This window comes from Mytilus californianus, unplaced genomic scaffold (assembly GCF_021869535.1).
Source record: "Mytilus californianus isolate M0D057914Y unplaced genomic scaffold, xbMytCali1.0.p SCAF_6, whole genome shotgun sequence".
NCBI classification, from domain to species: Eukaryota; Metazoa; Mollusca; class Bivalvia; order Mytilida; family Mytilidae; genus Mytilus; species Mytilus californianus.
In genome coordinates this window covers 67,551,753-67,609,592 of record NW_026262712.1, presented here as the reverse complement: position 1 = coordinate 67,609,592, position 57,840 = coordinate 67,551,753, and the positions used below count along the sequence as shown (strand labels likewise).

The 57,840-nt window shown below is 32.0% G+C and overlaps 1 protein-coding gene and 1 long non-coding RNA gene across 6 annotated transcripts; one reads left to right on the top strand and one right to left on the bottom strand.

Annotated features, from left to right (window-relative positions):
- Positions 1 to 2,634: 2,634 nt before the first annotated feature.
- On the top strand, positions 2,635 to 57,629 carry LOC127704401 (sodium/hydrogen exchanger 10-like). 4 transcript variants are annotated; one of them, XM_052208442.1, is made up of 24 exons: positions 2,946 to 3,026; positions 5,561 to 5,669; positions 7,535 to 7,678; positions 8,606 to 8,777; positions 11,063 to 11,144; positions 11,815 to 11,917; positions 12,321 to 12,399; positions 13,680 to 13,820; positions 17,530 to 17,627; positions 18,592 to 18,652; positions 19,017 to 19,271; positions 20,348 to 20,542; positions 23,659 to 23,860; positions 24,330 to 24,478; positions 25,066 to 25,191; positions 27,617 to 27,715; positions 28,012 to 28,191; positions 28,742 to 28,882; positions 31,800 to 31,914; positions 36,913 to 36,995; positions 37,493 to 37,675; positions 40,046 to 40,087; positions 41,868 to 41,971; positions 57,120 to 57,629. In XM_052208442.1, exons 2-24 carry the CDS (start codon positions 5,617 to 5,619, stop codon positions 57,592 to 57,594), a joined length of 3,282 nt encoding a protein of 1,093 aa, XP_052064402.1. In that variant the 5' UTR covers positions 2,946 to 3,026; positions 5,561 to 5,616; the 3' UTR covers positions 57,595 to 57,629. The 4 variants fall into 4 exon arrangements, with proteins under 4 accessions (XP_052064398.1, XP_052064402.1, XP_052064403.1 ...); XM_052208443.1 differs by lacking the exon at positions 2,946 to 3,026 and adding an exon at positions 3,246 to 3,326; XM_052208441.1 differs by lacking the exon at positions 2,946 to 3,026 and adding an exon at positions 3,665 to 3,869.
- On the bottom strand, positions 51,342 to 53,865 carry LOC127704402 (uncharacterized). Of its 2 annotated transcripts, none has more exons than XR_007983259.1 (3): positions 53,816 to 53,865; positions 53,147 to 53,648; positions 51,342 to 51,378 (listed from the first exon to the last, which is right to left on the bottom strand). It is a non-coding gene; the product is annotated as an uncharacterized LOC127704402 (long non-coding RNA). The 2 variants fall into 2 exon arrangements; XR_007983260.1 differs by lacking the exon at positions 51,342 to 51,378 and adding an exon at positions 52,862 to 53,146 and having other exon boundaries at positions 53,483 to 53,648.
- Positions 57,630 to 57,840: the final 211 nt, after the last annotated feature.

The following is a 57,840-nucleotide window of genomic DNA, read 5'->3' as shown; positions in this document are numbered from 1 at the left end:
GACACATGGCGCTAATGGGAGTTGTAAGTAAGTCTGAACTTAAAACAAATGAGACATTACTAAAATGTACTGAGTACGAGTAAAAGAGATCACAGGGTTTGAAATTAACAGGGACCCACTCGCCAATGGCCTCTAAAATTTGGTGTGGGCTACTAAAATTTCTGCTTTTTTTGTATAGAACTATATATATTGGCTACCAAAATTTAAGCTGTGGGCTACCATGACAAAAATTTTAACTTCAGTCCCTGCAGATGTGGATTATACGTCGATGAAACAGCAACCTAACAATACAGAAACTAAAAAAATATCTACAGGTCAAAATACAGTCTTTAACAATAAATGAGTGTCTTATCAATGTAGGAATACAATACATAGAATACAATACATAGAATGCATTACATAGAAAACAATACATAAGGGATCTTAGATTGATTTTTCTTTCAAATTTTGACACAAAGTAAATGTTATCTGGACTTTATTAGTGGTAAAGCAAAGATGTCCATACAATGTTTAAGGGTAGTCTTGAAAATTTAGAGTAGGTAGTGAGGCAGGAAACATAACTTAAAAAATGCTATAAAAAATATTATTGAAAACTTGTGTCAAACCAATATGTAAAGAAAATTGGGCAAATATGTTTTATTGAATGTTTTTTTTTAAATATCATATGATATCTAGCAGTAAAAGAAGATACATGTATTTTGTAAATGATAAAGGCCCCAATAAATTTACAGACATGCAGTGATAAGACCCAGAAATTTGTCTTATCTTAGAGTTTTCAATGTTTGTATAGGACTTAATTTGTGATTTTCAGTAATCCAGTCCAATATTAATAGGACCTTTTGGTTCCTTGTTATGTCTGTTCCTTCTTGTTATCTCCCGATATTTGTATTTTAGCACTGATGTTTATTTATATTGTAACTTTTACTTAAATAGAAATAGGTAAGATTTTTTTTCTATGACAATTTAGCTGAACATTTTTGCTTGCTTATTTGATGGGTAGAATGTTTTGGTAGATAGCAGGCATTAGCATATTGAAATAGTTGGGTTTGAGACTGATTATCCTTTAACTGAAAAACTCTTTGTTTGCTCAATAATGTTATTCAAATAGAATTTCCTGTAATAATATATAAAAACGGCTGAGGTTTGTTCAGTTGAAACTTAAGGATTAAATTGTAATCATTTTGCTTTCTCAAGTTTGAATCTGCAAATTAGCTTATGCATGATTTTTAATCCTTAATAAAAAAAATGCACAAGTGTAAAGCATGATGCATCAATTGATATAGACTTAATAATTATTTTTACACTGCACAGCAATTTTTGCTGTTTATTATTTGATTTTTAAATGTTATGGGAGGTAACATAAAAATCATTATAAAAATATTTTCTTAAAAAGGTCAGTTGTGAAAGAAACATTTATTTCTCTGATAATACTTTGAAAAAATCAATGTATATGCAGAATATTTTACGTATGATTTGTTTTTACAATTTTTATAGAATGATCAGGGATTAATTTTTGTTATAACATTGTAATACACAAATACAAGATTTTGTGCAGTCAAACATTAGATAATGCATAAATCTGTTTACTTGCATATACAACTTGCAGGCATTAATACATCTAGTTAAAGATTGTATAAATTCTTCAAAGTCCAAGCTGTGAAAATTGATTTTGTATTTACTACAGATATAGTGAAGAGCTTGCAGTATAATTACCAAGATTAACTGGCATCTGTTGAATAGTTTAAAAAGTTTCCATGACCTTAAATGAAGTTTTATATAGTTATATTATTTCTGCATGTATAAACAAATCCATAATTAGTGCAGTGACAAGGTGATGTGAATGCATAATTAATTAGGATAATAGTCTTGTGTATTGCATGTTCGTAGAAATGAGATTAACTTTTTTTATTCTATTCTTACTTATAAAAATACATGTACTATTATTATTTAACCACTCATGAAAGAAGAATGTGTCACATGTTTATTTATGTTGTTATTTTGGCTATGAAACAATAAAGTTGTCTCATTTTAAAGATTTACTATTGTTTATTTTATCTGTTTTTGTCCTGCAGCAAATATTTCATACATTTTCAGGACAAAAAAAATATATTTTCTAAAATACATTATTTCATTGAATGACTAATATTAGCAAAGTCATGATTCTTTCAAATCTGATAAAATAGCATATCTTTTATAAAGATTGAAAATGTAAAGTAAATATTAATAATTGAGTTTGATTATTGTTTGGATAATGTTGAGTGTAAATATAAATAACACGGATACCCAACAACACAAAGTTATCTATATATAGATGATATAATTATGGTCATTATTTGTCTAAATCAGTTGACATTCATTCATTGGTTTTGAGTCTGTGCATAAAAGTTGAAAATAAATTAGAGGGATAACAATTGATTTAACATTATAACACCAATTTTTTCTCAAATATAAGATATTACAGAAAAACAGTAACTGTCTTTGGACAGATATATTTACTGTGGCTTTTTAACCTGATATATATTTCATATATGTAACTGTTTGCCAAGTTTTAGAAATTGTTATAAAAAAAAAAGTGTTTGATTGTAGTTTACTACTAATAAAATTGAATATTGACTTTCTTCTTTGTTTTAGGTGGAGAAATAGTGCTGTACTTTTTACAAGTAGCTCTCTTAGGACCTCTCTGGGGCTACGTCATGGCAAAATGCACTTTATTTTTCCTGTCTAGAGTTTTCAACGATGCTTTAATAGAAATCACAATCACACTAGCTTCCACATACTTAACATACTATATTGGTAAGATAAAAGATAGAAATCATAATAACACTAGATACTTAACATACTATATTGGTAAGATAAAAGATAGAAATCACAATCATACTAGCTTCCACATACTTAACATACTATTGGTAAGATAAAAGATAGAAATCACAATCACACTAGCTTCCACATACTTAACATACTATTGGTAAGATAAAAGATAGAAATCACAATCACACTAGCTTCCACATACTTAACATACTATATTGGTAAGATAAAAGATAGAAATCACAATCACACTAGCTTCCACATACTTAACATACTATATTGGTAAGATAAAAGATAGAAATCACAATCAGACTAGCTTCCACATACTTAACATACTATATTGGTAAGATAAAAGATAGAAATCACAATCACACTAGCTTCCACGTACTTAACATCTTATTATAAGATAAAAGATAGAAATCACAATCACACTAGCTTCCACATACTTAACATACTATTGGTAAGATAAAAGATAGAAATCACAATCACACTAGCTTCCACATACTTAACATACTATATTGGTAAGATAAAAGATAGAAATCACAATCACACTAGCTTCCACATACTTAACATACTATTGGTAAGATAAAAGATAGAAATCATAATCACACTAGCTTCCACATACTTAAGGGCATACGATACAGTTACAGGGGAGGTAATGACGTTGCTAACGTAAAATGTTATTTTGGCGACGTCAAACTTACATATCGGGAAAAGATGTATTTTTCGACTGATTTTTATCATTCAAACTTATTTAACTTGAAAACGAGTTCATGGACCCCTCTTTTTTAAAATGACATTCGGTTTGATTACATATGAAGATTATTTGTACCCATTTTCATGAAAAAGTCAATAATGCAATTTTTTTTAATTTGATAAATTACAGCAAAAAATGATGTTTTTTCTAAACATAAATTTATATATACTTAACATACTATATTGGTAAGATAAAAGATAGAAATCACAATCACACTAGCTTCCACATACTTAACATACTACATTGGTAAGATACAAGATAGAAATCACAATCACACTAGCTTCCACATACTTAACATACTATATTGGTAAGATAAAAGATAGAAATCACAATCACACTAGCTTCCACGTACTTAACATCTTATATTGGTAAGATAAACATGATAAAAGATAGAAATCACAATCACACTAGCTTCCACATACTTAACATACTATATTGGTAAGATAAAAGAGATTTAGAATATAAATAAAAGATGTTGGGTATGATTATAACATCAGTAAGAAGGTTGGGAATAAAAAACGTAAGTATAAAAGTCACAGGGTTAAATTGCAGGATAAACAATATATATACATTGTTGAAAAACTTTATTTGTATTTGCTAAGAAAAAGGAGAAAAGCTCTGCCAACCTCGCTTTTTCATCTTGTTTCTAAAACTTGTACACATTATTTCTATATTTTCTGTCAATGTACATATATTGTATACATACATGATAAGCAGAACAAAGGTCAATATGGTATTCCCTAGTTCGAATAAGTTCATTGAAATTGTTCATTTGCTGCAAGATTTATAAAGAGTCAGTGTGGGAACCTCTGCTTACCAACTTAACAAATGTGAGTAGGAACAATCTTTGGATGGAATGAACACTTGAATACTACTTATATGGCATATGATGTCATGGCAAGTTCATTTGATTGGCCCATGATCTGCCCTGAATTCCATCATACATTGTACTTGTTAAAAGATGCTTTTTCAATATGGTTTTGGGGTCATTGTACATACCAATGTCTTTAATTACTAAAATTCCACCTTTTTGAGCTTTTTTTTATTGCAGCAGGTAAAAAAGAGATTAAGTGACCTTGAAATATAGTGGGAAAAAATATGAACAGCTTATGGTTGTCATTTAATTGATCTACACTTGTCTATTTTATGAGCATTTCATCAAAACTCATCAACACATCAATTGTTGTAACAGGAGTCCGAATATCCATATATTGAAAATCAGGGATGGATAGATGGCTGGATGACTGCTTGAAATCAGTGCAATTTAAATGCATATTGACGACGAGAAGATGTTAATTTGATATATATAAATATGAATCCTGCTTTGTACTAGACCAACATTCTGATCTGTATTTTTAACATGCTAATTCACAGGGAAGATAGGTTACCATAATCTGAGTCTTGAAATAGGGTGAAAAATATCTATTAATTTAAATGCCAATATTTAGCTATTTTATAAAAAATGAAAACTGTCTGCGCTTGTGCTGTTTTGAAACAACTTGCTTGATCATGATGATCATTCGACAAATGTATCATGAGCATTACCAACCTCATAACTTATTATATTAAAATCTTCATTACCAACCATGCTTGACTGCAACAGTGTGATCATTTAAATGGCAAAAAAAACTACCATTTATTCTGCAAAAAAAATATTGGGGAGTTCAGAGCAGCTATCACTTGAAACTTCAAGAAAAACACTATTCAATATGTAGCTGTATGCCATCTTTAATTTGTAGTTTGGCCATTCCCTCAAAACATCTCAATGTTATTTAAAGTAACCAAATATGAGTGTGAAAGGAATTAATATATAACTAAAATTCTGAATTGATTGTTGATGTTTACCTCAGTTCATTTTGATAAATCTGTTTATAATCTTTGAGAGAAAATAACCTTGATATTTATCAGTGTAATCAAATGATTGAGATAAATGGGGAAAAGAATAAGTGAAACCAAAATTTGGCATTTTAATCAGCCTTGATATTTATTTTATTTTAGGAGAAGAATTTTTGAAAGTGTCTGGAGTGTTGGCAGTTGTGGTACTTGGTGTCAGAATGTCTGCAGAGAAAACAATGATCAGTCCTGAGGTAGAGAAATTCTTACACAGGTAAAAATACCAGATGTATCAGACTGCATCTATTGCAAGATGGTTGAAACTTGGAAGAAAATATCACACAATCTTTTATGTTTTGTAGATTAAACAGTCCTTAACACTAAATCATTATAACCTTTTCCCAGAAGAGTTTTTTCTTATAAGAAATTGATTATTTTGTACAGGTTTGGTATTTTACATAAAGGTTCATCCTGATCAAAGGCTAGCAAGGAGTCAGTTTCACATGTCAGTAATTTCAAAAATTTAATTAAAATGAAAAAAACGAAATTAAATGTAGGTTACATGATTGAAAATTTAAGATTTGCTTAAATTCTTTTTAAAGGCATAACATTTTTGGAAAGATTGCATATGAAACTTGAAGTAATTTTTTAATTCTCTCTTTGAATAAATGTGTACTGCTTTCTCTTGATTCAAGAAGGCAAACCATGAAAATTATTCTGAACTTTAAGATTTCAAAATATTTGTATTTATAAGGTTGATAAATCAATCGGAAAAAAGAAATTTGGAATGTAAACTTTACTTTTTTGGTAGATTATATCAAATAGAAGTGTGAAATCGAGATATAAAGTTTCATAATATCTTTTAAACAGTTTTAAATGATAATATAAATAAGTTTTCAAACCTGAAAAAGGTTGATTAATCAGTTGGAAAAAAACTAAATGTTTAACATCAAATTTACTTTCTGCTTGATTCAATCCATGAAGAGAGAAGAATTGAGATACAAGCATTCCTTTAATATCATTTTTCAATTATTTATAATATGAATACATGTTTAAACCTGGAAAAGATTGATTAATCAGTTGGAAGAGTAGAAATTTGAATATCAAACAATTGATTTTATGGTCAATTTTTGTCTCGTCTTGACGGAGGCAAAAAGCGAGACATAGGTATGCTGTTTCCGGCGGCGACAATGGTGGCGGCGGCGTCAACAATGTATTAGTTTGTGATTAGGTCTAGTTCATGGTGAACCACAAGTGGTAGGTCAATGATATTTGGTATGCAGTTGTATTAGCATTGGCACATCTCATTACCATGGAGATTATTTGGCCCCGCCCCTCAGTCAAGGTCTATTGACTTTGAAACTTTGCTTCGTTTACATGTATTAGTTTGTGATTAGGTCATGTATTGGCATTTGCAAGTTTCATTTCCATGGAGATTATATAACCCCACCCCCTAATTATGGTTCATTGAATTGTTTGTGTTTAGGTTTGTTTAAAGGGAACGACTTATGAAAAGTCGATGGTATTTGGTTTGCAGTTGTATTAGCATTGGCACATCTCATTTCCATGGAGATTGTTTAGCCCTGTACCTTCAGTCATGGTTCATTGACTTTGAATATTTGCATAACTTACATGTTAAAGTATTGCTATTTTAATTTCAACATTTGCATTATCAAAATAACAAATAGGTGAGACATATCTCTGTGTTAACAGTTTATATCAAATGAAGAATAGGAAATGGTAGTCAAAGCATTCCCAAATTTTATTTTTACAATTTTTTACATTCATTGGGACTTTTGGAGATAGCGATTTATGATGTCTCTTATAAGAGTCATGTAGTTTCTAAGCTGATATTTGCAGTGCTGGTGTTTGCAGAATAAAAGATGATTTTTTTTTTGCAAAGTGATCATTCCCTTCCTGGGAAACTGATGGACAAAAGCCTGTGAAACTTGCATTAGAATTTTATTTCATACTGGTTTTCAAAAACTCAAATCTCATAATTTCCTACGCAACTACCTGGACCCTTTTTATAGGAGGGAGAGGGGGTTTTGAGAAGCAATAAGACCTAAGCTGAAATTTACATGATTATGACAAAATTACACTTTCACTAACATAACATTTTTGCTTTGTATATTTCAGATTTTGGGAAACTTTAGCATATATAGCTAACACATTGATCTTCATCATTGTTGGCATGGTGATATCAGAGAAGGCCATATTTGAAATTCATGGATTAGATTGGTTTTACATGTTCTCTCTGTATTTTGGAGTTTTTGTTATCAGGTAATGTCCATTTAAAATAGGTAGAAATAAATATTTTTGCTTCTTCCTTGACAGAGAAAGTCAATGACTACTAGGGTGGTTTTTGACTACCTTGACTGGCTGTTAAGCTCTTGTACAGTTGGCGTCAATGATATTTGGTATGAAGTTGTTTTGACATTGATGCATCTCAGTTCCATTGAGATTTTTTGGCTCTGCCCCCCTCATTCATGGTCCATTGACTTTGAAAGTTTGGCATAGTTTACAATTTAATTTCAACTTTTGCATTGTAATATCAAACTATCAAAATTTCATACAGACAAGAAGAGACATATCTCTGTGTCAACAGTTTATGTTGTAAGTTCTTGCTTTGTAGAACCACAAGCAACTGTCAAGATATGGAACATCCACCATAGTATTGTTACATCATTCCATGTTTATTTTTTGATATTTTGTAATATTTTTTCTCTCTTGTTATTAACCCTTCTTCTTTTAGTTAGAAATAAACTAAAACAGTTTTGTCACCAACAGAAAACAGTGATATGCAACATTTATGCAACATTGTGTAAATTTTAAGCAGCAGCTCGTAGATTTAAATCAACAAAGGAATTTCTAATTTTCTGGGAATCATGAAACTTACAGTAGTAGATAATGTTAATTCATTTTATTTTTGTGGTATTTAATAACTTTCATTGATTTGATTGACACGGTCATGAAAATTGAAGTTTTCAGCAAACTGCAAATTTCCAGTGGGGTTGTATACAGAATTTGTCAAAACCAGCAAATTAATTATAAACAATAATATAGTTTTTCCTAAAGATTGTTATGACCCTTTTTAAACTGGAACCCGAATGCCTTCAACTGAGCTGTCATCAAAATATTAATAATAGATGCTGCCAATCTGATATTTTACAATTCTAAGGTGTGATAACCTTTTTTTTTACTTTGCAGAGGTCTAGTTATAGCTATATTCAGTCCAATATTACGCCATACTGGATATGGTATGTCATGGAAGGAAGGTATAGTGATGACGTGGGGAGGATTACGTGGTGCTGTAAGTTTGGCACTGGCACTACAAGTGGCACATCATGATACAATTGACCAAGAGAGAGTAGGAGTTAGGGTAAATAATTTCATGTTTTACGAGGGGTTGTACATATTAACATATTTCCTGCAAGTTATTAGCAGTCTTAATGATTATCTCAATTCCTACATCCTTGATTTGTAATTATTTATTTGTGTATCATATAATATATCTATTAAAAATGTAATATAAAGAAAATTTAAATCAGCCTGCAACAATAGGAGGCAAATAAATTTTATTATGAAGGTTAAATTAGGACATTTTAATGGAAGAGGATACAAGAATATAAGTTAAGATATTTCAACAGCCTTACTCAAAATTTCCTATAGAAAATCACAGCCTGTGGTATTGTATAGAGAAGTTATGGGCTAATCAGGGTTTTTTAGGGCCCCATCGTTTGATCTGCAGGAAGCTTAAAGTAATCAACTTGTCCATACTTCCATCATAAATCCTATCTGCCCCTTAAACTTTTTAACTCCTTGGAGTTTGGTTATAACAGTTGACAGTATTATTCACCACTACTAGTAGAGGGTGTGTCACTAACAAAGGAAGAAAACCCTACATACAAGGTCAAGGTCAAAAACTTAGTTCAAATTAGACACCCCTATCCATAAATAGAAAAACTTATAACATAAATATATTTTATATTGTCTGCTCTTTTAACTTTCAAAACCTTTGGAGTTGGGTAATGAAACTTGACATAATTACTCACCACTACTAGAAGGTGTGTTACAAACAATGGAAAATAAAATGCTTCGCTGAGCGCAGCCTGATAAAACCGCAGTGGTCTAACCCTGAACAGTTGGGGCAAATTTGGACACAATATTCAAGCTTGATACTATCTGAATTTGGATTGTGATCAAATTTTTGACATAATATAGGTTTCTGACACAAAATAAATGTGGTCAAAGATCTTACAAATCTAATGTGCAATACTGTGCAATTGAAGATTTCTTCTTGAAACTTTTCAAAAATTTGAAATTTTGAAAATTTTGAAAAAAAAATATGAACCCTTTTAAACAAAAAATTGGAAACCCCCCCTTCCCCCCAAACTTTTTGAATCCCTTATAGCATTAACCATCAAACTCAATTACAATCTTTCCTTTGTAGTATGGAACCTTGTAGTACAATTTTAGAGAGATCCATACACTTAATCACAAGTTACTGTCTGGAAACTAGAAAAATGTTTTTTTTGAATTAAAAAGCCTCCATCAGCAACTTCAAATAGTAATATCTAAAAATAAAATCCTTCACATACATAATCATGGCTATACTTAAATTACCTTTATTAAACATTTCAAAATAGTAACTTCTAAAAATAAATTGACAGCTAATCACCTAAAGACAATACATTTCTTTCTAAATAATTTACAAGCAGTGTAAGGGAGGTAATTTGACAATATGTGTTTGAATTACCTCCCTTACACTGCTTTAAAATTATGTTTTGTACTTAAGTAATTGTCCATTAACCTGGAAACCCTTGTTTTCCCCCTTTTTTGCCCCTAATTCCTAAACAGTTTGAGCCATAACCCCCAAAGCAAATTCTTACCATCCCTTTGTGATATGGTAACTTGTGGTATAACTTCAGAGAGATCCATACACCATTTCACAAGTTATTGTCTGGAAACTAGAAAAATGCTTATTTGGGCCCCATTTTGGCCCCTAATTCATGAACTATTAGGACCATAACCCCCAAAATCAATCCCAACCTTCCTTTTATAGTCATTAACATTATGGTAAAATTTCATAGAAATCCATACACTTAAACAAAAGTTTTTGTCCAGAAACCAATGTGTCTTCGGATGACGACGTGATACCAATATACGACCGCAAAATTTTTGTGGTTGTATAAAAACCTTATAGTGAAAGTCAAGGTCATAAACTTAGTTTAACTTGGTCACCCCTGTGCATATGTAGAACAATCATTTCTGCTTTAACCTCTTGGAGTTCGGTAATGTAACTTTGCATGATAATTCACCACTACTAAAATTGTGTTGAATTCAAGGAAGAAAACAAAACTTATAAAGTCATGAACAAAAATTTCCTCAACTTAGCCATTGCCTTCCGTGGGTATAAGCTGTGTTTAAATCAAATAACCCATTAAAATTTACTTGTAAACTTAAAATAGGTAATTTTGCATTAAGGAAAATTCTTATTTTTTGGAAAAATTAAATGGTTTTAGATTAATTATCATTGGGAATGAGTTCTTTTATAGAACCCTGGGGGAATTAATACTAGGAAAGTTCATGACCCTGGATGCATGCATACAGAAAGAGAAAGAATATACCCCAAAAAATGTTAGATAAATGCCTTTTATATTTTAGGTATTAGTACATGTATCAGGCATTGTGTTTCTAACTTTACTGATAAATTCTACAACAGTTGTTGGACTACTCAAGTTATTGGGTAAGTTTTATGGCTGATAATTTTAATGATGATTAGTGTCTAAATGGGTATTATGAATACTGGTAATTAATTTTTAAAAATTTCAGCGTTCTAGATAGTGGTTTGATAAGCCTATCCCAAAATATTAATAATATTCTTTATATATATTAAAAGAGGGTAACCTGATTCTGAGATTAACGTGTCATATATAGTCTTAATATCCAACCAATGGCATAATACTATTTTCTATTTAGTGTATGAAGAATAAAAGATACTAGTTCATTTTATCGATATATCAAAGTGTTCATATCATCAGGATTTAAATTTTTGACGATTTTTCATAAAATTTCAGATTGTAAACAATTATTTTTAAATGAAAATTGAGCATATAATGCTCTTGAAACATAAAACTATACCCAAATACAGGGACGTCATACATGTCTCACAGACACAATAAATGTATGAGAAACAATACACATGTTTATTACATCAATCATCTGTGTCCAAGTTATGCTGGTGAATGGTTCAAGACTTGTAATCAGAATGTATTTATGATACCACATTGCAAAAATGAGAAAAAAATGAGTTTGCGGGAATCTCTACTCATGTTTATCTTGCTTTATAACTCAAAAAGTTATAATTGAAGTATGATCTTGTACGGTAGTTTAACTTTCTATATAAAAATTTTCAGGGATGAGTGACACATCACCTGCCAAAAGAATGGCAATGGCAAACTCACTGAGATTTCTACAAGATGTCAGAGACAAAACTCTCAATATGTTGAAAACAGACAGGTAAAAACTAGGCAGATTTACTTGCGTTAGATATTATAATGTAAAAAAAGACAGGTAAAAATGGCCAACAAAATTTTCAAGATATGAGAGATTAAACTTAAATATAAATAGAACAGAATTAAAAAGTTCAAACTTGCAAACTGATTGAGTTATTAGATTTAGAAAGACGAGTGAGACAACAAAAGATGAAGTCTTGCTTTTACACAAGAAATATTGAATGTTGAGTGTCTAGAGAACTAAGCAAACAAACTTGAAATATTTTCACAAATTAGAATGACACCTACCAGTTATGTTTTGGTGGAAAAGAAAGGTAATTAAAAAGAAAAGTTCTATTGAAATTTGCTATTGTAGACTGAATGTTATTTCTCATAGTAATTCACTGTCTTGTCTTTTCTCCCTTCAGATTTTTAGCTGATGCTGATTGGGATACAGTTGAGAAGTCCAGTGAGATAGCAGATCCTTATAAAACAACAGATGAAGAGGTATCTCTGCTGTATTTTTCTATGAAAGTTTTTTTTATCTTAACTTAATGACCCTTTGAAAAATCACAATCAGGGGTGGTAAATTCTGGATGCTTTATGCTAGGTATCTATGGTGAAAATGCGAATAAAACAAATAATTGAATCTATGCTTAGCTTAATCATTTGAAAGTGTCTTTTACAGGTTTTATTGCAGTAACACTATGATTAAACTGGTATTGTTTGATGAAATATATTGATGACCGTTCTGCACTGGGAAGGGAAAGGGGGTGTAATTGCGCATAATAGTATCCTCCCTCAAAGCAAGGCAGATTGAAATTTCAACACTTTTATTAATGTTTTTCATTTAATGGAGTCTTTATGGTTATTATGTAATAAGAAATATCAAAGAATACATTATTATTGCAGTTTGAGATGAATTTTATAAAACATGAACTAATATGGTTTACAGACAATAGAGTTTTGTAAAAATTATTGATGAGTATTAAATGCAATCACTTTTACTCTATAGGAAGTACAACGGTACTGACTGCATGTATGTGCTTTTTTGGTGATATCAGTTAATTCATTTGCTTCTGTTGTCCTTCTGTCTGTCCATCTATCTGTAAGACAATTAACAATTCATCATCTCCTCTGAAACAATAAGTCAAAGTAGAACCAAACCTTTTTTTGGGAAAAAATATATGGGAGTTTCTTTATAAAAGTTAATCATTTTGTTACAATTGGATGAAAACAATAGCTACTGCCTGCAAGAGGCAATCTTTGAATCTAATAGGGTAATATTTAGTGATCTTGGAAGACAAATATTTTTAAAGCCCTCTCCAAAGAAACCTAATATGTTGATGGGGTGGTAAACTGACTGTGGTATTGGTGGCACATAGATCCCATAATGATACCCCAAGGAACATAACATTCCATCATCTTTTTTAAAAGTACAGGACTAATTTTAACTAAACTGGTATTTTCACATTTCTAATGCTTTCCCTTTGCTACTATCAATCAGATCTATACATATAGATTATACATAGCAAATAAAAAGATTTAAAAGTGTATAAACAAAAATACTACACTACTCCATTCTTGAAAATATGTTAACTGGTCACAAATTACTTGAAGGAAAGAAAATGAATGAGACTATCTTAAAATCACAAAATTAACACTATTAGAAAATGTTCTAAAAGATTTAACAAATAATTTTGAGTTAAAAGGACAAATGTATTACAGTTATACGTTATACACATACCGTACATATACTTAGGGTAACAAAAGTGATTTATTTCCAGGCACAAATAGATGATTCTTTAGACATTCGACCTAATGCCATATGTCCTGACTGTGATGCCAAGTTACCCTGCCAGTATACTAGGAAGGAAATGAAAGATATGACCGATGAAGCTGTACTTAGAATGCTGAAGGCAGAAAAAGTAAGTTATTCCCTTTCTTTGACATGAAATTGATTGAACTTTTAAACAGATTTAATTGAACTTAATACTGTGGATTCATTATTATTCGTGGGATACCTATTTATGTTGATCTTGTGGGTATATATGAACTACCAATTTAAATGTCCAATGAAGTACAAATTTTCCATAATCTTGTATGTTAGACTTTGGCCAAACCATGAAATCAAATATCCACAAAAATACAATTTTTCCTCAAAGGAATTGGAAGATATGACTAATGAAGCTATACTTAGAATGCTGACGGCAGAAAAAGTAAGTTATTCCCATTCTTTGACATGACATTGGTTGAACAGATTTAATTGAACTTAATACTGTGGATTCATCATTATTCGTGGGATACCAATTTATGTTGATCTTGTGGGTATATATGAATCACCAATTTAAATTTCCAATTATGTACACATTTTTGATAATCTTGAATGTAGACCTAGGCCAAACCATAAAATCAAATATCAACAAAAGAACAATTTTTCCTCAATCCACAAAAATAAATGAATCTGCAGTATTCTCCTACAATAGTAGGGGCATTATGTTCTACAGTTTGTGCATGTGTCTGTCCTTCCCTCCTGTATCAGGTTAATGTTTTGGTTAAAGGTAGTGAGTACATAGTACACATGTATGTCTATTTGTAATGTGAACATTTTAAAATAAATGCCAAATTAGTGTTTTCCAGATTCCACAGTTCACTAAAAAAGTGCAAGCAGAGCTTAGTGTCTTATGGACATGTATTCTTTATTATACCCATGCTCCAAAGGAGGGACGGGTATACTGGTTTATCCCTCTTGTTAAAACATTATTGTAACGTTTCATTCAGTTCAGCTTTTAGTCCTAGCTTTTTTTATATATTTCACCAGAAGGTTCTCAGGTTTTGCCATGCTATACTGTGTGACATGTTTTCAGTGCCCTCTCAATTTTTTCTTCCTGTTTGTTAATTAAAACTTGTATATCTGTAAAATATCATACACATATATGAAATTTTTGTCACATTTTTCTCAGCAATTAAAATTCAGAGCATATAAATTGCATTAAGCTTCACCTGGCTATGCTATACCCTGTGGCACCTTTTTAATTCTTTATTCTTCTTTCTGGTTGCTGAAGGCTTATTTATGAAAATAAGAAGATGTGGTATGATTGCCAATGTTTATTAGCAAAATAGAGTCAACAATATTGAGCGGGGTTACAACTAGTGAACAATAGCTTACAGTGCATCTTGTTTCTCCTGTAGAGCAAGTCAAAGTTAACATTCAAAACAAAACCTTTTGAGAATTAGAAGGAAAATTTATTTCTGAAATGATCCTTCTATGTAAGTCATTGCTTGAAAATTTGTGTTTCGAGACGGGGTTCTCAATCAAATCTATAGCATCATTTACATGTTTTGAACCAAAAATTCTAATGAAATTAGGAAGATAATGTGAGATGTAAGTTTGAAAAACTAGCGGATAAATAGAGTATAAACTCAAATGAATATTGGGGCATTATGTTTTTCGGTCTGTGCGTCCGTCCGTCCGTCTGTCCCGCTTCAGGTTAAAGTTTTTGGTCAAGGTAGTTTTTGATGAAGTTGAAGTCCAATCAACTTGAAACTTAGTACACATGTTTCCTATGATATGATCTTTCTAATTTTAATGCCAAATTAGAGTTTTGACCCCAATTTCAAGGTCCACTGAACATAGAAAATGATAGTGCGAGAGGGCAGGTTAAAGTTTTTGGTCAAGGTAGTTATTGATGAAGTTGAAGTCTAATCAACTTGAAACTTAGTACACATGTTCCCTATGATATGATCTTTCTAATTTTAATGCCAAATTAGAGTTTTGACCCCAATTTCTCGGTTCACTGAACATCGAAAATGATAGTGCGAGTGGGGCATCCATGACACATTCTTGTTTTGGGAGAGAAATGAAACCTTTCCCCAGATTATGTACCTCTTTGTCAGGCTCTTTAAATTTTGCAGATTCACCTGTCCCATTGTGAATAATTACAAAAGGTATTGTTCTTTGTGGAGTTTATTCTATGGGACCTTTAAATTTCTCTTTGAAAAGCCAATCATTGATGAATTAAGCTGAACAAAAAATTTAACACTCAGTGATGAAAGTACATGTACCAATACACAAAACTGCAGTTGATGTTGTATTTATTCAATATCAACGAATTCATTTATACTGTAATTGTTGTTATTTGTTGTTTAGTGGATTACCACAAGATTGTGAGGGAAATGTTGACTGCATTGGCAATTTGCTATATTAGCCTCAAATTTTATCACTATACAACCATAATAAATGGATATAATTTATTTGCAGTATTCACCAATTATTACTCTCATAATCTTTTACAAATGTTTTATATATTTTTCAATTTGTTCAATATCACTGATTATAAACAGAAAAAAAGTAGATTTGTGACATGGAATTTTGCTATATGTTCCTATGAAATTTGTGCTTCCAAATTTTTTTTTATTTGTGTTAAACCAATATAATCTTGAGAGGACAATGTTTATATTTAAGTACCAATTATAGGCTATTTAGCCTGTCCTAAATTTATTCTGATTGTAACATCAGTCAACCTAAAAGAATATGTTATTTCTAATCCAAAATTATAGGATTGCTACCGAAATTCCACAATGAACATTAGACATATACATATCTATCAACACTTATATTTGGAAATAAAATGCAATAACATTTGAATTTATATAATAGTACATAAGTTGATAAAGGGTAATATTTATACCATGTTTAAGAGGTCTTAATTTTTTCTGTATCCTTGTAATTGTCTCGCCTTAACGGAGTCAAAAAGCGAGACGTAGGTATGCTCTTTCCAGTGGCAGTCCCCTCAGTCATGGTCTATTGACTTTAAAACTTTTGCTTAGTTTAAATGTATTAGTTAATGATTAGGAACCACTGGTTACATAAAGTTTACAAGTTAATGTTTGTGTTTAGATTTGTTTTAAGGGGACGACTTATGATTAGTCAATGGTACTTGGTATTCAATTATATGAGCATTGGCACATCTCATTTCCATGGAGATTGTTTGGCCCTGTACCTTCAGTCATGGTTCATTGACTGTGAATAATTTGCATATTAAACTTGCATGTTAAAGTATTGCAATTTTAATTTCAACATTTGCATTATCAAAATAACAAAAAGGCGAGACATATCTCTGTGTTAACAGTTTATGTGATCAACTTATTGAAATTCTCACTGATGTTATAAGATTTTTAAAGATTTACAACAGAGGAATTACCTGGAATGAAGGTTAAAAAGGGGCTAATTATTAAAGAATATTCACAAAAAAATCAACAACCTGGTACAATGTATATATATATATATATGTATTGGGAATACATGTACTGACCAAAAAAAATGAAAATTTGTTCTTCAGTGTTGTATTGACATAAATTTTTAATTATTACCTCTTACTCTTGACAATATGTGCCATTTTATAGTAATGGTACATGCATTTTCATCACTAAGAGTTAAATATTTTGTCCTGACAAAGAAGTACTTATTCTGGGGAAAGGTTTCATTTCATCCTCAATAAAATGCATTATTGAACTAGGATCTCCAAACCGTTTACATGATCCATACTTGACAGTTTTGAAATATTTGAAAAACATGTTCCTGGCATTGAGCATTAACCTAAAAATTTGAAATTTAAAATGCTTTGTATTTGATAGATGAGTTATTGGAGACAGTTTGAACAAGGGATGATATCCAGGGAAGGTGTTAGAAAATTACAGGAATGTACTGACATAGCTGCTGATAAAAAGGGAAGGTAAGTACTGATATAGCTGCTTACAAAAAGGGCAGGTAAGTACTGACATCGCTGGTGATAAAAAGGCAAATAAGTACTGACATCGCTGCTGACAAAAAGGGAAGGTAAGTACTGATATCACTGCTGACAAAAAGGGCAGGTAAGTACTGACATCACTGGTGACAAAAAGGGAAGGTAAGTACTGATATCGCTGCTGACAAAAAGGGCAGGTAAGTACTGACATCGCTGGTGACAAAAAGGGAAGGTAAGTACTGATATCGCTGCTAAGAAAAAGGGCAAGTTAAAGTACTGACATCACTGCTGATAAAAGGCAAGTAAGTACTGACATTGCTGCTGATAAAAGGCAAATAAGTACAGACATTGCTGCTGACAAAAAGGCAAATAAGTACTGACATTGCTGCTGATACAAAAGGCAAGTAAGTACTGGTATAGCTGATGATAAAAAAGGCAATTAAGTGCTGGCATAGCTGATGATAAAAAAGGCAAGTAAGTGCTGGTATAGCTGATGATTAAAAAGGCAATTAAGTGCTGGCATAGCTGATGATAAAAAAGGCAAGTCAGTGCTGGTATAGCTGATGATAAAAAAGGCAATTAAGTACTGGCATAGCTGATTATACAAAGGGCAATTAAGTGCTGGCATAGCTGATTATACAAAGGGCAAGTAAGTGTTGGCATAGCTGATGATAAAAAAGGGCAAGTAAGAACTGACATTGCTGATGATAAAACAAGCATGGTAGTACAGCAGAATGAATGTAGTGACATATTGTGATGTAAAGAAGATAAAACTTAAAATATTTGTATGTAAACAAAATTTAGGGAATTGATAGGATTTTTATCATGTCAAAGTGGAAATTAAGAACAGGGAGTGCTATTAACCTTTCTTCTTTTAAGGAAATGATGAGGTTCATTTATTTTGTTAATTTTATACATTTAATGGATACATACTATCTTACACATTTTTCAGGTTTGTTGATGTTGAAGATGTGAAGAAAAGCTGGGAAATACCAAAAATCTATATCAAATTGGTAAATAATATTACCTTGTCTAATTTTTATTCAAAAACTGATTATACTGGCTCTTGATTTTAAATTGTTTTGAAAATAGAGGAATTGTCTTACCTGAAAAGACTTTTGGTAAAATAAGAATTCATTATACATTAAAAGTGCAAAAAATACCCAGAAAAGAATAATTTCTACCATAAGCCTAAATATTTGGAACTCTATAAATTTCAGAATATAGAAATAAGCATCAGTGAAATTAAAAGAAGTTCAAATTACATTATTGTGCATATTAATTTCATTTAATTCCTAAAATAATCCTCCTGGAAGTTACATTGTAACAGTGTCTTAATAGTATATTTAAAAGTCAATGTATGTCTTGTCTTTTCAGAAAAAATTCTTCAAAAGATTTGTAGTAGAGCTGATACCTGAACCACCGAAGTCTTCATGTCTAACTCTTCTGTACAAAATCTTCAAACACACAGCTTTCAGTATATTTCTGTACTGTGTAATTGCCTTGGACATGGCTAATGTGACATTGTCTGTGATAAGCGAGTATTTGGAAGCCATTCACGATAGGAAGGAGATCTTCAGGTCATTAAATGTTGTATTTGTGTCGTTTTATATAGTGGAAGCAGTAGCTAAGGTAAGATACAGTAGTCACTGTCTAATAGTCTAATAGGACCACCTCCTTTTGTTAATAAAACTTGAATATTATTAAACAAAGGCATTTATTGACAAAATGATTTATTCATATATTTTGTTTAAAGATTTGCATAATTTAAGTTGGTCCTTCAAAGAGATTGTTAGATAATATATCTATTTTTTTACATTTCATTGTCCTATTTGGAATATTGATCACAAGGTTTTGGATGATTAAATAATGTGAATTCATTATTGAGCTTTGCATAATACATATTAAAAGTAATGTTCTTAAGATTACAAATTAGACCTATGAGAAGACTCAGCTCTCAGTTAAAATTTTGATATGATGATGTAAGTGAATAATACTTTAACCTATAAAAGTATTTTGTAGTAAGCGTTTGTGTTTCTTATTTTTTCGATTGTCCCATTCGTATCTTCTACAAGCAGATCAAAGTGCTGATTTAGGATATTCAAAACCCCCAACTCCTGTTGTAAAAAGAAAATGATTAATGATTAAAGATCAAGCACTTATATTTCCTTTTAACTCTAAAAAAGTGTTGTAGAAATAAATAATAGTGTTACATTTTTTGCTGAATTCAATTCTGCATGGCATCAGTAGTTATATGATAACTACTACCATCAAGTCCTATAATTTTGATCATCTGACCTGTTTATTTTGTGAACGTAATGTTGAATTAACACACTTAACAGATGACAGAACCTCATGTATTGTGTTGATATTCGTACTTATTGGCAGAAGTGAGAAGTTGTGTTTAAATAAGCAGCATTTGCTTATAAAAAAAATAATGGGAAATCTTTAAGACAGACAGTAAAAAGCATTAGGTAGCAAAAGGACATGAATATTGGGTTGGTGAATTTATATGTTTTATTACTGTTAAAACATGATTTAAACAAAATCAAATAATTGATTTGAAAAAACCTAAAGATTATACTGCATAAACAAATCTGCTTATTAGCAAAACATAACAAATGAACTTTTATACTTCATTTTTTTATGAAATTAGATAATATTTGTATAAATAATACATGTACTAAATATTTTTTTTCCTTTTCCAGATAGTCCTTGTAAAGAAATATTACTTTACAGTTTGTTGGAACAATTTGTGTTTGGCAATCATTTTCATTGGAATTGTGGATGTGTGCCTGAGTTTTTCATTGCCAGCTTTTTATGGAAATAATCACCACGTCGTACACATTGTACTGGTGGTCTTCATCTTACTGAGGGTCATCAGATTATTCAGGCTACTAGAGGTATGTATAGGCATTAGTACCCATACTTAATACTGCTGAGGGTCATCAGAATGTTCAGGCTACTAGAGGTTTGTATAGGCATTAGTACCCATACTTAATACTACTGAGGGTCATCAGAATGTTCAGGCTACTAGAGGTATGTATAGGCATTAGGACCCATACTTAATACTACTGAGGGTCATCAGAATGTTCAGGCTACTAGAGGTTTGTATAGGCATTAGTACCCATACTTAATACTACTGAGGGTCATCAGAATGTTCAGGCTACTAGAGGTATGTATAGGCATTAGTACCCATACTTAATACTGCTGAGGGTCATCAGAATGTTCAGGCTACTAGAGGTATGTATAGGCATTAGGACCCATACTTAATACTGCTGAGGGTCATCAGAATGTTCAGGCTACTAGAGGTATGTATAGGCATTAGTACCCATACTTAATACTACTGAGGGTCATCAGAATGTTCAGGCTACTAGAGGTATGTATAGGCATTAGTACCCATACTTAATACTACTGAGGGTCATCAGAATGTTCAGGCTACTAGAGGTATGTATAGGCATTAGTACCCATACTTAATACTGCTGAGGGTCATCAGAATGTTCAGGCTACTAGAGGTATGTATAGGCATTAGTACCCATACTTAATACTACTGAGGGTCATCAGAATGTTCAGGCTACTAGAGGTATGTATAGGCATTAGTACCCATACTTAATACTACTGAGGGTCATCAGAATGTTCAGGCTACTAGAGGTATGTATAGGCATTAGTACCCATACTTAATACTACTGAGGGTCATCAGAATGTTCAGGCTACTAGAGGTATGTATAGGCATTAGTACCCATACTTAATACTACTGAGGGTCATCAGAATGTTCAGGCTACTAGAGGTATGTATAGGCATTAGTACCCATACTTAATACTACTGAGGGTCATCAGAATGTTCAGGCTACTAGAGGTATGTATAGGCATTAGTACCCATACTTAATACTACTGAGGGTCATCAGAATGTTCAGGCTACTAGAGGTATGTATAGGCATTAGTACCCATACTTAATACTACTGAGGGTCATCAGAATGTTCAGGCTACTAGAGGTATGTATAGGCATTAGTACCCATACTTAATACTACTGAGGGTCATCAGAATGTTCAGGCTACTAGAGGTATGTATAGGCATTAGTACCCATACTTAATACTACTGAGGGTCATCAGAATGTTCAGGCTACTAGAGGTATGTATAGGCATTAGTACCCATACTTAATACTGCTGAGGGTCATCAGAATGTTCAGGCTACTAGAGGTATGTATAGGCATTAGTACCCATACTTAATACTGCTGAGGGTCATCAGAATGTTCAGGCTACTAGAGGTATGTATAGGCATTAGTACCCATACTTAATACTGCTGAGGGTCATCAGAATGTTCAGGCTACTAGAGGTATGTATAGGCATTACTACCCATACTTAATACTACTGAGGGTCATCAGAATGTTCAGGCTACTAGAGGTATGTATAGGCATTAGTACCCATACTTAATACTGCTGAGGGTCATCAGAATGTTCAGGCTACTAGAGGTATGTATAGGCATTAGTACCCATACTTAATACTACTGAGGGTCATCAGAATGTTCAGGCTACTAGAGGTATGTATAGGCATTAGTACCCATACTTAATACTACTGAGGGTCATCAGAATGTTCAGGCTACTAGAGGTTTGTATAGGCATTAGGACCCATACTTAATACTGCTGAGGGTCATCAGAATGTTCAGGCTACTAGAGGTATGTATAGGCATTAGTACCCATACTTAATACTACTGAGGGTCATCAGAATGTTCAGGCTACTAGAGGTATGTATAGGCATTAGTACCCATACTTAATACTACTGAGGGTCATCAGAATGTTCAGGCTACTAGAGGTATGTATAGGCATTAGTACCCATACTTAATACTACTGAGGGTCATCAGAATGTTCAGGCTACTAGAGGTATGTATAGGCATTAGTACCCATACTTAATACTGCTGAGGGTCATCAGAATGTTCAGGCTACTAGAGGTATGTATAGGCATTAGTACCCATACTTAATACTGCTGAGGGTCATCAGAATGTTCAGGCTTCTAATGGTTTGTATGTGTATGTGTGTGTTTGGGGGCCAGCTGAGGGACGCCTCCGGTGTGCGGGAATTTCTCGCTGCATTGAAGACCTGTTGGTGACCTTCTGCTGTTGTCTGTTCTATGGTCGGGTTGTTGTCTCTTTGACACATTCCCCATTTCCATTCTCAATTTTATTTGTTCATTTGATTTAAATGAATTTGAAAATGGGCTGGAGGTATGTTGAAGTTTTTAAGTTTCTTATTGGAGTATTTGAATTGACCATATTTTTATTATTACAATTTGAGTTGTCAAACACATTCTGATTACCTGACTGAACTACTTTATATTGGTCAGAACTTTACTTGATTGTTGGCATAATGATTTCACTATTCACCAAAAAAATAAGAAAAACACTTCAAAAGAACCAAAAAAAGTAAAATTTCACTAAGCAGGACACAAAAACCCCTAGGAACACAAGTCATCTTCTATTGTAACATTCCTTTACAATTTATTCTTCTGCAAAGAATTTTACTGTTCTGTTTATTGGGTAAAGATTGTAATCAAAACCCTATAGTACTGACTTGATATTTAAATTTTCCAAGGTTTATCACTACTTTTGAGATACACAAAATATAGTGCAGTGATCATAACATTGTATACATCCTATCCATGAATATTTCCAGAAATTTATCAATGAAATATATGCTCAGATATTTAAGTTACAAAATGATGTTATACTTGTTAAGAAAATTACATAACTTGTGCAAGGTGCAGGAATCTAACATCTGTTCTAAAAATATCAATGATGTCATTGTTAAAGTAATCTTTAAAATTGGAGTTATCTTCCTTAATTGTAGTTGAATCAAGTACAACCAATGCTTTTTTAATGCAATGCTTAATTTCATTTCCCACTGATAAATTAAAACAATCTTTACCCTTCAGTGCTTATAAGTGATTTTTAAAAACAACACTCATGAAATTTTAAATCCAATTATTCGTGCCTGCTGTGTTTGTTAATTGTTCTATGAATTATTTCAGCCATTAGTGCCTTTGTTTCTTGGTCTGATGAAGTTATTGATAAGTCAACAGCTGAGTTATGGATATGATGTTGGGCGTGGTTATGTAGCAGGGGAGGAAGAAGTCAGAAAGTTGATAGATCACATGGTTGATCAGAGGGAAATTGCTAAATCATTAAAACAAGCCAGTGACAATGGAAGACTTGATGTTATCAGATGTCTAGGTAGGTATTAACAACTGTCTATTGTTGAGGACTGACTGTATATTGCCCTCTAGATAAACTTTTGGTCGTTTTTTTTTTGTCATTGGCTTTGTTTTTCATTGATGTTTACTCTATGTCTCTTGTTATGCATATTAACTTTTGCATGTAAAATCTTAACTTAGAAAGTATTTCCCTAACTGAAATTTATTCTAACTGCAGTTGTTAAATATGTCATGAACATTTTTCTTTTTAAACATATGAATAAAAAGAGAGGTGGGGTATATGCCAATAAGAAGGCAACCCAACAACACAAAAAAAACCATCTAGATGTCAAAATATGGTCATGTGTAATATTATGTAAATGTCTTCAGCAGGAGAATTGAAATTACAGTTTAATGATTTTAATGGTATTCCCACTGTAAAAACTAATTCCCACGTAACATTAAAAAAAACAAGAGAAAATCAAATAATTTTAAATTGTATATTGTAGGTATGTTACAGAAACAACATCCAGATATTGCTTTATCTATAAAAACAAGACAAGCTATTAGAAGTGTTCTAAACAGTTTACGTGATGGCATACATGAACTATTAATGGATGGTATTCTGGAAGAAGCTGATGGCCACAAGTTAGAAAAGGTAAGGAATCTTTGCAGGTATATGTGGCTGATGGATTAATTAGTGTTAAATTAAATTGCTAGTTGTAGTACAAGCAGTTTTGCAGTATGGTGCCAGATTTAGAAAAATGTTTAATGCTATAATTGGGGCCACACTGATTAATTGACACATTGCCAAAGAAGCAATCAGCTTGTATGTCCGTCACAAGTTGTTTCCGCTCTCTGACATAAGTATCCCTTGGATTTAGGCAATGAAACTTGGCTTGATTATTAACCAATTCTAGGGGATCTGTCAGGTAGAAGGAAAAAACTCTACATTGAAAGTCATGGTCAAAAACTTAAAACACAAACGAATTTGGTAAGAAATTTGACACAACTATCCTTTACTGCTAGAAGGTGTGGTGTGTCTTGTACATGGAAGAAAACTGTTTATTGAAAATCATGGTCAAAAACTTAAGTTGAACTTGATCAGTATTATGTACAAAAATTGTTGACTTGAAGTTGGGGATGAATTAGTTTTTGCATCAGTAAATTTTTGCTATTTGTGGGTAGAATTTAGGTTGGAACAATAGTATTTGAGATTTCATGTTTTATGTTTTATATTTGTAGATGGTTGAAGAGATGATGAAGAGACTAATAAATGCACCACCTAGTTTACCTATACCACCACCAGATAAAATGTTAAGCAATGTCTTCTGGTTAAGACATGAACCTACTCTCATAGAATACATAAAGGTAGGACTATACCTCCAGATAAAATGTTAAACAATGTCTTCTGGTTAAGACATGAACCTACTCTCATAGAATACATAAAGGTAGGACTATACCTCCAGATAAAGTGTTAAACAATGTCTTCTGGTTAAGACATGAACCTACTCTCATAGAATACATAAAGGTAGGACTATACCTCCAGATAAAATGTTAAACAATGTCTTCTGGTTGACATGAACCTACTCTCATAGAATACATAAAGGTAGGACTATACCTCCAGATAAAATGTTAAACAATGTCTTCTGGTTGAGACATTACTCTCATAGAATACATAAAGGTAGGACTATACCACCTGATAAAATGTTAAGCAATGTCTTCTGGTTAAGACATGAACCTACTCTCATAGAATACATAAAGGTAGGACTATACCTCCAGATAAAATGTTAACCAATGTCTTCTGGTTAAGACACGAACCTACTCTCATAGAATACATAAAGGTAGGACTATACCTCCAGATAAAATGTTAAGCAATGTCTTCTGGTTAAGACATGAACCTACTCTCATAGAATACATAAAGGTAGGACTATACCTCCAGATAAAATGTTAAGCATTGTCTTCTGGTTAAGACACGAACCTACTCTCATAGAATACATAAAGGTAGGACTATACCTCCAGATAAAATGTTAAACAATGTCTTCTGATTAAGACATGAACCTACTCTCATAGAATACATAAAGGTAGGACTATACCTCCAAATAAAATGTTAAACAATGTCTTCTGGTTAAGACATGAACCTACTCTCATAGAATACATAAAGGTAGGACTATACCTCCAGATAAAATGTTAAACAATGTCTTCTGGTTAAGACATGAACCTACTTTCATAGAAAACATAAAGGTAGGACTACACCTCCAGATAAAATGTTAAACAATGTCTTCTGGTTAAGACATGAACCTACTTTCATAGAAAACATAAAGGTAGGACTATATCTGCAGATTGTTTTTGGTAAATGAAGATACATGTCTTTTCATATAAAACTTGATGATATCATATTCTGATGTGGAACAAATATTGTGTAGAAATGCACTTAAGGATGTTCCCTCCTCTTGTTTTTGATTTTTTGCCAGATATTCGGAATCCTCTGGTTTTATCGATGTAGTGCCATTAAAAATTTTACTCGCTAACCCCTACTTTTCTTTTTCATAATTTTATTACATATAGTTTAAAAAACCACATTTGAAAATCTTATAAAATCCTTGTTATTTTTTCACTGTTTATGAAAGAAAAAAGGTGCCATGTTAAATATATGAAAAATCTAGAGAGAATCATTTCCCGCCAAATTTTCAATGCCTTATATCTCGAAAACATGCACACGAACCCTTCATTTTGTTCTGCTTTTTTAGTTCCTTCATTTATATACTATCAATTTATAACAGTCTTTTAAAAAGCTTGTTATTTTGACACAGAGTAGCGAAGATCCTTAAAGAGTATTCCAGACAGATTTACATGTAAAATGTCATCATGATATAATTCTTGTTAAGAGTTTATGGCTTTGACTTTGACATACATTTTACTTTTCATACAATATTTCAATCTTGGTTTGACCAAGATTTTGATACAGATATAAAATTTGATACAACTAGAATCTCAGTTGATTTTGATGATCGGCTAATTTCTTCACAGGATATTTGAAAACCACCTAATGGTCTTTTTTTTTTTATAGAAAATGGAACAAGAATCGGGAGAAAGATTTGAACCAATAATGTAAAAAAAAAAACCACACATTTTAGTTTTTAAATTGATAAAGCTTATGTTAACAAGCATATTATGTACTTATAAAGCACCTGTTTATAAACTTTTGTTGTGCTCAAATGTTTACACACAAGTTAAATGCTTCTCAGATCCCTCTTTCAATTTTTTGATCATGCAGAATGCACTATGTTTGTTTAATTTATACTGATTAGATTATTTGATTGAGGAAAATTGTTTTAGGAGTTGAGTGTCTATAAAAAATTATGTTTTTCAATCACATATTTCGATTACTTATAGATGAGAGGGTGATAGAGCAGATTGTTACCCAGAGAAAAGCATTGCCAACTGAGGCAAAGCAGAGGTTGATGTAATTTTGAAGTTTAACAATTCACTCTATCACCTCTATCCAATGTGATTTTCAATTTATTATACTGAATGATCTGTTAGTAATTGATTTTGTTTTGTCAGTTTTTATTGGTCAATACCAGAGAGTACTATTTAAAAAAATGTTATCCCCTGTGACATGTGTTTGAGTAGAATGTCTGATTTCTTAATAACCAATAAAAAAAACTAGCATTTTAAGTATAATACAAATATGATAGGAGATAGTAGAGCTAAGAACCATTGCATTTATGGTGTCTGATTTAGATATACCGGTATTTGTATAAAATGCTTCATGTCATATTTCTGTTAACAGGAGAAAGCCAAATTAATCTCCTACAACTATGAAGATGTGATTATACATGAAGGTGACCCACCTGGTGGAATCTACATCATTGTATCTGGGATGGTTAGGGTAAGTGATATGGGATGGTTAAGGGCTAGCTAGATTTTACTATAGTCCATGTGTTTATACCCTTTTGTCAAAATCTACATCATTATACTTCCAATCTAGGATTGGCCTATACTACATTCACATTAATCATCCATTTGTTCGTCTAACAAATATTCTTGTCACACTTTTTCTATTTACTGATACTTTGTCTGAATTTGTAATATGTTGAATGAAAGCATATATTTTCATCACACTTTTCTCAGGAACTACTTGTACAAAAATATGAGAATAAATCTTAATTGTACATTTTTTTTCAGTTGGAGTCCACTACTCAGCCAGGTAAACCCATCATACTAGAAGACAAGCCTTCAGGATCCCAGTTGACAATAAAGTCCCACTTGATTGATTTTCTCACTTCTGGTAATATTATAGGAGAGATGGGTCTGCTGACCAAAAAACCAAGATCAGCCACAGTCATTTGTGAAACTGCTGTCCAGGTAAATTGTATCTTAATAATTATTTATTCATTATACTTTTTTCATTTATTATGCCCCGAGGCAGCGGAGGGGCAATAATATTACCCTTGCCCATCTGTATGTCTGTACGTCTTTCCGTCCGTACATCAGTACGAACGCCCCAAATCTGTTCTCTAACTTTAGTTTGCCTCAGCCAAATGTTATGAAATTATACACAATCCTTATTACCACAAAACACAGATCAAGTTCCAATTTGGGTTGCCTCACTTTTACGGTTCTTGAGTTATGTCCCTTTATAACGTTATATACAAACGGGGGCATCCTCTGTGTCCCATGGACACATTCTCCATTTATTAAACATAAAAATCCATAGTGATGACAAGTATCAACTTCTAACAATAAACTAGATGATTCAATCAATTTATTATTGTTTTCATTTAGCAGTGGTACCTTATCTTCTATATGCATGCCTTGCCCTACATGAGCATCTTTTAATCTGCATAATGGGATGCCAGTAACAGATAAAGTCTGGTTCTATATGATTTGTTATTTATTATTTCTCTCATTGTAGTTGCTGTTTATCAGTCTAGATGATATGGAACATGCCATCCAACACTTCTGTGACATTGATCCACCCTTGGAGTACAGGTTATGGCATGTTTGTGCTAATAGAGTTGCTACAAATGTACTTATGAAACAACCATCATACCAGGTAAGTAATTTGTGCAAGAAGTGGAATACAAGGAGACATATCATTTACTGAAAATATCCCTTATTCAGTGAGAGGCATTTGAAAACTTTCCATATCTTAGACAAATTTGAACTTTTTGTTTTGTTTAGTTGGGGGTGAATCAAGGGCTTAATCTTTTAAATTCTAGGATGATTTTTATGGAAAAGATTAATTGAACTTAACGGCGATAAGTTGAGGTGATAAATTTCAACTACAAAGCATTGTATGTAAAAGAGAGAATATCATTTGATAGTCAATTTGAGTGCTAATCTAGAAGAAATCAAATTCATATAAGTATTGGGTCTTCGCAGTTGTGCTTTTGATCTTTTCATCTTAAAAGTATATATAATTGAGCAGTAAAATATTTCATGGACTACATCTTTCTCAAGAAATGCAATATCAAAGCATTAGATACTTTTTTTAAGTTAAAGTTTAAAAGAAATGAGATTTTTTTTTCAGCTTCTTGTAAGTAATAAGATTCATTTTACAAACATAGCATTGATTGTTGGGAACAGTCGAGTGTATCTTAAGAACATATGTTTTACTGTCAAAAAAGAAATTTGATTTGACAAAATTACATGACTGTTTCTGGTCAATACTTCAGTGCAACCCCAATTTAACTTGGAAAAAATAAAGGTGTACTGAGTAAGGTATTCAAGGGTTAAAAGGAAATATTAGTTCAATATTTGACCTGCTGTTTGAAAAACTTTGTTTCCTTCTCTAGTTAAACTATCATGAAATTGTATGAAACAGTCAGTTAATATATAAACCAAAACAATAGCAGTCAGAAAAAATATGAAACATGTGTTCTTTAAAAAGTAAAAACTCTACTGTTCAGCTGTTTTTGTAATTGTTGAAAAAAGTTCAATTGTTTTGTGTTATGCTCTCTATTTAATTGTTTATGTTACCATGGTTATGCTCTCTATTTAATTGTTTATGTTATGCTCTCTATTTAATTGTTATCAATTTAGTTTTATATTTATATTCTTTATTTAAGATTTTGTATGATTTGTGTATTGGTAATATTAATAAGAAAACCGAAACCATATCTAACAAAAATATCTTTAAAAAAAGTCTATATAGGAGCAAGAATATTTGATACATTTTGTTGATGATATCTGAACTCTGGTCTGGCACTATTTAAATTATCATTGCCATTCAATTAAATTTTCAGCTATATACTACCCAATGTATTATGAAGGAGACATTGATTCAATTATGATTGAAAAAAGTGTATCCTTGTTAATCCGTGATATTTTCCATATGCATTCTCTGAATATAAATGAATAGTATTTATTATCGCTATTTTGTGTATTTTTCCTGTGATCTTTTATTGTGATAATTAGACGCCCATTTACAGGACATATTATGGTAAACTGTAGTCTGTCGTCAACATATCGGACAATAACTCAAAAACGCTTTAACCAATTTGCATAAAACTTTGGTGAATTGTTATTATCTATTGACATGAGCTTCCTTTCGATTTTTATAAATTTTAAATTTTACGTTTCAGAGTTATGGGATTTTATTCATAAAAAAGGGGGGATTTTCCAGTTTTCGGACAATAATTCAAAAGTGCTTTTTCATGAAACTTTGATGACTGATTTATATCTATTAAAATAACATCCCTTTATTTTTTATTAATTTATGATATGACATTGAGGAGTTGTGGAACTTTATTCTTTGAAAAAGCGAGAGGCATATCATGCGCTCATGGAGCAGCTCTTTATTTTTCATATCATGCTACTCGCTTATGAAGGAGACATTTATTCAATTAAGATTGAAAAAAGTGTATCCAGAATCCTTGTTAATCCGTGATATTTGCATTCTCTGAATATAAATGAATAGTACTTATTATCGCTATTTTGTGTATTTTTCCTATGATCTTTTTTTGTGATAATTTTTCATATAATGCTATTTGCTTGATAGAAAATTATCGTCAGAAAGTAAGGGCACATGTGCTGTTGTCAATGTAAACATCAACGACGTCATAGTCAAAATTGTGCTAAACAGACTATCGATAGTTTTCATATGAGAGGGTATTTCTCAGCTACAATCTCATCGGAGGGCTACTTTTATATTGCACATTTATACTTTAAATAAAAAAACAAAACTCACACTTCATTAACTGGTCTATGTATTTAAACAGGACAATAGTTTTGTATGCTATAACTAAAGAAAATATACTGCAATGCTGAAAAAAAACTATAATATTTCCGTATAAAATTGAGAATGGAAATGGGGAATATGTCAAAGAGACAACAACCCGACCAAAGAGCAGATAACAGTCGAAGGCCACCAATGGGTCTTCAACGCAGTGAGAAAATTCTGCACCGGTAGGTGGTCCTCAGCTGGCCCCTAAATAAAATTGTGTATTTGTTCAGTGAAAATGGACGTCACACTAAACTCCAAAACATAAATGAACTAAAATTAAAAAAACATACAAGACTACCAAAGGCCAGAGGCTCCTGACTTGGGACAGGCACAAAAATGCGGCGGGGTTAAACATGTTTTGTGAGATCTCAACCCTCCCCCTATACCTCTAGCCAATGTAGAATAAAGAAACACATAGCAATTCGCACAGTAAAACTCAGTTTAAAAGAAGTCAGAGTCCGATGTCAGAATAGGTAACAAAAGAAACTAAGCAAAATGACAATGATACGTAAATTAACAAAGGACTATTAGAAGTAACTGACATGCCAGCTCCAGGCCTTAATTAAACTGATTGAAAGATTACGTCTTCATCATATGAAAATCAGCTACAATCCCTCCCTTTAGGGGTTTAGTATCATACCATCATAAAATATATGAGAAGAACATAACCCCTATCCTTATATTTACCAGTTAAAATGTCCAAATAGAAATGTTAAAATGACGTTTTATATATATGCTGTTCTAGGGATGGACCAAAGAAAAGATAAAGATTCGATTAGAAAATTCTTACCTACTCAGTAACCTAGACGACAACATGTTTACTGTTGACTCTTCTATGTGTGATGTTGTCTTAGTTAATGGTAAGTCTTGTATTTTGTAAATTCAGCAAACTTTTGAATTTAGCTATAGCAAAAGAAGTTGTCAGTGATAGATGGTAACTGTTATATAAGTATGGAAGATATAAGCTGAATGTTGTATCTATATTGTTAACTTACATTATTTGTCTAAATTGGATTGATGCAAGTGGAAATTAACTTAATTTCATCTTTGATTAAATTGCTAACTGGATAATCAATTGTCAGTACTTTTGTATTTACAAATACTTCCCTCAGAACACTTAATTAGTACAGAACATTTTCATCATATTTTGTTGCTATAAAAATAAACACTCAATTTCTATGAATAGGCTTTTTGCAGGATCTTTTATCAATTGAAATATAAGTTTTAATGAAGATAAAAGGGGATATGATATAAACCTAATTTATGAAGCAGTCAATCCATCAATACACGTTAATGAAAAACAAAAAAAAATCAGAAAGAGGCCACCAATGTTTGTCATTGATGAACAATTGTCCCAATATAAATATTACACAATTAAATCCTAAATAGACAGAAAACAGAATGAAAGGCAGACAAATGCTGACCAGACTTATGACTTAAACAGACCTATAGCAACTGGGTCATTCAACATGGCATATAAACATCATTTATATTTTACAAGGGGATTATTCCTAGCCAGTTTTGTTTTGTCTCACCTGCGACAAAAGTCACAGAATGTGAGACAGGGATTGCAAATTGGTGACCGTGTAAACTATTTGTATAAAGCTTTTTATTTCAGAAGCTGGAAGACCTGCATGTTGCATTTTTTGTATGCAGGTACCTTATGTTATAAAGTTTCTGTCTGTCTGTCTGTCTGTCTGTCATATGTCAATTGTCCATGACCTCATTTTCATGGTTCAGTGACTGCTTGAAAAAAGATCACGTTTTTTTTAAAAAGTGAAATACTTCCTTATTATGAGTTATAGGATAACTATATTTGGTATATGGGTTGCTTGCTAGGTCTACATGCTTATCAGGTAGAGTTCATCTGACCTCGACCTCATTTCGTGTATCAGTAAACAAGGTTAAAGCTATGTGGTCTAGTCTGTATCTCAGATACTATATGCAGTAGGGCAACTATATTTGGTGTATGGAATGATAGTAAGGTGTACATGTCCGACTGGCAGGTTTCATCTGACCTTGACCTCAATTTCATGGTTCATTGGACAATGTTTAGATTTTGTGGTTTGTTCTATTTCTCAGATACTTTAAGTAGCAGGGCCACTTTATCTAGTATATGGAGTGATTGTAAGGTGTACATGTCCGACTGGCAGGTTTCATCTGACCTTGACTTCATTTTCATGGTTCTTTGAACAATGTTTAGTTTTTGTGGTTTGGTCTATTTCTCAGATACTAGAAGCAATAGGTCAAATGTATTTGGTGTATGGAATACTATTAAGGTGTACATGTCTGTCGGCAGGTTTCATATGACCTTATCCTCATTTTCATGGTTCATTGGTCAATGATAGTTTTTTGTGGTTTTGTCAGTTTATCAGTTGCTATAAACAATAGGTCAAGTATATTTGGTGTATGGAATGATTGTAAGGTGTACCCGGTTCATGTTTGTCTGGCAGGATTCATATTGCCTTGAACTCATTTTCATTGTTCATTGGTCTGACAATGTTAAGATTTTGTGGTTTGATCTGTTTCTCAGGTACTATAAGCAATTTGACAACTATATTGGTGTATGGAATGATTGTTAGGTGGTTTATCTGACAGTGACTTCATTTTCATGGATCATTGATAATGTTTAGTGTATGTGATAGTTGTAGTAAAACCTTCATATTACAGACTTTCATCCATGTCCAGTGTACAATGTTAAAGCAATATTGTTGACATCACGATATTTACAATGTTAACACGATATCGTGTCAACATCGTTTACATTAAGATATGATTTTACTATATATTGTTTACATCGTTAACATCGCGATGTATACAATGTTGTAAAGATATCGTGTTTACATCATTTACATCGTAATATCAACAATGTTAACAATATATATTGTCAACATCATTTACATTGTAACAACTCTTATATACTGTTTACATCGTTGACATCGTTAACATCGCAATGTATACAATGTATTATCAATATTGTCTTTATATCGTTTGCATTGTAGTTTGCACGATATGGTGTCAACATAATTTATAATGTTTGAAATGTAATAAAATGTTTACATCGTTTACATCGACATATTTCAATTTATCAACGATATATCATGGATTACAAATGTGTTAATTTTTGTTATTGGATAACAACACAGAGATGTCAGTATACATTCAGGAAACTGTCGGGGTATACACTACATTTTTTTACCCCAATTGGAACATCATCAACGTCATCATATAAATACGATGTTGACACGATATTGTCAACATCACGATGTATACGATGTGAACAATGTAAACACAAAGGTATAGACTTGGTACACATCATAAATACAATGTTGACGATGTGAATGATGTAAACACGATATTTTCAACATCACGATGTAAACAGAAAGGTATAGACTCGATATACAATATAAACACAATGTTGACACGATATTGTCAACTATATGATGTATACGATGTAAACAGAAAGGTATAGACTCGATATACAATGTAAACACGATGTTGACACGATACTGTCAACATCACGATGTAGACGATGTGAACGATGTAAAGTTGTAAACACAAAAGTATAGACTAAGTTCACACCATTAATACGATGTTGACGATGTGAACGATGTAAACATGGTATTGTCAACATCACGATGTATACCATGTGAACGATGTAAACACAAAGGTATAGAACATATATATAGATAGGATACAATGTAAACACAATAATGACACGATAAAGTCTACATAGCGATGTTGACAATATCGACAAAACATCGTGCACTGGACATACTTCCAGACTTTCAACATGAATTCAATCATAAATATAAATCAATTGTTTTAAAAACAATTGTTAAACGGTCTTTCCCCTCCGAAACATGATTAATTGGTTTTTTGCTTGGTTGGTTGGTTGGTTGGTTGGTTGGTCGTTTGATTGATTGATTGATTGATTGATTGATTGATTGCATGGCACTTTCTCTGTGCGACGCAGCTAACTTAAATAACGCCTATATTCTGACTGAACGTGACTGCGTACCTTTACATCCCGCATAGCCAAATGGACGTCTGAGATGTACTCATAAAAATTGATCCTAGCATCATTCGTTTATAAATTTTCTCTAGTTTCTATGTTACCTCGGACTTCCATTTTTCATCTATTTGTTGTGTATGCATTTTGATTGAATTTGTAGGAAAACGGAGTAAATTTTATCTTGGAAGTTTTATTTTCCTTATTTGGATATGGAATGTTTTATTCTAAATTTAGGTCCGCGCGCGCGGTGGTGTTTGTGAAGTCACGTGACGCTCAAATATATATGTCTGGAGTTAGAATATTAATATCTTTTCAGGGGAGACCGTTGAACAGAGCACATGTGTATTGATCAGAGAAACACGATAACTATTGTTTTTATTTTGTACAGGTCATTGATGTCGGATCATGCATACATATTACGTACACATGTTTACGGGAGCATAGATTTGTATTTTAATGCATGTTTAGAAATTTGATTGTAGGATTTCAGTAATATTTACGAACTTGGAACATTGATTTTAATTTCGCAATCAAGCGGACCGCACGTGTCTCATCGATTAATTTCAGAAAATACATGAATTGGAGCAGATTTTTGCAGGGATGGATTTCTATTTCAGAAAGAAATTTGTACATAAGAAGGATTAGCATTTTACAGTATAATGTACGGGACTAAAAGCGATTTTCTTTTCATAGAAATGGGATACCGTATAGCGGGTTATTTTCGCGGGATGTAAATTTTTGCTTATTTTCGCGGAAAGAACAAAATCGCCAAAACAAATTCCGCTAATTCCAAAGTGGACATGCAAAGGTATTGATAAAAGTTTTTAATTCGCCAAAATAAGAACCGCCAAAATATTTCGTATACCTTATTTAATGAAAATCGCGAAATTTTACACCCGCGAAAATAACCCGCTATACGGTAACTTAAAAAAAAAAAAAATCAGTTGAAAAAAAAGGGGGGGGGAGTGTAGTGGTAGACTGTGGTTGATAATTGAGATAAGAAACATTTACAACATGATAGCTGCAAAGTTTGAAGTTTTGATAAGTAATTTGTTGATTCGACCATAACAAGGACATTGACCCTGCAATAAAATGACGCGTACCATTTCGACAAAAAATTTCTAGTAAACACGTGTCGCGACAAACTTTTTGGTTAAATTGTTTTGTCCATATCTATAACTCTTTCTAGGAAGAAGCGATATGAACTTAATGTAAAAAATCACAACATGACCTTGACCTTTGACCTTGACCTAGTTTTCTATTCTTTAGGACCAAGGACCTCAAATCAACAGAACCTAGGTCTCTATCACTTATGGTTTACCAGTTACAAATGCATATCACTTATTTCAAATGCATTAGGGGAAATAACTCTCATATGGAGTCTTCGTATCGCTTCCGTCAAAAATGGACAAATCATGCAAAGGATATAACGAGCAATTTTATAAAATAAATTTGTCGCTTTCTTTTACGGTTACGGAGGAGATGCAGTCACAAGGAAAACAGTGTTCGGGGAGATAACTCCTACAAAGAAAATTGTTCGGCTTAGAATGGGTGAAAATAAAAAGCGCATAAACTGTATGATACTATATAAGAAATATCTAAGCGACATCTTGCGAAACAAAAATTTTACGCGAGAATAAAAACATTTGGTGGAAGAAAATAATAATAATAATAATCAGAACAAATACAATAGGTCTTTCCACAGAAAAGTGGAAAGACCTAATTAAAACAGGCGAGACATTTCAGGGTGTGTACTCTTGTTATTATTCAATGACTGAATATTAACAAACTATATTTTTATGAATTTAAAAAAGACTTTCTTATCAAGTTTATACTATTTCAGGCTTTGCACAGAATGCTTTCACCAGAGAACAGTTTATTGGTCCTTGTTATATACCATGGACAGTACTTAAGTTACAGTTGATGGTCAGTATAAAAAAATCAAAAACCAAAGAATTTGTACATTGGTTTACAGCTGGGCTATTTTAGCTTGCACTGTGTGCATACAGTTTTAGTTAACTATTTGTTAGTAAGCCATGGATACTAATTACCTATTGTATGTATAGAAACAATACTTTGAATATATGATACCCACTGATCATGTTATGTCTAATAATTAAGAGAGGGTATACTTTGCACAATATCACATTCAACTCCTTGTTAATTTTATGATCCACTTTGCAAATGAACAAATTTAACGTCATTGTAAAATAAGTAGATATGATGTTATTGCCAATGAGACGAGTCGACTATCCAACAGAGTCCAAATTAAGCAGATATAAGTAACTATAGGTTACCATACGGCCTTCAACAGTGAGCAAACCCCATACACAAGAGATGGGTAAAAGTCAACAATCAAAGATAATCAGTTTTTGTGATACCAATTGGCATAATTTACTTTAATGAAATATTTGATTTTACAGCCAGAGAAAGGTCCAAAACCAGTGCTATTGGTAGTACCATCAGAGGCAGGTCAACCTGCACACGCTTCCCACAAATCGTCACATGAGCTAAGACATGGTCACGGAGCATTCAGTAATTCCATCAGCCAACTCTGTCTCAATCATGCATCAAAACATCGGCAATCAGTTGAATCAAAATGGAAGGTATGTAAAAAAAAACTATAAAAATAAAATATATATAGTTCCATGGTGTCAGATTTCATCTGCTTTTTGCTTGAAATTAATTTATTATGTGTGGTTGCATATTGTTTCAAAAAGATTAAGTATAACTTAAAAAAGCACTTACACCTGTTAGGCCAACTAAAACTTATTAGTAGATTTTCATCCAGATTTTTGAAAAAAAAAAAGGGCGGGTGGGAGGATTTTATTTTTTTATTTTTATTTCCTACGAAACCCTTTTGTGACGTGTTCTTCATGTGCAAGGGTAATATTGATAGCTTCTATCATGTATATATAAGGAATCCTACATAATTTTTCAAATTCTTAAATAATATTTCTGATTGGCAACCACTGTTCTACATGTAATTGCCGCTTTAGAAACCTATTTTTAGTAAATAGCAAAAACGCAGAGAAATGCCCTCTTTTAGACTACCTAGCCTACACCAAATTTATTTTGCTTTCTCGGCTGTGGTTTGTAGTGCCTATAAAATGAAGAATATGCATTGGTATGCAACAAAAGTATTATGAATACAGAATGAAATGAAAACTCAAACTGTGTTGAAAATACTAGGGTTGATGCTTTTAAGATTCTTATGCAAGGTGCAAATATAATTACAATGTAGAACATGAACTTAACCAAAAAGATGTTTATTGACTCTATTGAGGGGCTGGGGACAGAGGATGTTTGCTGTTTGTCAACAAAAAACGACTGCCTAGGGGTATATATAGGGCTTGCTATAAAACATTTTGTACGTTTACCGACTTTTTGTACTCAATATACTGTCATAAGTTGCACAAGATCGTGCTTGTGTAAATTTCTTTATTCCAGTCATGTTTTTATGCCCCACCTACGATAGTGGAGGGGCATTATGTTTTTCTGTCTGTGCGTCCATTCGTTCGTTAGTCCGTCAGTCCTTCCGTCTGTCCAGCTTCAGGTTAAAGTTTTTGTTCAATGTAGTTTTTGATGAAGTTGAAGTCCAATCAACTTGAAACTTAGTACACATGTTTCCTATGATATGATCTTTCTAATTTTAATGCCAAATTAGAGTTTTGACCCCAATTTCACGGTCCACTGGACATAGAAAATGATTGTGCGAGTGGGGCATCCATGTACTATGGACACATTCTTGTTTGTCCTAATGTGTTTCACGATTCTTGCCCTTGGGATTTCATTCACAGTCTGACACAAAGTCATTGTATAAATAAAAAAATCCATGGTTTTCTAATGCAGAAATTTGTGACATATCGCGATTTGCATTCTTGGACACTGCCTATTACTCTTAACCCAAATATTTCATGCCTTTCTCGCAATAAATCTCTATTCTTGGAAGATACATGTAATATTGTCATCATAGAGCAGCAGAATATGTCGACTTAATCTTTTGGTTAAATTACTCGGAAGAAGTACGAAAACCGAAATTTACAATTCAGGAAGTTTTGAATAAAACAAAATTAAAGGCGGTTACCCGTGACAGAAATGAACAAAATCTGGAAATCTTAAATTTCTTTTAAATAAAAAATCTGGGCGGGCAGGGATGAAAATCTATCAATTGATTTTTATTGGCCTAATGAAAGTTTTTGATATCTGAAATAAATAAAGTATTTTAAATACATAGATTATCATCTAATGTATTGTCTGTTTGTTTCTTACATGTCATTTGACTAAAATTTTCATTCCCAATTTCCAAAATTAGATTTGTGTTCGTCAGATTAAATTATCTTCTTTAATTTTTACCTTCCCTGAGAAACATATTATAACTAATTTATAGTCATTCTAAAATTAGTCAATTCTCTGACAAGAATACCTGCAATTTAAGGCTAATGGACTTGAACAGAGAGAGTTCAGGATTTCCACTTTTGTTAATTCATTTCTTTTCATAGTTGTAACGATTAAAAAAAATGTTTTCAACTCAGAATTAAAATGAAATATTTCTGTCAGTGTGATTGTTAACTATAAAGAGAGTAAAAGAAAGTGAACTACATGTTAGTTGCCCTTAAAAATGGTTCTGTGAATTTATACTATTACAGAACATATATCTTAGTATTCGTTTTTAATTTGTTTTTGCTTCTTCTTTTTTTAATTATAAAAAGTCTCCAGAATAGAAGATTTCATTATATTTACAGGTACGTGTGTCAGAAAAATAATTACCCAACCTTTAACCTCATTAGGATATCAGGAAAGGATGAATGATATACATTCATTCCTGATTATTCCTTAAAATGATAGATATTTGTATACAATGCAAATATGAAAACTAAGACTAATAACTTTAATTAAGTAAATGTTAGCTATGCTAATATCTGCACATCACTGTAAATACTGGGTAATAAGATTTTGTCATCAAATTCTTACAGAAAAAAAGGCAAAAGAAAACAAATTTAGGTTTTATTGCTGATGTAAGTTAAGTTCTGAGTAAAATTGAATTGAATTTTAATTGTATTATTGTTTTGTTTGTTGAAAGGTTTAAGGTGTAATACCACCAAAAATGTTCTATTCTTTGATAAATTAATCATTTTCAAAAAATTATTACCAGATTAGCTAAAGTCTTTCTCTTTATGCATGCTTTCCTATCCCTTCTGGTACCCCTGAAAAAACTTCAACTAACATTTCATTGCAAAGTTTATGTAAATTAACTTACATAAAAGTAGATTGAACAAAATTAAATGAGTTATTTCAAGTGTCCTAAATCCAATATATATAAAAAGAATGATGTCTTTCTTTGTCTGAAATATTTCTGTTTACAAGGGACAATTTATTTTGCAATGAAATGTAGAATCTATTTTACACAACACTGCATGTGTAGTAATTGTTTTGTTCAACATTCAACCACTAGCAACACCATTGTTTTTGCGGTATTACACCTCTAGTGTCATGTTCTTAACACCAGTTCTATATGTTTTTATATAATATTGTACCATACAGAATTAGTGTTATGTTGTATATTTCCCCTATAATTAGTTTACAAATAGGAGTTTCTGAATCAAAAACAGTTTTTTTTCCAATACTTCTCGGAGGAGCTTTGTCAGGATTCTAGGTCACAGGCTAGAGATACTAGGTTTATTAAAAAAAAATTATTAATCCTAAATGTAGTAGAAAGTTGTTTACAATTTAATGAGTCAATAAATGGACAAGCCATGGCTGTTTGAAAGTTTACTTTCTATGAGATTTTGCTTTGATTTCCATTAAAATTGGGGCTGGTGATAGGACGATTTATACCCCCAAGGTAGGAGGATGGGAGGTTATTCTATATTAACCTTGTCTGTAAGTTCTTTGGTCCAACAAGTATGTTTTTCATGCTTTTGTCTTGAACAATGACTTCATTTTGATCAGCAGTTTAACTGTGATTAATTTTAACATGTGAGCACTATTCAGATCTGTCAGATACCTACTTCCTCTTTGCTGATACTGTGAATTTTTCATGAACTTACGGTAATATTTCCACCACACCCGTTTCTCCAGAACAATGTGCTACAGATCAGAATAATAACATTTGGTCATCATCTTGACAGTGATGAGTTGTAATGTATGAATGTTTTTGGGATCTGTCAGACATCTCTTACCTGTTTTCTGATACTTTTAATTATGAGTCAGGGTATGCTTGGCAGGACAATGTGTACATTCTTGTTATAACTTCCTCCTATATAATATGCCTAACTGCAAATGTAGTAATATAAGTGTCTGATATTTTTTTCTGATGTGTCAAAGCAAGTAAATTGAATTTTTGGTGTCTGAATAGCTATTTACAGATTTAATAGGAAAATGCACATTATAAACAACAGGGATCATATCAGCCAAGTGGCCCCTTAAATCTAAAAACATACAGTATGATTTTTCAAATAACGTCCTTTATATTTACAAAATCTTGATTCATATTTTAGAATTTTGTCTTGCTTATTTGCTTTAGGGCTTCAATTTTCTTGCATTTGAATATATATATGATGTGTTGTGTGACATCTTTGCTGATAAAATTTTTTTAAAAGTATTTCTTGTCTGATCATATGACATAAAGAGTATGTTGAAGAAAATATAAATAATAAAAAAGTACATGTAATGTTTAGAAATAATACAAAATTATACCAGTTTAACCTGTCTGAACTTACTGGTATGTGAGAAATCACTTACAGTAACTGATAAAAACCAAAAACCGAGTATTAATTTTCATATTTCAAATTTTAGAAAGTGCAGGCAGCAAGAAGCCTTGGAATTTTGTTATCAAAAGGTGCAAAAGTAGAAAATCGACCAACACCCAAACCAGAAATGATGAACGGAAACCTTAACAGGCAAGTTATCGAGGAAGAGATTACTGAAGATACTGTCATGTAGTGGCTGTACACTTTTGATATATTATTTATGCACGTTATAATGTTTATTTCACTCTTTTTACTTGAATTTATAGGATAGAAATTTACTGTATTTTACACAAGATTGGTTTAAGAAGTTTAAAGGTGACATATGCCACTGATTGCCATGTTTTGAAGTTTTTTTTAACTTTTTAAAATCTGTTTAATTTTTTTGTTTTAGCTATTTATTTCATACAGATGAATTTCTATCCTTGTTTTCTCATGAGATGATTCTGGTTTTGTCCAAAATACTTAGAATTTCTATTACACACAAGGCAATTCCAGAATCATTATCTTTTTTTCTTTTTTATATTAAATTATATCTCATATGCACAGCTTCATTCTGAGTGTTTCTGAAGGTTGAATACAATAGTGTGTTTGTCAATTCTATGCCTAATTGACCCTGTAATTAGAGATTCATATGTACAAGTTGTTTCCTTTAGAGGGACATAAATTTTCATTACCAATGAAGAGCAGGCAAAAGAGCACATCTATCTGTGCATTTTTTAATGTTTTTTTTCATATCTTTTACTTACATTTAATATTTTGTCAAGATAAAAACTTTTAAATCAATAGTTATAGTTCATTAAAATCTGGTTAACACACATATATCACTTTCATCTACCAGTAATTATGCTTTGTACGGGCAACAGCACATTTTGTCCAGTTTAAAACCAGTCATAGGGTAATAACTTGTATAAAAAGTGTGTAATAACGGAATCAAATTGGTAATAGGCAATAAGACTGTTAATAATTTTTTTCAATGATGTATGATAAGTGTCATGTAGAAATGAAAAAAATTATGTAATTAAAAAAAAAAGGCAAAAACTGATTGTGAAATTGTTTTTTTTTAATTTTAAGAAAATAGAAAAAGTTTTAATTTTTAAAGCATTTCAATACATAATAGTTTTATCATAAAAATAACAATTTTAAATGAAACATGTCTTTTTATATGACAATTTTGGATCTAAATTCAGAGATATTGGCATAACAAGATTTAGAAAAGAAAAAAAAATTGTGTCTTTGCTGTTGTTAATGGATGTCTGACAATGTTCAACTGTAACAACACATAATGATCACTTATGTCGTCGGTCTAATCAGCAACTCTTGAAAACAGCAATACAAAACTTCACCAAACATTCTTCTACAGAACATGAAGTTGTGCACCTGCTATTTGAATTATTGATCTTGGTGATATTTGGGGTTTACCTACCAAAACATGGACTTAACCATTTTGACTTGTTTATATGGAGACAGCAGACGACACCTGTCTTCATTGGAAGGCTGACACATTTTATAATCTCATGCAACTTCATATATTTGGCTGTTTCATATTGCAATTTCTATGCAATTGTATATTTTTAGGACATTTATAATAAGTGAGAAAAAATAACATCAGACCATGGCACTTTGGGAAAGAGTTATAATGTTGTGGTACCCAAACCATACAGATAAACTAGATAAACATACTTTCTACAATCTGGAATACTTGTGAGAACAAATTCTTTCTTATTTTTATGAAAGCATTAAAAAAATGTCATTAAATAAGTGCTTACTTCAGTACCTTTTGTCCTTAATATGTGAAACATTTGCCACTGGACATTGTGCAAGATACAATTAATCAATCTTTAAAACTTTCTATTACTGAAGTAAAAAATTGTTGCAATATTCTAAAAAAATATTACATTATTTAAATGTGGGTGAAATTTTCGTAGATGTAGGTACTTAGAATTCCAATTTGATTGAAATACGGATCCTGTGTCATAGCTTTGCTTTAAAGGAGCTGACAATGCACTGTCAAACTTTCTGCTTTGAAAACCTTTCCTGGTTCTGCAGGATTTGTTGTAATGATACATATCCACAAAAAATTCCAAGCAGAAATTACATTGGATGTAATAATTATCAGAAAAGGAAGTAAAATGTAGTGTTGTCAGATCCTTGTAAGCAAAGCATCGACATATGATTTGTATTTTAATCAGATTGGAAGAACTAACGATTCCTGGACATTTTAATCCATTTGATTTAAAGTACGAAAATAGGTGGATCCTGTTTTATTTGTGCTTAAAACAGGACTAAGACTAAGAGCATATAAACTTTTAACCTTCGGAATCTAAAATCAAAGATGCTAGGATTAAATTATACTTTGGAATTAAATTGTCCTTTAGATTATTTGCTAATGAAAGATTTGGGTACCTGACATTATATAAGTATTTGATTGTAATAACTATATTCTGGTTTGTTCTCAACTCTTTTCATATCGGAAAGTTTTAACTGAAAAAACATCTTGATAATATGAATGGAAACATTTTTGTATAACAGTTCTGTAATGGCCCATTAAAAGGTCTTTGTACAAGGTCTAATTAAAAATGATAGAATAGATTGATTTAAAGAATACCTTTAGTAACAACCGTCAACTGATGAGCATACATGTAGAAAACTCTTTAAGGTAGATTCATGGTATACCGCCATCTTGGATTGTACAATCGCAGTACACAATCGGTCTAGTTATTTGCCCAAATCTGCAAATTAGGAGACAGATTTGCAATTTATTTGTCACACTGTTTATTTATTTAAAGAAAACTTGGTGATTTATTGTATTATTCAAAATATTCCAACAAATATTAAATTTTGTGTTTTGGAATCATTTTTTTCAACTAAGCCATTTAAGGGGAGATAACTCTTTGAGTAAAAAATTACACTGGCTTGATAGGGAAATTTTTAATTTTTACTTGTAGCAAGAAAACAAGTTCGGTGACACCATTTGTTCTTTTTATTTTCTTAAAACATGTTATAAAACCTATCTTCTCACAATTTATTTCAAAATTCTATCTCATAGATTTCTTTTTATGCATACAAATGTGTTTTTTCATGAACAATCTAACCAGATTTAGGCAATTTTCAACGACTCATAGCTCGAAAAATAGCACGGTGACCCATACTTTTTATTATATTTTTGAAAAAAGCATAGTAAAATCTTCATTTTGGCAAAGTATAAGAAAATTCTATCTCAAAAAATATATACCGATGATCTACCTTAAACCAGGGTACATATATGAAGTATTGCATGTTTTATTTGTACTTTGCATGTAATTTACTGTTTATTTCATATTTATACAGAAACCTTTTATTTTCTTATTGATTGATTTTTGATATTTTTAAATGACTTTTTGTTCCGTTTATTTGTATATCAAACATTTGTTGCATGTGTTTTTGTTTTTTCTATGTTTTCAACCAACTATTTTACTTATAAAAGCCTATTTACCAACTGTCTCGCTCTCAAAATTAAATTTTTTGTTTCTTGAAAATGAGATGGGTCTTTTACTTTAAAGAATATTTAACTGAAAATATTCTGGGTAGTCATGATTTACTGTATGTCCTGATTATCTCAAAAAGAGATTTTTATTGAAAAGTAAACTTCCAGTGTGTTGGTCCATAATCATACAAGTGATAACCACTGCATTGATTGTTCAACAATAACCTGCTATCTTGATCTGTCTAAGGTCAAACATTGATAGTCATCACAGATCAACTTGCACTTGTGTGAAGGCATTATCTTCACAGTAGCTCACGTTAACTGTTTCTATGTAAACTATCTTCATTGTAGCTGATGTTAACTGCTTCTATGAAAAAATAACAAAAAATTAACAAGAAGAGAAAGAAATTTTATTTGCAAATTTGTTGAGACAGTTTAATTTATTAAAAAAATAAATAATTAGGACTTTGAGAATGTTAAAGGCATTTTTGTTGTTAGTGTCAAAGATATATTTTTGTAAAAAGTTATTTTTTAGACAATAAAAAAAATTTGTTTGTTTTTACATGGAAAGTTTTGATACAACCTAAAGATGCAGTTTTTATACGTCCATTTACAGGACGCATTATGGTATACCAGTGTCCATCCGTCCGTCCGTCAACATGTCGGACAATAACTCAAAAATGCTTTAACCAATTTGCATGAAACTTTGGTGAATTGTTTATATCTATTGACGTGAGTTCCCTTTCGTTTTTTATAAATTTTAGATTTTACGTTTCCGAGTTACAGGGTTTTATTCGTTAAAAAAAGGGTGATTTTCCAGTTTTCGGACAATAACTCAAAAAAGCTTTCAGCAGTTTAATGAAACTTTGGTGAATTGTTTATATCTATTGACATGAGCTCCCTTTCGTTTTTTATAAATTTTAGATTTTACGTTTCCAAGTAATGGGGTTTTATTCATAAAAAAAAGGGTGATTTTCCAGTTTTCGGACAAAAACTCAAAAACACTTTCACCAATTTGCAAGAAGCTTTAGTGAATTGTTTATACCTATTGACATGAGCTCCCTTTCAATTTTTATAAATTTTAGATTTTACGTTTTATTCGTTAAAAAAAGGGTGATTTTCCAATTTTCGGACTATAACTCAAAAAAGCTTTCAGCAGTTTAATGAAACTTTGGTGAATTGTTTATATCTATTGACGTAAGCTCCATTTTGATTTTTATAAATTTTAGATTTTATGTTTCTAAATTGTGCAATTTTATTCATAAAAAGGGGTGATTTTCCAGTTTTCGAACAATATCTTTAAAGTGCTTTGAGCAGTTTTCATGAAACTTTGGTGACTGCTTTATATCTTTTAAGATAACCTCCCTTTAGTTTTTCATAAATTTCTGATATGACATTCAGAAGTTATTGAACTTTATTCTTTAAAAAAACGATGGGCGTATCATACGCTCATGGCGCAGCTGTTTATTAAGTGTCTTCCCTCATTACCTAAATGTTTTAATGAAACAGCTCTAATTTACCAGAAGTACCTGCAATTATCAGATCTGTTCCATAATTTTATTTACCCTGCATTTAAGATTTGAAAGGAACAGTATTCCACCACTATGATTTATAAATTATTTTATCAGTTTTAGTCACTTTATATATGAAAATAGCCTAATATACAATATGCACAAAGTTATATAAATTATAATTTGTATTTATGATTTCATCTTTTTATATAGCTTATTGTTTCTTATATGCATGGTTATTTCTGCACTCTGACTTTTTCTGTGCACTGCAAATTTCTTGAATTATCTGTGTCTCTTGTACTATTTTAAAGTTGAATTTTTTAATGAATTTATATTTTAGCATTAAAAAAGATATTATTTCATGAACCAGGATAACTTTTTTCCCATGTTCAATTGTTTGAGTCTAACACAACTTTCTATAATCATAAAAGGTCATTGATGTAAGGACTGGAATGCTTTGTGTAACTGACACACTTGATCACATACAGGTGGAGATAGTGGCCTATAAAGGGGGACTATCAAAAGGTTCTATTGAATGAGTTTCAAACCTATTGAATGGTTCAGCTGTATGAGTTTTCAACCTGTGGAAAGGTTGTGATGTACAGGTTGATATGGACAAACTATTTGGGCTACTCAATAATATAGGCTCATTTAAATATTTGAAAAAAAAAGAATTATTAATTATTATCTGTTATTAAAGTTCAACTTAATTGCATAAGAAATTAAGATTTTTTTTTTGCATGTGGAAGATTGACACATTTTTAAATTATATATAATTGTCTACCATAATTATGCATGAAGTATAGTGGTTAAGACTTCTATGAATGATTTTTAAAGACCTACATTTATTGTTTTATTTTATTTTGTATGAAATATTTCATTTTGAGTTTTATGTTATGATATTTTATAGATTTTATTAGTTACTTTGAAACATATTTTGTTATATTTGTAGATTTTTTTTTATTATTATATTGCATGAAATTATAAATATTTTGTTCTTAGAAATATTTGTTTAATTATTTCTTTCTTATAAGATAAACCATCATTGATGATGCAGAAGCCCCATAGATTTCACTTTGTTTGTCATCAATTTTTTAGTGAACTAAAGGTCCAGTAAGGTCCATATGTCTGTCAGATAGGGTTCACCTAACCATAACCTTATGATCAAGGATAAGTTTTTGGTTATCAAGTCTGTATCACAGATACTATAAGCAATCTATCAACTATATTTGGTGTACTTCATTTTCATGGTTCATTTGTCAATGTAAAGTATTTCATGGTTAAGTCTGTTTCTCAAATTTTATATGCAATAGGTTATTTATATTTAGTGAATGGAATGATTTGATTGAAAGATGTACATTTCTGTATGGCAGGGTTCATTAGGTTTTACATCATTTACATGGGTCTTTCATTATGTTAAGTTTATGTGGTATTTAGTTTAAAACCTTAATCTAAAGGCTATCAACATAATTTCAATCACGAGCAATAAAGCAAGCTAGACACGTCAGCGTGAGTACTCTTTTCACAAATACTCTTGTATCTGTTTTTACTTCACTAGTAGATAATTGGTATAATTTCTGGTTACAATTTGGGCATTTGCATATCGTTACAATTTTAAAAGCTGATTACCTTTTTAGCTCACCTGGCCCGAAGGGCCAAGTGAGCTTTTCTCATCACTTGGCGTCCGTCGTCCGTCGTCGTTAGCTTTTTACAAAAATCTTCTCCTCTGAAACCACAGGGCCAAAATTAACCAAACTTGGCCACAATCATCATTAGGGTATCTAGTTTAAAAAATGTGTCCGATGACCCCGCCAACCAACCAAAATGGACGCCTTGGATAAAAATAGAACCTGGGGTAAAATGTAGATTTTGGCTTATATCTCTGAAACCAAAGCATTTAGAGTAAATCTGACATAGGGTAAAACTGATTATCAGGTCAAGATCTATCTGCCATGAAATTTTCAGACAAATCTGACAACCTGTTCTTGGGTTGCTGCCCCTGAATTGGTAATTTTAAGGAAATTTTGCAGTTTTTGGTTATCATCTTGAATATTATTATAGATAGAGATAAACAGTAAACAGTAATAATGTTCAGCAAAGTAAGATCTACAAATAAGTTGTCATGAACAAAATTGTCAGTCGACCCCTTTAGGAGTTATTGCCCTTAATAGTCAATTTTTAACAATCTTTTGTAAATTTTTGTAATCTTTTACAAAAATTTTCTTCTCTGAAACTACTGAGACAAATTTAACCATACTTGGTCATAATCATTATTAGGGTATCTAGTTTAAAAAATTTGTCCGATGACCCCGCCTTCCAACCATCATGGCCGACTTGGTTAAAAATAGAACATAGGGGTAAAATGCAGTTTTTGGTTTATATCTCTGAAACTAAAGCATTTAGAGCAAATCTGACAGGTGGCAAAAATGTTCATCAGATTTAGAATTATCTGCCCTGAAATTTTCAGACAAATCAGACAACCCGTTGTTGGGTTGCTGCCCCTGAGTTAGTAATTTTACAAAAATTTTGCAGTTTTTTGTTATTATCTTAGATATCATTATAATATCTAATATCTAATACTATTAATTATGATTTTAACCTTATTTTACATGCTTTCCAAAGCATCAGTAAATACAGGTGAGCGACACAGGCTCTTGAGAGCCTCTAGTTCAACCTTGTAAAAGATGCATGTAAATGTCTAATATCTTGTAAATGGTTGAGATCCCCAAGCCTAAACCATATATATTCATGTTCGTCATGGCACAAAGATTCGAAAGATATATAGGGTCGGTCCCAGGGGTCCCCCATCCCCAATGATCTAATATCTTGTAAATGGTCGAGATCCCCACCCCTAAACCATATATATTCTGGTTTGTCATGCCAAGATGATTTCAATGATATACAGGGTCAGTCCCCAGGTATCACTAATACATATAACTTTACTGGACCAAACCAATTTTCACTTGACTTTGCCCAATGTCAGGCGACCCTGGGAAAGACGAATTATGGGAGCTTCGTTTGAGAGACTTCATAACAGCATCCTGTTACAATCATTTCTTGTTATTCATGCATCTCAACTGTATGCAGAATCCTATCTTTCTTTATCAAATGAGTTTGAAATCTGAGATTTCCCAGTTGGGTGTATTTATGAGGTAGTACTTGTGAAAGACATTATTGATATTGGGTTGTATACAGCTTCATTGATAATTGGATGCAGAATATGATGCCCTAGATACTTCCTCAATCATACTTAAGTAACTCATCATTTTAGTTTAAAGTCTTATTAAGGTTCCTTCTTAAATTGCCTTGGAATTTTTTAACATTCCTCAAATGCAAAGTTTTCTGGGTTTTGTGAAGATTTAAGTCATTTTCTAGATCATCGATGCTTTATATGATATTGCATTATAAACATTCATTCATGTGAGTGACCTATGAATTTTAACATTTAAATGTTCTGATAAGATATGCTTATGTAGAAAAACTTGTGATATTAAGACCATAGATTTGAATTGCAACAAATTCAGCTTCAAATGTATTTTTTTTAAGCTCACCTGGTCCAAAAAATCTGAAACTACCAGGCCAGTTGCAACCAAACTTGGCCATTATTATTCATATAGTATCTAGTTTTAAAAGTTTGTCCTATGAACCCAATAGCTAACCAACATGGCCATAGGCGGATCCAGGGGGGGCCCCCTTCATGGGAAAAATTTGGTTGATTATATAGGGAATCACTGAAGCATGACTGGAGCGGGCCCCCCCTTATGAAAAGTTCTGGATCCGCCACTGATGGCTTCCATTGCAATAATTAGAGCATCATGGTAAAATACAAGTATTGTCGTCGAATATCTTGAAAATCATATTGTAGGTAGAGAAAATCTGGCAGCCACAAGTCAAAAATGTTCAGAATGTCAAGATCTGCCTTCTGTCTTTTTAACCAAAATTTTTAAAGACGGCTACTTATAGAGCTATTGCCCTTAAAAGACAATTTAAACAATTTTTGATATTCTCGGCTATTAATTATACCCCACGCAACGAGTTGCGGAGGGTATAATGTTTTTGACCTGTCCGTCAGTCCGATTTCTTGTCAACGCAACTCCTCTCAAACCACACAACAGAATTTCACGAAACCTTTTTAGATAATAAGGACATACTATGTAGTTGTGCATATCGACAGGAAATTACGATTCAATTTTTTTTCTAGGAGTTACGCCCCTTTGAACTTATTTACTTCAATGTACTACTGCAACCTTTTGTCATCGCAACTCCTCTCAAACCACACAACAGAATTTCATGAAACCTTTTCAGATAATAAGGACATACAACGTAGATGTGCATATCGACAGGAAATTACGATTGAATTTTTTTTCCAGGAGTTACGCCCCTTTGAACTTATTTGCCACATATACTACTGCAACTTTTTGTCATGGCAACTCCTCTCAAACCACACAACAGAATTTCATGAAACCTTTTCAGATAATAAGGACATACTACGAAGATGTGCATATCCATAGGAAATGACGATTCAATTCTTTTTCCAGAAGTTACGCCCCTTTGAACTTATTTGCCCAATATACTACTGCAACCTTTTGTCATCGCAACTCCTCTCAAACCACACAACAGAATTTCATGAAACCTTTTCAGATAATAAGGACATACATGTAGATGTGCATATTGACAGGAAATTATGATTCAATTTTTTTTCTTACACTTATTTTATTTTTCCAATGACAATGTGGGGACGTGGGGTATGTGAGCGCGCTCACTAAGGTTCTTTCATTCGATATAAATTTTGTTAATTAGGAAAAGGGAAACTTTAAACAGCAAGTATGATCTATACAATTAAGTCATCATGACTGGCATTGTTAGTGTTCTTCTGAAAGGAATTATTAACCTTAAGTGACAATTTTTACCCATTATTGCATGTTTGGCTCAAAACTAAGGAGTAGATAGAGAGAAACTGTAAACAGAAAATAGGTTTAACAAGACCCAAGATTTTCAAATAAGTCAACATGGCTGAAAATGTCATTTATATCATTATAGATTTTGAAACTTAAGTTTATATTTTTAACCAGTTTTAGTGTTTTTACCTTATATTTTGAAAACGATAATAGATCATCTGAATCTTTGAACACCCCAAAAAATTGGTATCTCAAAACTCAAGATCTACAAATAGTCAATGAGTTGTTGCCCCTAAATCACAAGTTTAACCATTTTTTGCCTATTATCTTGAAAATAAAAATGAATAGACAGGAACTCTGTTTAACAAAAATTATCAGTAAGACCTGATTTTGGCAGACAGTTTCCATTCAACTCAATACTCTTGTTGCATAGTATCAATTTTATGCAAAAATGCTAGGAGAGCATTACATACTCCAAGTGAGTCATGCACAAGCAGAAGTTTAACATTCAACAATTGCTGATTTGAATTCTAATGCAAAGCAGACAAGGCATTTCTCTGTGAACAGTTCACTTTTGCCTTGCCTGTAATAAAAGTCATGATAGACAAGACATAGGTATTACTTTTCCAACCACAGCGTTAACAATTTGCACATCACAAATATTTGTAACATATTACAAATGTAAATTTACTATTCAAATTTAATATCTAATCCCAAATATCCCTTAGTATCACAATGATTTGTAATGATGTCATTCATGATGAGACCTTGTTAGCTAGTCATGTCATCTGATCTTGACCTCAATTTCATGCTCCAGTGATCTGATTATCTTTTTAGGATGAAGTATCTTCCTCAATAATTATTTATGATAGTTCTACATTATTATACCCCACGCAACAAGTTGCGGAGGGTATAATGTTTTTGACCCGTCCGTCTGTCCGTCCGTCAGTCCGTCAGTCCTGTTTCTTGTCAAACCACACAACAGAATTTCACGAAATCTTTTTAGATAATAAGGACATACTATGTAGTTGTGCTTATCTACAGGAAATTACGATTCAATTCTTTTTCTAGGAGTTGCGCCCCTTTGAACTTATTTACTTTAATGTACTACTGCAACAGTTTGTCATCACGACTCCTCTCAAACCACACAACAGAATTTCATGAAACCTTTTCAGATAATAAGGACATACTACGTAGATGTGCATATCGACAGGAAATTACGATTCATTTTTTTTTCCAGGAGTTATGCCCCTTTGAACTTATTTGCCCAATATACTACTGCAACAGTTTGTCATCACAACTCCTCTCAAACCACACAACAGAATTTCATGAAACCTTTTCAGATAATAAGGACATACTAAGTAGATGTGCATATTGACAGGAAATTACGATTCAATTTTTTTCCAGGAGGTACGCCCCTTTGAACTTATTTACTTTAATGTACTACTGCAACCTTTTGTCATGGCAACTCCTCTCAAACCACACAACAGAATTTCATGAAACCTTTTCAGATAATAAGGACATACTACGTAGATGTGCATATCGACAGGAAATTACGATTCAATTTTTTTTCCAGGAGGTACGCCCCTTTGAACTTATTTACTTTAATGTACTACTGCAACCTTTTGTCATCGCAACTCCTCTCAAACCACACAACAGAATTTCATGAAACCTTTTCAGATAATAAGGACATACAACGTAGATGTGCATATCGACAGGAAATACGATTCAATTTTTTTTCCAGGAGTTACGCCCCTTTGAACTTATTTGCCCAATATACTGCTGCAACCTTTTGTCATCGCAACTCCTCTCAAACCACACAACAGAATTTCATGAAACCTTTTCAGATAATGACATACTACGTAGATGTGCATATCCACAGGAAATTACGATTCAATTTTTTTTCTAGGAGTTACGCTCCTTTGAACTTATTTACTTTAATGTACTACTGCAACCTTTTGTCATGGCAACTCCTCTCAAACCACGCAACAAAATTTCATGAAACCTTTTCAGATAATAAGGACATACTACGTAGATGTGCATATCGACAGGAAATAGGATTCAATTTTTTTTCCAGGAGTTACGCCCCTTTGAACTTATTTGCCCAATATACTACTGCAACCTTTTGTCATCGCAACTCCTCTCAAACCACACAACAGAATTTCATGAAACTAAGTTGATAATAAGGACATTCTATGTAGATGTGCATATTGACAGGAAATTATGATTCAATTTTTTTTTCTGATACAATTTTTTTTCTTACACTTATTTTATTTCTCCAATGACAATGTGGGGACGTGGGGTATGTGAGCGCGCTCACTAAGGTTCTTTCATTTTTTCTGATACAATTTTTTTTCCTTACACTTATTTTATTTCTCCAATGACAATGTGGGGACGTGGGGTATGTGAGCGCGCTCACTAAGGTTCTTTAATTTGGTAAGTGGAGATGTTGTGAGAAGTATGTGTTTGTTTGACACATTTATATGACTTTGAACTCAATCTAATGCTGAAGTAGTGAGATCTGATCGAGATCGGTTGCAAGGAGTATATGCATCTCTGAAGTGTCAAATGGCCTTTGCCTGTATTTCATACTTGCATGATCGTTACGTGTTCCAGATGAGGTCTGTTACCCAGTAACTATACATGATATGTCAACAATATTTGGTTTGTGGATCAGTAGCAAAGAGTGTATGTCTTATTTTTTAAATGTTATGGCCTTGACTTCATTTCCAGTGGATTGATTAATTTGGGCTACTAAATTATGGGTAAAAAAGACAAATTTAATATTCACCTTCTAGAATAATACCCCACTTTACAAAGTACCGGTAGGTAGGGTATACAGTTTTTATCTGTCAGTCCATCCATCATCTTGAACTACATACGATACATCAAATAATTTATATTTTATATTAGATTGCATCCTTTTCAAATTACATAGTAACATATATTCAGAGGAACATCCCTTTTGATTATGAGGTCATTGCATCCAAGTTTTAAATTGAAGTTGCTAAAAATAGATCAAAATCATGTTTCATAACAATAAATCATTGCAAAGAGAGTACATTTACTCCTGCTGGAACCCCTAGCTTCAACTAATAGAATAATTAAAACAAGTGATCTTTTTATTGATATAACTACCCTCCCAATCCAGACTATCTAGGTTTATCAATATTATTTATAGGTTGGTCAACTCATTCATTTATAGAATAGGGAAAGAAAAAAAACTGAATGAACTGCTCTTGCCTTTAAAGAAGTTACTATGAACTAATTACCGTAATCTTATCATACGATATTGATACATGTATTTTTGCCAATAAACCCATTACAAAAAAAAATATTGCAGGGAAGGAGTTTCAGATTGTAACTCTAGAACCTTACATGGTATTAGTAACAAAAATAAAACATGTGGTTAGGTAAAATGAGTTTAAGTTCCCTATTTATTTATTTTAAGAGCACCATATTCAAGGTCACGTTCAGTCATTAAAATAAGACTGAAAGTGTAGAAAAGGGGTTTTGAGATAAAAATAACTCAAAAATCTTGCATGGATCAATTGCTAGAAAACATGAATATATGGTCACATAATGACAGGAGGGATTCAATTTATATTGAAATCATTGCTTTCAAGGTCGAGGTTTATGATAACTTAATTAGAATGAAATGAGTGCAGAAAAGGGATTTTGAGAGGGGAGTTTCAAACCTTACATTGGATTTTATACGGATTTTATAAGCCCATCAAAGAATAATCTATATTGCCTTAGGATATCTTAATCCTAAATGCAACTTTTTCTACAAGGCCATTTTACTGACTTCTAATTAAAGACTTTTAATTATTCTATTTTTTTCTTGCAACAATTTCAATATGCAAATAAAGTGTGCATAATGGTCCCCTGGTGCATCTGTTTATAAACTCTATACTTTCAAGGTCAATTTGAAAGTTATTAAAAAATTAAGTGAATATGTTAACAATACAATAACAGAATGATGTCTTCTACAATTACAGTAATTCCATGCCTTATATCCTTCCAAGTAAAGTGATGTTGATTATCATAAACTCTTTTAGGAAAGACAACTTTGTTATTATACCACTAGGCTGTTGCTGGCTAGAAAAGTTTATAGTGTTTGGTATTGTTAGTTTTCTCAATTAGGTTTTTTTGTCTCGCCTGCGACTTTAGTATGTGAGACATAGGTATTACTATCCGGGGCGGCGTAAACTATTTGTATAAAGCTTTATATTTCAGAAGGTAGAAGACCTGGATGCTTCATATCTTGTATGCAGATACCTTATGTTACGAAGTTTCCATCTATCATATGGCCATTGTCCTTGACCTCATTTTCATGGTTCAGCGACTTCTTGAAAGTTTGAGTTTTTTTGTCATGTGAATTTCTCACTTAATATGAGTAATAAGATAACTTTATTTGGTTTATGGATTCCTTGCAATGTCTACATGTCTGTCAGACAGGGTTCACTTGACCTCGACCTCATTTCATGGATCAGTGATCAAGGTTAAAGTTACGTGATTAGGTCCGTTCCTCAAATACTATAAGCAGTAAGATGTCAACTATATGTAGTATATGGAAGGACTGTAATGGGTACATGTCAGTCTGGCAGGTTTCATTTCACTTTGACCTCATTTTCATGGTTCATTGGTCAATGTTAAGTTTTTGTGTTTTGGTCTTTTTTTCAAGTACTATAAGCAATAGGTCAACTATATTTGGTGTATGGAATGATTGTAAGGTGTACATGTCTGTCTGGTATGTATAATCTGACCTTGACCTCATTTTCATGTTTCATTGGTCAATGCTAAGCTTTTTTGTTTTGTCTGACAGTATTTATCTTACCTGAGTTTTTGTGATGCTTTTAATAAAACTTTCAATATGATGTTGTGAAACACTAAAAACATGTGTTCAAATTTGAATTTCTTCTGTTTGGTTTGGGACATTTATTTTATCCATATTCATCTATTTAATCATGTGGTCAGCATCAGATGCATATTGCCACTTTATACAGGTAATTTATTTTGGAGGTGTTTTTGATTTTTAAAAAGCCTTATATTAACGAAAGACAGGTAAAGTGAAATTAAGCTCATATAATGTACTGAAACGATTGATTGATAGATTGTTGCTTGGGTTTTGTCCAGTGTTTTAAAATGAAGTAATGAAGATAGAGAAATAGGTTGATAATTTTACAGAAACTTTTTAAGTTGTCGAACACTATACAAACGAACTTAAAACTTAAAAAAACCCTAAAATGTTGTTGAAATGTTTTTTTAAGCTTCATAATTAAATGTTTGCAGTCTCAATTATTAGCATTGGATTTGAGTGTCTGGTCTTCCTTTTTACTTTTGCCAATTAATACATAGAAATGAAAAACATACAGAAATTAAATCTTTTGTGAAGTTTTGTGATATTTTCTAATTCATTATAGGGAAATGTTCAAGAATCCAATCTGTGGAGCCCTCTCTACACCAGGAATGTTAGAAGGACGTGACAAGGTAGATTTTAAACCTCAAAAATCGATAAAAGAAGAATCAGAAAGAGGCTCTGTAGAAGGAAGTGGTAGCAGTATCTCACATTTGTCGTCAGTTGTTTCATTGGATAAACTTAATGCACAGTTACATGCAAGGGAAGATTTGAATGATGATGAGCCAAATGGAAATAGATTGACTGTAAAAGCACCAGTAGCACAGACTGTTTCTGCTCCACATGAAAAAAAGAATGCAAAGCATCACCTGAAGGTGACAATTTCTGACCCTCTCGGGGCAGCAAAGCTGAATGATGGATCTGTTCAAATGCCAAACAATTCAAACAACTCAATTTTAGAAGATAGCCATCAAGGTTCAAAAACAGTTGATATCTCAGGACAGAATATTTCTGATAAAACACAGGACACTAGACTGTAAATCTGTTGATTTGATGTTTTTATATAAAAATTAGTAATAAATAATATGTTTTAGAAAAACTTGCTTAATTTATTATTATTTATATTTCAGTATTACAAAATTACAAATGAAAAGGCTTTATTCTGGATAGGAAATACTATTAATTTGGGCACTACATCAAGGATGTGGGAGCCCTTTAGTTTTCACTCTGTCTGTATGTCAGTCTGTCATCAATTTTCCAGATGCAAGAACAGGTCTAGTAACCAC

Coding starts and splice junctions, on each gene's coding strand:
- LOC127704401 (XM_052208438.1), top strand. CDS start 2,694: ATGGCAAAATGCACTTTATTTTTCCTGTCTAGAGTTTTCAACGATGCT. Junction 2,794..5,560: donor ATACTTAACATACTATATTG/GTAAGATAAAAG, acceptor ATTTTATTTTAG/GAGAAGAATTTTTGAAAGTG. Junction 13,821..17,529: donor GAATGCTGAAGGCAGAAAAA/GTAAGTTATTCC, acceptor TGTATTTGATAG/ATGAGTTATTGGAGACAGTT.